Below are 72,089 nucleotides of genomic sequence, written 5' to 3'. Positions count from 1 at the left end.
CATTTTTATAGGATGGAACCACAAGTCAAGGGGAAGCAGAGCAGGTTGTAGCATTTTCCAATCATACTTTGACACAAGGTTTTGACCAAGAAAATAAACACTGGTGACTCAGACTTATCCAGGAAACCTGGACTTAAGGTTCTCAACTCAGCTTTTGCATTAATATCTCCTTCTGGACACCTGGAACCAAAGTTAAAATTATACAGGAACAAAAGAGGGGGAAAGCTGATCAGAGTGAATTTAAATCATGACAGGAAACACATTCATAACTTCTGTGCTTTACCTTAGATGATCAGCAACTTCATTCTTTGCATTTTTTTCCTGATTAACAGCAAACATGAAACACATGAAAAATCAGGATAGGAGAAGGTTCTGGGGACTGTGAGTATGAAATTAGTTTTGAACATGGCAGCAGAAGTCCTGAGATGGCTGGACTCAGGCAAATGTCTCCTAACAACAACAACAAAATAATGCTTCATCTATATGGTTTTCTCCTCTCCTGCAATACTATTTTTATTAGTACAATTGATATATATATAACTGATATAATTATGGTATTATTATATATTATTGTTATTATAATACAGTATATACAGTATAATGCAAATTAAATTTTGATAACTTGCTTTTGAAAAATCCATTCATGAAAACATGGCCATGAATTTCCAAAACAGCAAAATGTTCAAGAGGCTTTGAAGGGAGGAACGTGAAAAAAAAAATGTAATGATTGTGTAATATATAAACAAACAAATTAAATAAAAAATTGACATCTTCTATGTAAAATCTTGCAAAATTTTGGTTAATGGAGTTTTTAAAATATATACAGATTACACACAAAAACATATCTATCTCTCTATTTATCTATCTATCTCTATATATACATATATGTATATATATAATTTCAAACATATATATGTATATATAATTTATATATTATAAATATCATGTAATATATAATATATTTTTATGAATTATTTTTATATAAATTATTATTTTATAGATTATTATTACATTTTTATAAATTACATTATATAGAAATATATATACACACACTGAAATTTCTATGTAGGCACCAGCTCGATTTCTCTATGTTCAGTGTGTTGTATAAGTGTTGTATTCAGCAATAAGGCCTTGCAGTCAATTTGTAGAGAGCAACCTAAAATCTTGACAAAACCTGCATTGTTTGGGCATTGTAATAATACTCCTTTAGCCAAAAACTCAAGTAGATATAACCCATTCCCAGTATTGGAATCTTCATTTGATTACAAGTGAAATCCTGTTGGGACTGTCATATTATTTCATCAAATGATTTTCAGAAATGTATATATTTTAGGAAGCTTCTACTGTATTTTTACTACAGTAACATTCAAATGACATTTAATTTTACCTGTGTTTCCTTATATTACATTCCACATTCCCCTCCCCACTTCCAACTGATTCTTCTTTTCGAGCCCAGCTTCCATCTATAAATATATATTTTATTGCCCTATCCTAGGGAGAGCCATTTGCTTCTTTTTCTTGGATCCTAGTCCCTCATTCTGTTTGAATACTACATGATTTTATGTACTGTAGCATGCTTATTATTCACTTTATAAGTAATGGTAATATGTAAGTAGATACAAACTATATTTGTATTTCTGAACTTGTGTTATTATACTCAGACTGTTTTTTTTTTCTAGTTTACCTGTAAATACACATTTACTTTGAAATTACATGATTTACTTTTTAAAATGACTGAGTAATATTTTATTGGGTAAAAGTACCACATTTTCTTTATCTAGTCTTCTGTTGATGGGTGTCTGCATTATATCCAATTTCTGGTTATGTTGATTAAAGCAGATATAAAGATGTTGAACAAATGTCTCTGTGGTAGTATGAAGCATCATTTGTCTATATGCCCCAGAGTGGTATAGCTAGTTCTTCATGCAGAACAAATCCCATCCTGGTGAGGAACAAACCCAAGCATATCCTTAGTGGCTAAATGTATTTGTACTCCTATTAGCAGTGTAAGACTATTCTTAGCCATTGTGACTCTTTCTAGACTATATCTCAAACTACTTTTGATTTCAATTTTCTTGATATTTAAGGATAATGAACATATCCTTATGTTCAATGGATGGATAATCAAGACAGAAACTAAATGTGGAAATAAAGAAACTAAGATAAGTCATGAATCAAATGAACCTACGAGATAGCTACAGAACATTTCTCAGCAGCTCATGGATCCTTCTCCAAAATTGAACATATATTCATTCACAAAGCAAGCCTCAGCGGATATAAGAAGATTGAAATAAACTCTGAATCTTATCAGACCTCCGTGGATTAAAGCTGGACTTCAACAACAAGAGAAAAAATAGAAAGCTTACAAAATCTTGGAAATTGAACAACCCTACTGGTTCAGGGAAGAAACAAAGAAAGAAAATAGAGACTTTTTAGTGTTCAATGAAAACGAAGACACAACATACCCAAACTTATGAGACACAATGTCTGCAGTAATAAGAGAAAAGCTTATAGCATTTAGTGCCTTCATAATAAAATTGGAGAGATCCCCTACAAGTAATGTAGCAGCACAGTTGAAAGCTCTCGAACATATGAAAGCGAACTCACCAAGGAAGAGAGGTGGACAGAAAATATTCAAACTCAGGGTTGCAATCAATAAATTGGAAACAAAGAGATTGATACAAAGAATTAATAAAACCAACAACTGGTTCTTTGAGAAAATCAACAGGACAGACAAATTCTTAGCCAAACTAAGTGAAAGGCAAAGGGAGAGTATCCAAATTAACAAAATCAGAAACAAAAAGGGTGACATAACAGAGTATGAGGCAATAAAAAAATCATTAGGTCCTACTTCAAAAGCCTGTATTCCACAAATTTGGATAAGGAAACATGATTTTTTTTTTTATAGATTTCACATACCAAAACTACATCAAGGTCAAAAAACATCTTAAAATGTCCTATAACTGCCATGGAAATAGAAGGTGTTATCAAAATCTCCCACCCCCCCCCCCCAAAAAAAAAACCCTCAGGTCCAGACAGTTTTAGACAGAATTCTACCAGGCATTCAAAGAAGAGCTAATATCAACACTCTTCAAAGTATTCTGCAAGATAGAAAGAGACTCAAAATTGCCAAATTCATTCTAAGAAGCCACAGTCACCCTGTTACCTAAGCCACACAGACTCAACAAAGAATGAAAATTTCAGACCAATTTTATGCATGAACATCGATGCAAAAATACTCATTAAAATACTCACAAACTGAACCCAAGAACACATCATATATGTCATCCAACATGAACCAAGTAAGTATCCGAGGGATGCAGGGATGGTTCAATATACAAAACTTCAACATGTAATCCACCATGTAAACAAACTCAAAGAAAAAAAATCACATTAATATCTCATTAGATGCATAAAGAGCCTTTAATAAAAATCCAACATCCCTTCATAATGAAAGTTTTAGAGAGATCAGGGACACAAGGTCTGTATTTAAACTTAATAAAGGCTATATACAGCAAGCTGATTGCAAGCATCAAACTAAATGCAGAAAAACTCAAAAGTGATTTCAGTAAGATCAGGGACAAGAGTAGGATATCTACTCTCTCCATGCCTCTTCAAGATAGTAGTTGAAGTTGTATCTAGAGCAACAAGACAACTAAGGGAGGACAAGGGCATAGAAATAAGCAAGGAAGAAGTAAAAATATTCCTATTTGCAGATGAGATGGTGATGTATGTCAGTGACCTCAAACATGCCACCAGAGAATTTCTACAGCTGATAAACTACTTCAGCGAAGTTCAGGATACAGGATTAGTTCAAAAACTTCAGTAGTCCTCCTGTACACAAGCGAGAAATGAGCTAAGTATGAAATTAGGGAAACCACAGCATTCACAAGAGAAACAAATACTATAAAGTATCTTGGCATGCCTGCAACCAAACAAGTGAAAGCCTTCTTTGAAAAGGACTTCAAGATATCATAAAATAGAAAGATCTCCCATGCTCCTGGATCCAGAGGATTAACACAGTAAAAATGCCCATCTTACCAAAGGCAATCTACAGATTCAATGCAATCACCATCAAAATGCCAACACAGATCTTTACAGACCTTGAAAGAGCAATTCTAAATTTCATACGGAAGAAAAAATACTCAGAATAGCTTCAACAATCCTATAAAACAATAGAACCTCTGGAGTTATCTCCATCCCTGACTTCAAGCTATACTACAAAGCAATAGAAATAAAAACTGCGTAGTACTGGCATAGAGATAGACTGACTGATCAATGGAATTGAATCAAAGACCCAGAAATAAACATACATACCTTTGGTCAATTGATTTTTGACAGAAGCCAAAACCACACAGTTAAAAGAAAAGACAACATCTTCAACAAATGGTGCTGGTCTGTTTCTCTGCATGTAGAAAAATGAAATACTTCATATTTTTCTCCCTGCAAACAAACCTGAAACCCAAGTAAATCAAAGATCTCACTCTAACAGCAGATCCACTAAATATGTTGGAAGAGAAACTGGGGAAGAGCCTTGAATTCATTGGCACAGGAGACAACTTCCTTAACAGAATATCAACTGCTCAGGCTCTAAGATCAACAATTAATAAATTAATAAATGGGTCAACTAAAGGAGGTCAACTAAAGGAGATCAAGAGCATACAGATCATCAATGGAGAAGTCAAATATTGCTACTTGGGTATTTATAAAGAGTTCATGATTTTGACACTAGCATAAAGCTACACTTATCATTGGAAAGCACTCTGATGAATTAAATGTTCAATTAATAAATAATAGTGCAAGTTGAAATTTTGATTGTCTTCCTCCCCAGATATCAGCAGGAGTGCATCAACCCTAATCCTAACCTTAACCCTAACCTTAACTCTAACCCTAACCCTGGCCCAAGTCAAGATTACCCAAACCCTGAGAGAAACCACTGCCTGCCCCTGTCAGTGACTCAGTGACTTTCCTGTCATTTGAGGATCCCCTGGGCATGGCTCTTTTATTTGTTTATATAGTAATTCTATATTAAAATTATAAATAAATCATTTTTTCTTTCACTCTCATCCCTTCAAAGCCTCCAGCAAACACTTTTTGGTCTTTTAAAAATTCCTGGCCAATTTTTCATAAATTGTTTTTACATAAGTAACATTTCAAAATTTTGTATTATACTATATATATAATATTATAGTAACAGTAATGTATAATATTACAATGAAATTATATCAAGCATATTTTATGATAAACTGTATCAAAGAACAGCAGAAAAAGTATAGAAGTAAAGTATTATTCTTTTTAGTTGTTAGGAGATGGTTGCCATCTCAGGAACATCTTCCTTCTTACTGGCAGGGTGAAAATTGAGTTCATGTTTCTAGGCTGCAGAACTCCTAACCTTCTTCTTCAGGTGTTTCATTTTTGTCTGTTAAAAGGTAAAGAATGTAAAGAGGGAATTTGCTGATCATCTAAACTGAGGCACAGAAGTTTTAAATGTTTTGCCTGTCAGGACTTAAATTGATTATGAGCAGCTTTTCCAATCATTTGTTCCTGTAAGGCCAGGAGGGGATGTGACTGCAAAAGCTGAGTCAAGAACTCAGAAACCATGTGTCCTGGATAGGGCTCAGTCACAAATGTTTACTTATTTGATCAAAGTTCTCTGTCAAGGTATGATTGGAAAATGCCACAGCCTTCCCTGCTCCCATTGATTTGTGTTTCCATCCTATAAAAATGCTGTACAATTTCACTTTCATGTCACAGCTCAGCTCCAAAGTCTGTTCTGAGTCCCTAATTGTTCAGTAGTGGCCTGAATGCAATAATATTTTTTTCATCTGCTTAAATATTTACTGTGAGGACTATTCAGTGAATCAGTCAATACCCAAATCTGTGACTTTGTCCAGGACTGGTCAGTTTTTGCTGAATAATTCAAATAAATATCATGCTTTCCTGGACTTTGTGATTTTTTGGATCATTTTGGTGTTTCAAAACACAATATTGGATTTATTAAAAAATGTAATTGTGGAGTGGCTGGTACACGAGTGTGCTATTAGCAGAACACAGATTGTGAGATTAATGCTTGTATATCTTAATACTATGAATGGGTGACATAGGAAATGATAATGTGTACTTGACTGTAATATTGTTACTCTTTTAAAAAAACTTTATTGGTGAAAAGAGAAGACAACAGATCAGGGAGTCAAGATAGATACAAGGCTATAGTGCTTTTGAATGGCAGACACAAGATACTGACACCACCAGTTGCCAACCTTGAAATATTTTAAGTGCAGTTTTGTGGAATACATTTAATTTTTAAAACTCACCTGTTCAAACTACCTTCACAACAGCAATCCAAAACAAACAAGCTAGTTTTAGATGACCTACGTCAGACTATGGGACTCTCCAAAGTCACTGTGGACCATGATGAAATCATACAGGTTGGGGAAGAAAGAAAGAACAAAACATGTTTTTCACTCACATCAAGGATTCAGGTGCATAGCCTCAGGGTTATGGGATCCCCAGAACACAGGTAGGAGAAGAAACTACAACAATGAAAAGCCAGGGAATTTAGAGTGACTCTGCTTAGAGTTAGAGAAATAGCTCAGCACCATGACCCACATTCTAGTGTCTAGACTTTGCTTCAGTTTGTGAGTGGGTTTGTCATGAGAACCATTGGTTTTGCACAGACTAAGAACCTGAAGTAACAGTCGGAAGCAGCTGTAGCATACAAAGACTTCTTGGACAAGGTTGAGGTCTGAGCCTGCTGCATGACATAAGCCAACAATCTTCTTGAATCATCACAGAAGCAGGGCATTGTCTCTCTGTTGTGAAGACACTGACATGTCCTTTCCTTTGCTTTGTCTCTTCGTACTATTGCATTCTTCATTTACATCAATGGAGGTGATGCACCACAGCTGTTTTGAGTGCTGGCAGCAGCCCAACACCTACATGAAGGCAGACATAATCCTAGGTGCATTTATCCCCATTTACATAACACTAGAAGCACACTTCACGAATATTTTTGACAGTGACCCAAGGCCAATATGGGAATTCTTTCTGTGAGTACTTGTGTGAATGTGGTATGCGTGTTCTGGCTACAAGATAGTACCTGCTCTTCTGTGCACATGTAATTTATTTGAGAATATTGAAGTAGATACAGAGAAATGTAAAAGTTTCAACCTGCACTCCTTCATTCCACATCTACAAACATTTCCACTTCTCTTCCTTATATGTCCAATGGGGAAGAAATCAGAGAGAGAAACCACCAATTTTTGTGTCTAGTGCATTGTGGAATTCCATGCTCAGGTTTATATATTTTTGACACATTGCCTCTAATCTTTCCAGAAAATATTCCACTCTGCTCACCTTTATTTGGGAATCTAAATGTCTTTTGTTTGAACGATTCCCCAGATTTGGAGATTTTCAACTAAAATGAACTTGAATATCCCCATGTCCTTAGCACAAATCTGAGCCTCTCCTGTTCTACATGATTTAGTCTCCTTAAAGTGTCTCAGAGTTTGGACACTGTGGTCACAGTTATGGCTTATTTATTTCTCACTGATACTTTAATGAAGTGCTATGAAAATCATGTCCTTCATGCCTGATATTCTGATGTCTACTTACAAAACTAAGTGCTGTGACTTGTGGTGTGTTTGGAGTCTTAGTGGTTTTCATTTCCAATTTTAGCATTTGTCCTTCTCCTCCTCTAGAATCTGAATTTTGTCTTAGGAATTATCTTTTTTTGGTACTGAGTGTTTTATTTGTATTCCTTTTTTTTTTGATCCTACTTCCAAGTTCTCCTGTGTACTGTTTATTCTTGTCTCTATTCCAAGTCAAGTTCCATGTTTGATCCCATCGTCCTTTGGGTTATTCACCTCTTTACTTTCTGAAGTATTCACTGGCCACTTTATCGCTTTGAGTATATTTATGTTCATTTGTTGGTTGTGTATGATATTGTAGAGGAGTCATTCAGCTTTTCCATATTTTCTGTTTTCCATTCATGCATTATTTGGCATATTTGTTCACTTGACTAACAATTCTGGCTTAAGATGATACTTTACTGGGAAGTATCTTTGGAAAGGCTCAGTCTATGCACCTCTTTGTGAGCAGGAAAGAAACCTATAAGCCTGTGGTCCTCGAAGCTGTATTGTTATGGAATATGTGAAGAGAAAAATCCCAGGATGCCTGATTTATTTTGCAAGTCAAGTACTCTTAGAAAAGCTTTCACAAGAGGGAGAAACTATAGTTCATTAGCCCCATACAGCAGGAGGTAGAAAGTGTACCAAAACCAGAGAAAGAAAAGAACCCCTCCTCAGAGATAGGCAAAAGACAGAAAGAATGAATTATTAATTGTCAGAAGTCTTAATCTAGAATCTGTTTGACTTGTGTTAGGGGGATAAAGTCTCAATTCCTTGGAGCTTATAATATATTTTTAAAACTTTACTAAAGAAGATGAACACTTCAAATATTTTAATATGGACATGATACAGAATACACACTGTAATCCTCATTGTAAGAAAAGCAAATGTCTGTAAACAGCTGGGTTAGATTCATGCTTTACAGCTATACCTAAATCTTGGAGATCAAAAAAGGATGGTAATGGGCTAAAGTCACAAAAAATGAACAGACATAGCTCTGTCTATATATATAATGACAGATAAGATTTCTGCACAATAAGAAGCACTGTGTCTTTAGAACAATGATAGGACATTAAAAAACTAGATTCTATAACTATGAGAACAGGAACCACATCTTTCATCAGGTGGTTTCCATAAGATATCAGAACTCCACTGATTGATATTTTAAAACTCTGACATTTTGAAATCATTAAGTCTCATTTTCTCATATCATAAACCACTGTCTCAGATATTTACAACTTGCATTTAGATATCATAACTCACTGTCTTAAACAGTCGAAATTTATATCAAGTTTAAAGCCTCTGTTTCCCCCTCCAGCCATTTACCAGGAGAATCTGTTAATTAAGCAGTGCTTGAAAAGCAAGTTGTTTTAATTAAAAATTCTAACAAGTAAGTTGATAGATATTAATAACATGATAGCTTTAGTTTGAATTTCATATGTATCTATTTTTGTGTGATTATGTTGTTCAGTGTGATGCCTGTCAGCAAGACAAACCTGTCTGGCATAATACCTCCTTCAGCAGGTGACCTACTAGCTATAGAAAGAACAAGGCTTGATTGTCACATATAATATGGACTGACCACACATTTGCAGGCTCGTTTTGAAGATCTGCCTAGAGTTTCCTGGTTGCTGTTCAACTTCTATAGTGACAATTTGCTGTCAACGCCACCAGAAATCTGAGAGGGTTAAATTGAATAAGTAGTATAAACCAAATGGCCTCTGTATCAGTCAAAAAGACTGATACCTGTGCACCCAGTCTAGGTTCCTCCATGGTGTTCAAATACTTTGTGGTGAGAAGATGTTCTTTGAATGTCACCCAAACAACATTAAGACTTCAGCTATCAACAGCTTTCAAGCACCAGATCTGTAAGGTCTCAGAGATGTTTTATGGAAGAAGAACTTGGGAAAACTAACCTATCTTGGGCAGGCACATTAGGGTATTCAACTCAACAGTGTCCAGTCAGGGATATAATGATGGGTGAAGCATATGTCAATTCTTCGTTCAATTGTCAGCATTACTACAGTTCAAATATGATCAAGACAAAGGCTATTTCTGCCCATAGTATTTGTGAATTGCCTTAGCTTCTGACTGGAAGTGTATATTTTTGTTTACCAGAGGGAGACTTTCTCTTTAGGTTTCTTAAATCTATATTTAGAAGAACTCTCTGAAGGGTTTGGGGAACGACATCTAATTTATTAACCATATTTTATATTAAATAAACTTCACTGATATTTAGTTACTTGTGTAAGGTTTGTCCTTGATTAGACACACAGACACTTTTCTCTCTGTGAGGGCATTATGTTTGTACTGTGCATGATGAAAGGTCTACCCCTGAACATGTTAAAGTATTTGGTCATTTGTAAGGTGTCTGACCATTATCCCGAATATTAATTCTCTTTTACAGTTTTCAACAAGTTCACAGCTTTTAAGATTAGACTTTTGCACTTTTACCCATGGTAAGTTTGAGCCTTAACAGTTTGATTTGAAGATTTAGGTGAAGATCTTTTACAACAAAAAAGAATCTTAAAACATAAATAGAGTTCACAGAAAGAGTAGGAATGTCATTTTCCAGATCCATTTGTAGTGTATCTTACAGAATATTAGTTTCTTATATGACTCAGTTTATCCAAATAGTTAAACATTAACATATTAAGCAAAGACAGAGAGGTTATATTTACATCTTCATGTAAAATTCTGGTATCCTCGATAGACCTTAGGAATTTATAGACCTTTGTTGCAGAAAATTTAAAAAAAATGATTGTTGGGCTCTATACTATTTATTATTATTTGCCAGAACACTACCACTGTGATATTATTTAACCCCTTATCACAAATAAGACACGTATACCGGTTAGATTTTATAATTGTCTTATTTATCTTGGGCCAGATAGATATTTCACATATGCTGGCTCAATAACCTCACCATTCATCCCCCATCCCCCATCCAATGCCTTCCAATTTAATCCTCCTCATCTGGTCCACCTTCCATCTATAATCCCATGGTACATACTAGCATTCTACATATTCGCCTTTTCATGTCATTATTAGAGTCATTTCTCAGCCCACATGGTATTTTCTCCACAATAACCCATCATGGTATCCTTCTTCCTCCTCGTTTCCCAACCATCTCTCTCATGATTCTCCTTTCCCAGAAGCCCCAGAATCTTTGTCAGGCCTAACCCATTCTGCCATGCCCAGAATAGGACATTTAATCGAACAATCATGTATGACTTAGGCAGGTTTTCAAAACTAAAATAGGTATAACAGATCTTGAGTTCCAGTAACACACATCAGAACAACCTCCAGTAGACCTGATTCATAAAACATAACTTAGTTATTTAACATCCGTTGTTCCTTACCTAGGCTTTTCAACAAGCCTCATTTTGAACACATTTAGTAGAGACATCTGTGTGTTTTTAGACACTTATAAACTTAAACATACATCTCTAAGTTAGTCTCTTTTAACCTGAATAGATATTTATGACCTTAGGAATTTATAAATTGCTGTCAAACATTTGATGGTAGTAAGTTCTATTTTCTAGAAACAGAAATTGTATTCCCATAACATATACACTATGTTCTGACACATATGCTGGCTCAATATTTTTCTAAATATGAACTGAATGCACGTCATTCAGCATACACAAGCATGCTGTAGTTTTTTAGCTATTAATCTTTTTTCTTACAATTTTTAACCTGACATTTTGTTGATAATTTTACAGAGTTTTAAACCAAACCCAAGAATTTACAAATCCTGAGTTATAGAATGTATACAAAATATTCTTAGAAATCTTGAAATAAATTTTATATGTAAGCTACAAGGTTTTGTCCATTAATTTATATATTTATTAATTTTATATTCTGATAGAAGCCCTCCCATTATCCTCAAGTACCTCCTCTCACACACTCTTTCCCCCATTTTCCCTTCTCCTCTTCACAGCAGGGGAAGGTTCCATATGGGTATCAACCAGCCCTGGCACATTAAGTCTCTACAAGACCAGGATCATCTTCTCTCACTAAGGCCAGACAAAGCAGCCCAGTTAAGGGACTAGGATCCAAAGTCAGATCTCAGGTAGCCAAAGGTTAAAATCATCAGTGAAGTTTTTATAGCCAGTCTTTGCAAACATAACTATTTCCAGGAGTTATCATTCATACATGTACACATTCGCACAGTTGAATATTTGGTATTGAGTAATTCCTGGGAAAGACTAATCCTCCCTCTGTCAATGGTTGCTAATTGCATGGTTTAGAACAATAGATTCTCTTCACAGCATCTAGCCATAGACCTCAATTTAATATATTGCAACCAAATGAATTTCTACTTGGTGATGGCAGGAATGAAGGCAGAATCTTTCCTTCAGGAGAAACCAGTGGACTTCAAGCTAATGATTTCTGTTACTCTGCCTCTACTGGGGCTGGGCAGGCTCTCACCTATCAGGGGTTTGGAAAGAAGCATCTGAAGACCCATCCCCAAACATGGAAGTCTATGAGTGAGACAGTTCAGCCCAACTACCTGCACCAAAATTCCATTTCCTCCTATAATTAGTAATTTTTTTACTGCCTTATGGAACTTGTGTTTTCCTCTTTTTTTCTCATGCTAGGATAACTTACTCTTTTATTTCACTGCCTTACCTTACCCAAGAAACTCTACTCAGCAATTTAGTTTGAAAACTTAAAGAAACACTTTTCCTTTAGTTATTACTTTTTACATTTTTAAAAATTTGTTTTGTATTTTTATTTTGTGTTTATGAGTTTTTTTTGTGTTTTGCCTACATGTTTGTTTGTATACCACAGGTATGCTTGGTGTGTGCAGAGGGGAGAGGAGGACCCCTAGAACTGGTGTTAAATAGTATCGTAATCCAAAAAGTGGCTACTGTGACTGAATCAGAGTCCTCCACAAATGCAGCAAGTATTCATAACATCTCAGTCATTTTCAAAGTCCCCAAACACTATTTTACACAGATTTATTTATTTTTATTTCATGTATTGAGTGCATGCCTTCTTGTGTGAATACAAAATATGTGCCTGGTGGTCTTAAATTCCAAAAGGGATCTCATGACCTAGAGCTACAGATGGTTCCAGGACCTCCTGTGGGCACCGAGACTGATGCTCTTCTTTGTACAAAAAGGGGTCAGTGTGCCTAGATGCCTGGATGTCTATCTATCCTTCAATGCAACACTTTAACACCAAGAGTGCATACAAACAAAGTTGTTAGAATTTTTGTAAACGATTATGAAAATGAATAATTGCAAAACAAAAGGACATGAAGCACTTTTTCACATTCCTAGTGAACACCTTAGTGACTCTTCCATATCCCAATGCTTCCATGAAGAGAAACATCATAAACACCTATATAGTCAGTATTCACAGGACATAAAGTGACATAAAATCTTTATCCACAAAATCTTCAGCAAGGAAACCATTATTAGTTATAGTTCAATTTCTGAGAGCTTAGGAGCCATTCCATAATGTTCCTGATTCGTCAGGGGCTTATTCACAAAACTGTACATGTCACAGTAAAAGTCAAGGCTTAACACTTCTAGGTTTCTGAATTTGATAAAGAGTTTCTGACAAAATGGACTGACTACACTCATCATTCTGTTCTGCTGTTTAGACCAAAATGGAGAAACTATCTATATTTGCTGACCTTATACTTTGCCGTTGGTCAGATCAATAAGGACTCACAACTGCTTCCCAATGTGACCTTGGGTTTCCATGTCTACAATGCCTTTAATTCTAACAAAAAAACCCTAGAAGGCCCTCTGATGTCAATGTCTGGAAGAACTGAGTATATTCCTAACTACAAATGCAAAACACAACACAAAGCTCTCGGAATCATTTCAGGAACCAAGTCAGAATTTTCTGCTGCAATTGGAACACTTTTAGAGCTCTACAAAGTCCCACAAGTAAGTTAGGAAAGTATTTTTGTGCACAATCACAGGTCAAACATGACAAAAAACAAAACAAACAAAAGAAAACAGAGAAGTGTTTTATGTTTAGTATAGGCAGATTTAAAAGAGCAGTGAATGAATTACTTTGATATGGCAATGGTTAACAGTAGAAAGAATGTGGTAAAAATCATGCTCAGTACATTCGGAAAATTTCTAAGCAGATCACTTAGTGGAAAACATGACTCTATTGTCAAACACTGGAAGATGTACTGTGGATAGTAAGGCTTCATTTTATTATAAGCCAAATTGTACAACAAAGATACAGAAGTACCAAAGAAAGCATATAACAATTTAAGAATTTTGCAGTTTCAATACTGATGTATGAAAAAAGAAAGTCTGGGACATGTAACTAAATTTAGAACAAACTTCAATGTCATCATGGATGAAAATATTTCAAGGAATTAACAATCTCATTCAGGAAAGTAGATCTCAGCACAGCACCCACAGAGACCAACCACTTAAATAGATTGCCACAACTGACTCTTTCCAGGCTACACTGAAGAAAGGTATCCATCAGCCGGAATTATTCAAAATGGAGAAAATACTGTGTGAGCACAAGGGTCAGGAATAATCAAGATTATAAAACCACAGTATAACTCTGATTGTTATCACTCAGTTAAACAATTAATAAATGTATTTTATCCTAATGTAGCAAAAAATGAAACACACAATAATTTACATCTGTTTCAGAGGCTTTTTTTTTTTCTCAGTCAAATCTATCATTAGACAGGAATGATGCAGTAACTCCTGGAAATGTGATTTCAGATCTTTACAACTTGTACCATTTTAACTTAGGTAACTGAATCTCTAAAAATTTTGTCACTCTCTTTCTCTATTTGCTTTTCTAAAGCTGAAGGTTCTGAGAAATATGGTGTTATATGACCAGAAAGTACTTGGTAGTGCTTTCTGCAGTCTTTCACTACATTAGATAACTCTGTTGCATTGTCATTGCAACAAAGGAGATCTATCAGGTCTTTCAAAGACAGTGAACAGAATATTGTTTACTCCAGATACCTTAGTAACGTTGGAGCTCATGGTACTTGAAAAAAAAACATATTCCATCACGTGATTAGAGAGACAAGCTAATCTCAGAGAAGACAGCTCCTCACCAATATTCTGTCCTTTGATTCTCATATGCAAAGAATGAACTCACTTCCTCCCTCCAGGTGATGATTCCAAATATGTGAAACTCAAGAATCACCTTTTTTATTCCTTTGCTTCTTCAGGTCACATATGGTACCTTTGATTCCATGCTAAGTGACAAAGATACATTCCCAACCCTTTATCAGATGTCTCCTAAAGACAGAGCTCTAACCCAAGGGTTGATCTCTTTATTGCTCCACTTTGGCTGGAGGTGGCTGGGGCTAATTGTGTCTGATGATGGGAGAGGAAGGGAGTTTCTCTCAGACCTAACAATAAAGATTGTTTCAGAAGATATCTGTGTGGCTTTTACAGAAAAACTGTCTGATAACTCAAAATTTAGAATATTTTATGATTATGGATTGCTGAACTTATACCAACATATACAAGTAAATGTGATTTTATTCTATGGTAATATGGATGACTTGGTGATCTCCCTCCCATACATTAAAAATTTTTTAAGAAGAAAGGTGTGGATCATGGCAAAGCAACACCTGACATATTTAGAATCTACATTCAATGACAGGAATTTTTGGATATATGCTTTCAGAGGAAGCTTCTCGTTTTCAAAGAGGAGAAGTATCCCTGGCTTCAAGCACTTTCTTGAGGCACTTACACCCTCCCAGTACCCAGGAGATTCTTACTTCTCTAAATTCTGGGTTGACAATTTTGATTGTTCACCTCTTGGTTTTCTATGTGAAAAATTTAAACCCTGTCCAACAAATATTTCCCTAAAGACTGGGGATGAAATAAATGATGTGATGACTACTTCTGAGCCCAGCTATTCTATATGGAATGCAGTATATGCAGTGGCCCATGCCCTCCATAAAATGCTGTTGACCAAAACTGAAATGGGACCTATGGATGACAGAAACAAGGGTGAGATTCTACCATGGCAGGTAAGCCTCATTCATAAGCAAGGGAATCACCAGGATCACATATTATTGGTAAGCAATTTATTGTGGTTAACCAAGAAAGCATTTTCTTCTTATAATTAAAAGAATATTTTAAAATGCAAAAGTGTTTGTCATAGTATATCTATATATGTATACAATTATCTGAGATGATTTTGGAACTGAAAGCACAGATTTGAAGACATTAAATTAGAATGTGTTTAAACAAATGTTTCCTAACCTAACATGAAATTCTGAATATAAATATGTGATTAATGTCAAAATATAGCAAGTTCAATAATCAAAATTTATATTTTCTTGGAAAATACCCATTGAAATAAGCTTTAGATATAATGACCATATCCAAAGCTGCTATTTCACGTAAAATTCAATCTATATTTAATGACAGAAGACCATAAAATTAATAGCCTGTGCAAGTGACATAAGTAACTGAAAAGTAATGGCTTTCATAATTTCTTCATTCTTAATTACTTAAAATGAAGGAAAAACCAAGACTGTGTTTCTATTATTAAATGTTAGAACACAGTGCTCATAAGCTTAGGCACTATCTCTGTGTATTAGTGGTAGATGGATGTGTTTGGGTTTTAAACTGACAAGATATAAACATGGGATTCATTTATATATATGAGCCTTGATGGTCACATTCAAATAGGGTGCCATGAAGAAGTTTGTTGGACAAGTCAATTGGACTTTAAATCCATTCAAAAATAAATAAAATGAATTCTGAACATAGAATGCACTGTGTAATTTAGAGTATCATGTAAAACAATAATATTTGGCATAAACACTGACACAGTTTGTGAATATAGCTTTCTAGAGATGTGATATTATCTAAGTTAGTATGTCCTGTGTACAAATAACTTAGCACCTAAGCAACCTTTATAACACACATTGTTAATTAGGTAACACAATATCATGTCTCAGTAGCTGAACTGTTTACCCATTGTATTAAGTTAGATATGTAATTGAATCATACTGGAGGATGACTCAGTGTTACATGTACTTGCTGCACATGCAGAGGACCCAAGTGTCGTTGTTAGCACATACATGGCTACTCACAACTTACTAAGGTACAACTGCTCAACTTACTAAGGGACCCACATGAAGATCCAACATCCCATCATTTACATATATGTATTGCACCTAGTTCCATTCCAAGTATAAAGCCCCGGTGGATGTAGGTCACTTTACTCTGTATTCTTGCAGCATTCTAGTCCACTTGGGTTCCTTCTATCCTTCCCAACCACTCTTACATGAGACTCTTCAAGCTCTGTGAGATGCTGGACTGTGAGTCTCAGCATGTGATTCGATTAACTGCTAAGGGTGAGGAGGCTCTTAGAGAAATGTTAAGTTAGGCTCCTGTCCCTAAACATAGCACATATCATTAATGTTGTCAAGGATTGGCTATCTCCCATGGGGTGGGTGTCACATTGGGGCAGGTATTAATTTTTCATTCCATCAGACCTACTGTATCTTTGTCTTTGTCCATCGTGGAGTTAAGATAAATTTTGTTTGGGAGGTTTTTAGGTAAATTGGTATTTCCTTCCCACCACTATAGGTCCTTCCTGGCTAGAAGGGGGCTTTCTACACTCTCAACTCCCACACTGATGGAAGGCTCAGCTAGAGACATCCCCATATCCTCCCTGTAGCCTGTAGCCTGACCCATCTCAACAGTTTGTCTCAATGATTTCCCCAACCTTCTTTCACCCTTTGTCTCCAGGCCCTTAAACCTTGCCTCCCAATTCTCCTCATATCTGCTTTCCCTCATCTCACTCCACACAACCTCTCCTGTCCAATTCCCTCTATATTTCCTCTTTCACTGTCCATTTAATTTCCCCATCTGAGTGAGATTTAAGAAGGTCCTACCTTGAGCCCTTCTTGTTACTTAGTTTCTTTAGGTCCATGATTAGTAGTGTGGTTATTATATGGCTAATATCCACTTATAAGGGAATACATAGCATATGTGTCTTTCTGGCCATGGGTTACCTCACTCAGGATGATCATTCCTATTTCCACCCAATTGCCTACAAATTTCATGATTTGTTTGATTTTAATAGCTGAGTAGTGTAAATGTACCATATTTTCTTTACCCATTCTTTGGTAGAGGAACACCTATTTGTTCTCAGATTCTTTCTATTACAAATAAAGCTTAATGTATACAGTTGAGCAAATGTCCATTTATGGTGAAGTATCTTTGTTATATGTCCAGGAAGATTATAGATGGTTCTTGAGGTAGAACTGTTCCCAATTTTCTGAGAAAGCACCAGATTGATTTGCAAAATAGTGGTCCAAATTTGTACTCCCATGAAAAATAGAGGAGGGTTATTTTTCTCCACGTCCTTGTCAGCATGTGTTGTCACAGCACCACACTCCCTCCTTCATCTCCTCTTATGTCCCTCCTCAAGCCCACTGATGGGGGGTCATTTTTCCCTTCCCTTTGTCCCTAGCATATCAGGTCTCATCGAGACTGACTGCATTGTCTTCCTCTGTGGCCTGAAGTTCTTTTATTGCACAGAAATGCTGGGTTATTATTATTTTTTTTATTTTCAATATAATATTGTGAATTGTTCTTTCAAGGTCTGTGATGAATTGTGTTGTTTTTTGGATAGGAATTATATTAAATATATAGATTGCTTTTGCTAATATGGTCATTTTTGCTATGTTAATTTTACCGAGCCATGAGCATGGGAGCTCTTTCCATCTTTTGATATCTTTTCAGTTTCTTTTTTCAGAGACTTGAAGTTCCTGTAACAGAAGTCTTTCTCTTGCTTGGGGAGAGTTCCACCAAGATATTATTTCTGGCTGTTCTGAAGGATGCTATTTCCCCAATTTTCTTATCAGCCAATTTCTCATTTGTATTCAGGCCACTACTGATCTTTTGAGTTAATTTTAAAGCAACCACTTTTCTGAAGTGGTTTATCAGCTGTATAAGTTTTCTGGTAGAACTTTTGGGGTCACTTATATATAATAGTACATCATCTGTAAATAGGGATGTTTTTACTTCTTCCTTTCCAATTTGGACCCCCTGATCTCTTTTAGTTATATTACTGTTCTAGCTATAACTTCAAGTACTACATTGAAGATACATAGAGAGAGTGGGCAGCCTTGTCTTGTCCCTGATTTTAGTATAATTGCTTTGAATTTTTCCCCATTTAATTTGATTTTGGCTATCTGCTTGCTGTATATTACCTTTATTATGTCTATGTATGGGCCTTGTAACCCTGATCTTTACAGAACTTTTATCATGAAGTGGTGCTTGATTTTATCAAAGGCATTTTTTTGCATCTAATGAGATAAACATGTTTATTTTTTTTCTTCCAGTGAATTACAGAGATGGATTTAAATGTGTTGAATCATCCCCACATTCCTGTGATGATGTTTACTTGATCATGGTGGATGATGTATTTGATGTGATCCTGGTTTGGTTTTCTAGTATTTTATTGAGTACTTTTCCATATAAGTCTGTAAGGGAAATGGCTCTGAAATTTTCTTTTTTGTTGGGTCTTTGTGTGGTTTAAGGTATTAGAGTAACTGTAGCCTCATAGAATGAATTTGGCAATATTCCTTCTGTTATATTTTGTGGAATAGTTTCAGGAGTGTTGGAATGAGGTCCTCTTTGGAAGTCTGGTAGAATTCCATGCTACAACCATCTGGCTCTGGGATTTTTTGGTTGGGAGATCTCTAATGACAGCTTCTATTTTCTTAGAGGTTATAGGACTGTTTAAACTGCTTACCTTATCTTAATTTAATGTTGGCAAGTGACATATATCAGGAAAATCTTCCATTTCCTTTTGATTTTCCAAACTTGTAGAATACAGTCTTTTGAAATAAGACCTAATGCTTCTTTGGAGTTACACTCCCTTTTCATAACTGATTTTGTTTATTGGGATACTATCTCTCTCCCTTTTTGTTAGCTTCTCTAGAGCTTTGTCTATCTTGTTGATGTTCAAAAAAACAGCTCTTGGTTTCACTGATTCTTTGTATTGTTCCCATTTTTTTTTTCTTTGACACTAACTTCAGCTATGAGTTTGATTATTTCCTCCTGTCTACTCCTCTTAGATGTTTACTTCAGTCTGTTCTAGAGCTTTTACATGTACTTTTAAATTGCTGCTATGAGAATTCCGTAATTCTTTTTAGAAAGGCACTTAATGCTATGAACCTTCCTTCTCCTTAGCACTGCTTTCATTGTGTCCCAGAAGTTTAGGTATGTTGTCTCTTCATTTTCACTGAATTCTAGAAGATCTATATTTTCTTTCTTTATTTCTTCCCTGACCCAATGATTACTGAGTCATTCAGTTTCCATTAGTTTTATAGGTTTTCTATTGTTTCCATTGTTATTGAACTCTAGCTTTAATCCATGGTGGTCTGATAAGATACAAGGTGTTATTACAAATTTCTTATACTTGTTGAGGCTTGCTTTCTGACCAAGTTAATGGGCAATCTTGAAGAAGTTTCTGTGATGTGCTGAGAAGATGGTATATCCTTTTTTGTTTGGGTGAAAATTCTGTAGATATCTGTTGAATCCATTTGATTTGATCATTAGTTAGTTTGATTGTTTCTCTATCTAGTTTCTGTTTTCATGATTTGTCCTTTGGTTAGTGCGGTGTTTTGGAGTCTCCCACTATTACTGTGGACATATAAGTGTATTATTTAAGCTTTAGTAATGCTTCTTCTACAAATGTAGGTGCCTTTGTGTTTGAAGCAAAATATTCAGAATTGAAACATCATCTTGGTGGATTTTTGATATGATATGTATCATTTTACTATGATATGCATCCTTTCCCATATCTTTTGAGTAAATTCAGTTAAAAGTTTATTTTTATTAGATATCAGGATGGCTTCTTTCAATTTGCTTCTTGGGTCCATTTCCTTGAAAAAGCTATTTCCAGCCCTTCACTCTGAGGTAATGTCCTCTTTTTTTGTTAAGATGTGTTTCTTGTTTGCAGCAGTCCTACTTATGCATCTATTCTGTTAGTCTGTGGTTTTTTTTTTTTTTTTGAGGAATTGAATCCATTAATGTTGAGTGATATTAATAACTAATGTTTGCTAGTGCTGGTAATTTTGATTTTTATGGTTGTAGTGAGTTTCTGTGTTTCTCTCCTTTTGGTTTTGCAGCAATGGTGTTTTTTTATATCTTATTTGTTTTCTTGGGTGTGGTTAACTTTATTTGCTTGGAGTTTTCCTTCTAGTGTACATTAAAGCTGAGAAGCATAGACATTGGTGTTTTGGGGTCCACAGCACAGCCTCTTACTTGCTGTGGAGTCACTAGAGTCCTAGCACTCAGAAACCATGTGGACTGGGCACCACCATTTTGAATCCTCTTCAAATATCCATCTTTTAAATGGAAATATTTTTTTCTGGTGCTGGAGAAAGACACAGGACCTTTTTCCAACTAAGGACACGTTACACACTACACTATCTTCTCTCTCATAAATGATATTTCTACTTGTGTTTAGTAACTCTAGCATTACTTCAAAGGGAAATAATTTTAATCTTGCTATACAACTGGGGAGACTCCTAAACAAACTAAGCACCTTTAAAAAGAAACCCATATCAGAGAGAGGGAAAATGAATTTCTCTTAAAGGTCAACCAGTAATCTGTGTGGGCCACTCATATAAAATTTTGTCTCTCTTCAGCTGCATCCATTTTTGAGGAAAATTAAAGTGACAAATGCTGCTGGAGATGAAATAAGCTTTGATGAGAACAAGAATGTCATGGAAACATATGATATACAAAACTTTATTGCATATAGTAAGCAAAATTCATTAATACTTAAAGTGGGAGAATTTGTCTTCAAGAGTCCACAAGACCAAGGCTTTTTCATCAATGAAGTTCTGATTCAATGGCCAAACAATTTTAATCAGGTTGGAAAAATTTTCAGCATTTAATATAAAGGGAATTATTTGTAAAGAATTATAAACTTGATTGTGTAATATATATTGTGAAATTTCTTTTATTATTATTTTTTATCAGTTACATTTTATTAACTCTGTATCCCAGCCGTGTCCCAATCCCTCATTCCCTCCCAGTCCCTCCCTCCCTCCCTCATCTCCACCGTGCCCCTTTCCAAGTCCACTGATAGGGGGGACCTCCTCCCCATTCATCTGATCCTGTTTTATCAGGTATCTTCAGGACTGGCTGCAAAGCCCTCCTCTGTGGCCTAACAGGACTGCTCCTCCCTTCGGGGGTGGGGAGACCAAAGAGCCAGTCATTGAGTTCCTGTTGTGAAATTTCAAGCTCTTATCTCTGTTGTGACTGTGAGTTTGTTTGTGGGTATTCATGCATATGAACACATGTGCTGGTTAAGGCCACAGTTAACTGTGATTATCTTCCTCAGTTGCTGTCCACTTTCTTTTTAAATAGGATATCTTTCTGAAACCCTTACTTTCTGATTTTGCTCTGCTCAGTGGACAGTATTACCTATGTACTCTCTCTGTCTTCATGATCATAAAGCTTGGATTACAGGCATGTTTTTTGCACCCAAACTTTCTTTTCATCCCTTCATCATGATTAAATTCAGACTTTCATGCTTATGTGGCAAGAGCATTACATACTTAGTAATCCCTTTATTTCTGTATGATGACTTTAAATCTGAAATAAACCAGTATTTCAAATATATATAATGTCTACATACACAAATAAGTACACCTACAGACGCACACATAATGTCATCTAATTCCTTAGCCAGAATTAGATGAATTGAACCTGAATGCTTGTGTTCATTGATGATGCAATGAATGAATGAATGAGTGTTCATGGTTATATATAGGCATGTTTGTGGGTGTTACCACATGTAAACACACACACATGATAACACACACATGGATACAAACTTATCTATATAGTCACATATGTTAATTATACAGGCAAGCTGAAGCTCAATGCATCCTTCCATTCACACAACTCCAACACAAGCATATCAATAGTTTTACAAGATTTTGAGGTAGCATAAACAAGAAATAATTATGGATTTTGATAAAAGACATTTCTGGAACCAATGTATATGAGCTGCCCAATACGTATGTTTGGAACTGAACTCATATTTCTATGCAAGAGCGATATGCACTCTTAACTGCTGAGCCAGTTATCTACAAGCATAATACTGTTAATATAGACATATTTATGAGACAGAAACTGAATCCAAATCAAGGCAGATGAGATGTCTAAGGAAAGATAGAAATATTTCCTGTCCTACACAATTTCTAAAATATAATGAACTAAAACTGTATTAGTTTAGTAGTTATTGTGATTAACTAAGAATGCAATTGGTAAAAATCCTATGTGATGATGTCTCTAACGTTTGAAAGGAAAGGTACAGTATAATTCCTACCACTGGGAGTCATGGGTAAACATCACAGAAATATATTATAATTCACCAATGGCCAAACAATCTTTCATGAGAAAATTGAGCTTCCTTTTTCAGCTGAATCAGAGTGTGTGGGTTTTAATATATGACTGGAAATGTAAAGGTAGAAACAGATGAGGCGAGAGTGTTGGGTTTTCTGTCTGACAATCCAACCCTTCCATAATTCATACAATAAATGAGTTCTGAGTTGCTGCCTCAGAGGAGAGAATATGTGGATGCCTTATACATTTCACATAGGTGAGGCAGAAGTGAGTCACAGTTTGATCACCATAAATGGTTGTTGAACACTTAATAATAGGAAGTGAGCTAACTTCAAATCTCCATTCTACACTCACATATGATAACCTCGGAGTTCCCCTTAAATACATATAATTTAATTTGTATCACAGTCATAAACCCTCCCTCATTCCCTCTCAATCCCACTGTCCCTCCCTCATCTCCTCTTTGCCCCTTTCCAAGTCCACTGATAGGAGAAGTCCTCTTCCACTTCCATCTGACCTTAGCTTTTCAGGTATCTTCAGGACTGGCTGCAGTGTCCTCGTCTGTCACCTACCAAGGCTGCTCCTCCCTCAGAGGGAAGGGGGAGGTCAAAAAGCCAGTCATTGAGTTCATGTCAGAGATAGTCACTGTTCCCTTTGCTAGGGTAACCCACTTGGATACTGAGCTTGTGATTAATATAAAAAAATAAAAAATTATAAAAAACTTAAACACACACAAAAAATACATACACTTTACATAGAGTATGTACATTTAAGTTGTTTAGCCTAAAGTATTTTAAATTAATGTTCAATATTATGAACAGTTTTTCTGTGTTGCCTTCAGACTCCTCAATCTGTATGTACACAGAGCTGTGGTCCAGGATTCTGGAAAGTTCTACAAGAAGAAAGACCCGTTTGCTGTTTTTCTTGTGTATTTTGTCCGGAGTGGCACATTTCCAACCAGACAGGTAGAAAAATAACACCTATCCTCAACTGCTTGGGAATGTAGAAGGGGAAAGTTACAAACTGACTATGGTGTCATAATGCAATGCTGTTCTCCATGTCTCTTTCCCTCATCCCTGAATCCATTAGTAATCACTGCTGATGCCACAAAATGTGTGAAGATTTGAGTGGCAATTCTCTTGCTATTGTGTCATATGAAAACTACTAAAAAAAAAACCCTGCCTTTTGGTGCATGACATGGCTATCTCCATGGTATAGGTTCCCCATTAATTGCGAGATCTCCACTGGTCCAGAATTGATTTTTATTTCTGCAATAAACAAACCTAATGATTTTTGCCTGAAGATAACTCCAGGAAAAGTACATGTGTGATTGTTTCTTGAATGCATGAGAAATTGAACTGCATTTACAACACTTACATTTGTCATCTTCAGTATCAACAATAGTAGAAAAAGAAAGTTGATGTAAATAAAAATATGGTTGCCTGTTTAGGGTTATGGTCAAATGTGTGTTAACATAGACAAGTAACTTCATATGGCATGTGCATGTTTTATTTTTAATACAAACAAACACACACACAACTAAACATATAATAAACAAGAGGCCATGAATTTGAGAGAGAATAGATATAAAGTGGCTCAAGAAGATGTTCTTGGCAAAGAACAAGAAGAGGTATAGTGAGATAATTATGTTCTTTTTAAAATGAAAATTTTCATAAGAAAGTAAAAAGTCAAAATGAAAATACATTAATATAACGATGAGAATCTACTATTTTTTTATCATATTCAAAAAGGCCAACCGTTAGACAACTGGATAACAAACAAAACATTTTATGATTTATTGAAAACACTAAAATGTTGAAAGATTAAATATTCGTTATATTCTGAGATCTAGTGCTACCATAGGTTAAATTCCTTGCAGTGTGATATATGACTTCACATACTATGTTGAAGAGATATCAAGAGAGCAGGCAGTCGTGCCTCATGCCTGATTTCAGTGGGATAGATTTAAGTTCCTCTCTGTTTAGTTTGATGTTGGCTATAGGCTTGCTGCATATTGTTTTTACTATGTTTAGGTATGTGCCTTCTATTCTTGATCTCTCCTAAATTTTTAACATTAATGGGTGTTGGATTTTGTCAGATGTTTTTTGGCATGTAGGGAAATGATCATGTCTTTTTTTTTCTCTTCAGTTTGTTTATGTGGTGGATTACATTGATAGATTTCTGTAGACTGAACCACCCCAGCATGTCTGGGATGAAGCCTATTTGGTTATGGTGGATAATATTTTTGTTGTATTCTTGGATTCAGTTTTCAAGAATTTTACTGAGTAGTTTTGCACCAATGATCATAAGCAATACTGGTCTGAAGTTCATTTCTTTGTAGGATCTTTGTGTGGTTTAGGTATCAACGTGACTGTGGCCTCATACAATGAGGTTGGTGATGTTCCTTCTGTTTCTATTTTGTGGAATAGTTTGAAGAATATTGGTATTTCCTCTTCTTTGCATGTCTGGTAGAATTCTTTGCCGAAACCATCTGGACCTGGGCTTTTTTGATGGGGATTTTTTTATTACAGCGTCTATTATCTTAGGAGAGATAGGACTATTTAATTTATTTACCTGATCTTGATTTAACTTTGGCAAGTGGACTCTATTAAGAAAATTGTGTATTCCATACAGATTTAAAATTTTTGTGACATATAGACTTTTGAGGTAAGACTTTTCTTTTAATTTTCTTGGTGTGTGTCCTTACATACATGTTTCATTTTTTATGTTGTTCATTTCGATAGTGTCTTTCTACCTTTTAGTTACTTTAGCTAAGAGATTGTCTATTTTGTTGATTTTCTCTAAGAACCAGCTCATGGTTTTGTTGATTCTTTGAATCATTTTGTTTTTAGTATATTGATTTCAGCACTGAGGTTGATTATTTAAAGCCATCTACTCCTCTTGGGTGTGTCTGTATCTTTTGTATCTTTTCTGGATCTTTCAGGTGTGTCATTAAATTGCATGTATGAGATGTCTCAAGTTCCTTTATGAAGAACTATGAACTTTCCTCTTAGCACAGCATTCATTTTGTCATAGGAGTTTCGGTATGTTGCACCTTCATTTTCAATTAATTCTTGAACATCTTTAATTTCTTTCTTTATTTCTTCCACGACACACCTGTCATTGAGTAGAGAGTTGTTCAGGTTTGATATATGTGCAGGTGTTTTGCTCTTTTTGTCATAGCTGAGGTCCAGCTCTAGAACATGGTAGTGTGATTGGATTCAAGGGTTATGTCAGTCTTCTTGTATCTTTTGAGATTTGCTTTGTTCCTGACTTTGTGGTCAGTTTTGGAGAAGGATCCGTGATGTGCAGAGAAGAAAGCATATTTGTTTGTGTCTAGGTGAAAATTTCTGTAGAAATCCCTTAGATCCATTTGATTCATGACCTCTGTAATCTTCACTATCACTATTTAGCTTCTGTTTCAATGATATGTCAATTGGTGAGAGTGTGGTGGTGAAGTCTCCCACTATTACTAAGTTGGGACTGATGTGTGATTTCAGCTTGAATGTTTCTTTTACAGTGCAGGTGCCCTTGTATATGGGGCATAGTTTTTCAAGATATTGATGTCCTAACGGTGGATTTTTCTTCGATGAATTTGAAGTATCCTTCCCAATCTTTTTTAATTAATATTTTTTAAAAATCTATTTGATTAGATATTAGGATGCTACTGCCACTTGCTCCTTCAGCCTATTTGATTGGAAAATCTTTTTCTAGCACTTTACTTCAAGTTAGTGTCTATCTTTATGGCTGAAGTGTTTCATGTTTTCAGCAGAATGTTGAATCCTGTTTCTGTAACCATTCTGTTAGAATATGTCTTTTTCTTGTAGTGTTTAGTCTATTGATGTTGGTAGATATTAAAATCCAATGAATGTTAGTTCTTGTTATTGTGGAATTGGTGCTGATGGTATGTTTGTGTACTTGTGTTTTCTTGATTTTTTTGTTGTGATGTCATCTATATCCTGTGCTTCTTGGGTTTAGATTATCTCATTGGTTGGTGTTTTCTTTCTAGTAGCTTCTCTAGGTCTGGATGCTGCAAAGATATTGTTTAAATTTAGTTTTGTCATGGAACATCTTGTTTACTCCATTTGTGTTGACTGTAACTTTTGCTGGGTCACTTTTGCTGGCATCTGTGGTCTCCTAGTGTCTGCATGACATCCACTGAGGCCCTTCTGGCTTTCATAGTCTCTTTTGGGAAGTCTGGTGTGATTCTGATCGGTCTGCCTTTATATCTTATTTGGCCTTTTTCCTTGCTGCTTTTATTTTTTTTCATTGGGTAGATTTAGTGTTTTGATTATTATGTTGCACAAGTATTTTCTTGTTTGGTCTAGAATATGTGGTGTTCTGTAAGCTGCTCTTATGTTTAAAGCTATCTCTTTCTTAAGGTTGGTGAAACTTCTATGATTTTATTGAAAATAGCTTCTGGACCTTGGAGCCTGGAATCATCTGTTTATTTTATTGCTATTATTCTTAGGTTTCATCTTTTCACGGTGTCCTGGATGTCTTGAATGTTTTGCATCAGAAACTATACTTTTTCTTTCCTTTGAGAGATTTACCAATTACTTCAACTACATCTTCAACGCCTGAGATTCTTTCCCCAATTTCTTGTATTCTGTTGGTGATGCTTATCTCTATGGTACTCGATCACTTTTCTAAGTGTTCCATCCCCAGTTTTCTTTGTTTGTGGTTTCTTAATTAATTCTAATTTTCTAAGGTCATGGATAATTGTATTTCCTTCACCTGTTTGATTGTGGTTTCCTGTCTATGATGGCCTCTCTTTTGTTGTATTTGCCTGTATTTCTTTGAGAGATTAGTTGTTTTCCTCTTCATATGCCACAAATATTTGAATAAGCATAGATTTAAGGTCATTTTCTTGTGTTACAGCTACATTAGTATATACATTGTTTTTTTTTGGGGGGGTTGGTGGGGCCATGGTGTCCTGATTTTTGTTGACTGTTATTTTATGCTAGACTTTTGCCATGTGGTTTTCTGTAGCCTTAGCTGTTTGTTCCTGGAACCTGCACCAAAGACTGGACCAGCCTGTCTTTGGAGTCTAGTGTAGTGTTCAGGAAGATGAGGAATGTGCAGTGGCTCAAGAATGGGTGCTGGCAATTCAGATGCCAGTGTCTTGAAGGGCAGTGAACAGGCCATGTAGTGAGCAAAAAAAAAAAAATGGGGGCATGTGAATTGAAGGTCAGGGAGTGTGCATGCATGCGAGCCCCGATGTTTGGGGTGCAGGTACTGCTACTGGTCATGAACACTGAGCATATGCAGATGCCCCAAAGGGCTCCAGGCCAAGGTGACAACAGTGGGGGCTAATCAGAAGAAAGCTGGGCTGCAGCTTATAGGCCTGCCTAAAACTGTGTTCCTTGTATGCAGATTCCTCTCTGCTCTGCCATATTGGATCTGGGATCCCTGTGTTTCTCTTGTTTTCCTGAGGTCCACAGGTTGACCAAAGGAACTGTGGCTTGGTGGATGGGATGCTGTTCCAGTAATCCTGATGTTGACCTCAGGGGAGCAGGAGGAATCTGAGGTCTGGTTGCTACAGCTGAGAGACCCTGGGAGTCCAAACTCACTGGAGTATGTAGAAGGGCTGACTGCACCATAGTTTGCTACCCCTGGACCTGCTCGATGGTCTTTGGGACTCCGATCCTCTACCCTTCAGTTATGGTGCATTCTGGTCTCCAACATATTGGAGTCTCCTTTTGTAATCTTTCAGCCTTCCTTAATTTCTTTTTTGGTAAGATGCTTTTGTGAGCGTTGAATTTCCTCATGAGTCTGTTTAGGTCTATTTAGGCTGTTGAATAAAAGTTGAATTCATGTTTGAATCATGGTTGCTTGGGCATAAAACTTACCCATTTCATGTGCATTTTAAGCATTCTGATATATATATATATATAATATATATATATATATATATATTTAAATGTTCCCGTAGAATATTCTGAATTTCTTTGGATTCTGTAGTAATGTTTTTCCGTCACTTCTGATTCTACTAATTTGAGTCCTCTATTTCTTTCTTTGATTTACTTGAGACAAGAGTCTGTCAATTTTGTTTATCTTCAGAATGAACCAACTCTTCCTTTAGTTAACACTTGCATTTTCTTTGTTTCTGTTTCATTCATTTCTATTACAATCTTACTATTTCTTTTTAATGGATTATTAATTAATTTGTTTATGTACTACTGCAGCATCTAATCACACTTTTCCTCCTAGTCCCTCTCTGTCACCTCACCTGCCAACCCATGTGCCCTTCCTCTCTTTCTTTTCAGAAAAAAAGAAGCCTCCCTTGGATATAAAACCAGCCTTGCCATATAAATTTGCAATAAGACTATGCACAACTTCTGCTATTGAGACTACACAAGGCAGTCTAATTATCAAAAAGGAATCCAATGGCAGGCAAAAGAGTCAGAGAGAGCTTTGATCTTGCTGATAGGTGCCCCCCTATGAAGACCAATCTGCACAATGGTTACACATGTGCTCTTAGAAGTCCCACATGAGGACCAAGTTGCACAACTACTACATATGTGCAGAGAGCACATATCTGTCCCATGAATGCTTTCTTGTTGGCAGTTCATTCTCTGTGAGCCTGTACCAGGAACCTTTCTGTGAGGCCATCCTCAGCATGAAAAAGAGAGTTGGAGTATGTTTGCAAGCAGGGTTCTCCACAGCATATATGCTATATGAGGGGTCAGTAAGGGAAGGGAGTGAGTCAGGTTCAGTGGTCAAGGGAATCTCAATTGACATTTAAAATTCAGACATTTCTGTAGCTCTGATTTACTATCAAAAAGGTCCTTCTGTATTTATACAAGTTTCACAGTTCAAACACAGACTAATGATTATACAAGTGGTACAGAGTAGGTGTTTGATTTTTTTCATTACTTATCCAGGGTTACAAGTTCAGCAACAATTAAAAAATACAAACAGAAAAGATAGTATTATAAGCCCATGACTCTACTTTAAGAAATCAAAAAAAAAGGTCTCCTGCAAAGAAAACATATTTAATGTATGACAGTTTGCTTTTAGACTGGCATTGTTTGTAGTATGAGTGCAGTCCAGAAAAACAGAAAATACTTTAACAGGTCTTTGTATGAATAGCAAATACTAATAAATAACTCCTTTTACTATATGCATCATCATCATGCTATTAAGTAGAAAAAGTTTATTTTAGTCAATCTGTCCTATTTACTGAGTTTTATTCCATCAGGAGTGTATCCTCTATGACCTCCTATTTTTAAACTATATTTTCAGGGAGCTCTAAACCTAAAATGAAAGGAAGTCTTAAATCTATAACTGAATCTCCTGGCCTCTCAGGGTTTGCATAATGCCTTGTTTACTCTGCACCAAAATACTGTTTAGGGGAAGATACCCCAAGAAAACTTCTGAAATAATGGCCTCATATCTAATATGCTTATCTGTGCTTAATGATGTCCCAGGCAGAAAGAAAATTTACAAACAGTGTACACATAAAGTTAAGTTTTGGATTTTCATAAAAAGACTCAGACATAAATTTTTGTAGAAAAAAACAAATGGAATCATAGCGCAGAAAACCACTAGTAAGGAAACACACAGAAAAAATATCTAAAAAGTTAGAATAACAGTGATTTTAACAATCTGCTCAGCTTTGCTGGAATTACATCAAGCAAAGTAAATGACTGTCACCAACTCCAGTGAATCTTACTGTGCCATTTTCCCCTTTATGATGTAATGATTTAAAGATTTATAGACCTCTGTGACATATAGGGCTTTTTTTAGTCTTTTGGAGATGACCAGAAAAACAAGTGTGGAAATTAGAACAATTCCTAGGATTACTCTGGAATTATAATGAAAAGACAAAGAGTTCTGTACTGAGTTAAAGAATGCCAAAGAATTTAGAAATGTATCTGCAACTTCTACAGCTGAGATAGGTACAGGTTGATCTGAGCTTAGAGCTGCAATTTGTTGATGCAAGTTTTGTATGCTTACCACCAAATCAGAATTGTTTCATAGGCCATGGATGTGGGATCTAACTTCTTCACATGGTACCTTGGAAAAAATATGTAGAAGCAGGGTAATAAATATCTACTGAAACTGTGAGTAGCAAGAAAAATGAGAAGAACTCATGATGGTGTAATCAGGGAAGTGCATTTGGATACACTGATGTGATCAAAATACTATACTTAGTAATTTAAATCACTTAATTTAAAAAGCGGCTGAAGGATTACTTGACAGTTTTACTTTCTCTGAATATGAGTAATATAGATTTCACTTTAATTGCCTTAGACAAATAGTAATAAATTCTTTAAACAAAACTTATTATTAAGTATCAAGAAAAACAATAGATTGTGATTCATAAAGAGTTCATGATTTTGGCACTATCATGAAGCCGAATATGCCAGGCTATACAAATCATTGAAAAGAACTCTTATGAATTAAATGTGCAATGTGTAAATACATGTATAAACTGAAATGTTGATTCACTTACTCCGCACAGATCAGCAAGAGTGTAGTGCTTGCCTAAGTCAAGACTACCCAAACCCTGAGAGAAACCAGTGTTTACCCAAGGCAGTGACATTCCTATCCTTTGAGGATCCTCTGGGCATGGCTCTGGCCTGCACAGCTCTGTTCTTCTCTGTAAGCACAGTTATAGTTTTGGGGATCTTCCTTAAACACCGAGAATCAGCCATTGTTAAGGCCAATAACAAGACTCTCAGCTATATCCTGCTCATCTCCATCCTCTTCTGCTTCCTCTGCTCCTTTTTCTTCATTGGACGCCCAAACACTGTCTCCTGCATACTGCAACAAATAACATTTGCACTTGTATTCACGTTGGCTATTTCCACTGTTTTGGCAAAAACTATAACTGTAATTCTGGCCTTTAGGATCGTGAAACCTGGGAGAACAATGAGAAGGTTGTTTGTCTCAGGCATCTATAATGCTGTCATCCCCATCTGTGTCCTGATTCAACTTATTCTCTCTGGAGTCTGGCTGGGAACCTCTCCTCCCTATATTGACACAGATATACACTCTGAACATGCTCATGTCATCATTTTATGCAACAAGGGCTCAGCTACTGCTTTCTACTGTGTGCTGGCATACTTAGGAACCCTGGCCCTAGGGAGCTTCACTGTGGCTTTCCTAGTGAGGAACCTGCCTGACACATTCAATGAGGCCAAGTTCCTGACATTCAGCATGCTGGTGTTCCTTAGTGTCTGGGTCACTTTCATCCCTGTCTACCAGAGCACCAAGGGCAAGGCCATGGTGGCTGTGGAGGTCTTCTCCATCCTGGCCTCCAGTGCAGGGCTGTTGGTGTGCATCTTTTTCCCAAAGTGCTACATTATTTTCCTAAGACCTAATAAAAACTCTTTGAGACATTTGAAAAACAAAAACTAGCAAATAAAAATTGATCATTTTGATGTATTAGTTCTCTAATGAAACCCATTAGCATACTAAAATTAAATCATTTACCTACTTTAAAGTAACTTTTTCTGAAATGTGTATTTAAAGAAAAATAAGAGCCCCTCACTTTGTCTCTCAATCACAGACATTCATTTCAGAATAAAAACTGCTGTTAAAAACATATTTTAGTAAGTTATGCATGTTACTTATTAATGTGTGGACAGTATACATATTCGAAATGTAATTATATGATAGTAATTGATATAAATAGTACATGAACTAAATACTTGTTCTCTTTGTTATTTTTGGGAGTTTAAGAAGATTTGGGTGGTATATGAGATTCTTCTACAGAACAGGCATGAAAATCAATCTCTGTAAAGGGGTGGGATGTCTATTAAACAGCTTGAACCATCCCAGAAATCAGAGTAGAGAATTTTCTAAACAGAAATATGAATCTGATGCCTGACCCTGCTCTCTTTTCCTTGACATACATAAAAATGACTCGACATCCCACTCTACAAATACTTGCTCAGTCGCCTTCATTGTGGAAGACCTCCACAGCCACCATGGCCTTGCCCTTGGTGCTCTGCTATTCTGTTCACAATAGGTAGGATATGGAAACTCATAAGTATGTTTAACATGATAAATATCATACATATAAATAGATGTAAGTAAGAAAAATATAATTTAGGTAACTCATATCCAGAAGACAAATATCTTTCATTCTCTACTCTTGGGCATCTAGCTCCAAATGTTGGTTTGTGAGTATTCATCATGGAATGACTGTAGAAACAAGAAAGCATGGTAGGGAGGGACACAATACAATGGCAGGTACAATTGATCTGATTGGGATAAACCAGGGAGGTACTCTAATTATGAAGGAGGATAAATATAAAAGAAGTAAGTTGATGAAATAACAGTAAATTTTTGAGAGAGTTTTCGGCAATCATATTGTGAATTATCTACATAAAATCCCTATAATACATGTAAGTCTATTCATGAATATAAACATGTTGCAATCTAAATGTTTTTAATAATGCATACAGATAAGTATAGTTCACCACTGACCTAATTTTATGCTACTGCTATATCTAACCTGGAAACTACAGTCCATTTCCAGCCTGAACAGATGTTTTTTGTTCGGTCTGAAATACCTGAAAATAACAGGATACAATGGAACTAGGAAAATGAAGAGGTGCCATGCTAATTCCTGAAAGTTTAATTTCCACCAAATGTCAGATTCTTGGAGCATAACTTTATAGTTATTCTCAAGTGCCTGCTTTTTCAACAATATATAAGATATTGAAGACATGGCATGCGTGCTTGTGGGTGCTCACATTCCCCTTAACATTCACCACAGTCCACCTAAAGAGGAAAGTACACACCAACTCACCCATACACCCTTCACTCTCCAATGGTAACCTGGGTACAAGTTTTGCTGGTGTGCTTGTGGCACAAATTTCATGCAAGTGACCAATTAATATCTGGTTGAGTTTCAGGAATCTCACTCCATGAAAAGGAACCTTGATCCAACATGGCTTGGGTGGCCAGGAGCCTGAGTCTACACAGGCCAGGGACATCAGAGAAATGTAAATGCTATAGTTGTGCTAAAGGAGCAGCCATACTCACAGATCAGTGCCTTGCTCGGCCATCATAGAAAACTTCCTGCAGCAGATGGGAACAAATACAGAGACCCAAAACCAATTGATTCACAGTGAGAGGCCTTAGACCATTCCACCCTAAATGAGATGTCTCCAGCAATTCCTTCTCAAGGGCTCAAGGAACTCTGTTTGCAGAGTGTAAGCACCAGAGGGGATGAAGGACACGAGGGTAACAAGGTTTTTTAAACACAACGGGACCAACATACATATGAATGCACCCTGACTCACAAGCTAGCTTTCTATCACATTCCCCTGTTGGGGCTACCTTGCCGTGCCACAGGGGAAGAGGATGCACTGAGTCCTGATGCGACTTGATATGGTGGCATGGGTGGGTGGACACAGGGGAGGGGTGATCCCCTTCTCTGAGGAGCCAGGTGAGGGGTGATAGGGGAAACAGGGAGTGTAGAACCAGGAGGAGAGAAGGGAGGGGTCTATGACAGGGATGTACAATACATCAGTAAAAATTTAAAAAAATAAAATAATAATAAATGATGGGGCTGGAGAGACATCACATAGCTTAAGAGTGCAGGCTTCTCTTCCAAAGGTCCTGAGTTTGATTTTCAGCACCCATGTGGTGGCTCACAAACATCTATAGTGAGATCTGGCACCCTTTTCTGGTATGCAGGCAGAATACTCTACAAATAATAAATTTTCAAAGAAAAAAATAATACACTATGGATCATCAATAAAGTTCCCCTCCCTCCAAAAAGAACACTCACTACCTCTTTAAATTATACTAATAATAAATTTTAAAGTTAGTTTTCTCCAAGGGGCCACAAACCAGACTAACCAGTTAGCCCCCTGAGCAGCAACAGATGGCAACAGAAAAAATCAAGGGCATATTTGTGGATTGTCAAGGCTACATGACAGAGTGACACATTTTAATATTTTATTAAAAGTGGGAGATATGTCATGCATATAAAGTTTGGAAATGTAAAAATGTGATAATCCCCCCCCCACGCAAACAGATAAATGTATCATTTGCTTCATTGTTCTCACTTTAGCAGCCCAACCCTGGAACCCTAGCATTCAGAAGGCTGAGACAGGAGGATCACAAGTTCAAGGCTGGCTTAAAAGCTGCTGTTTACTCATCCATCCAGTTTGATCAGCTAAGGCAGCTTACAGCTTCCTAGTGGTCATAGGTAAGAAATAGTTATCATCCTGAAAACACAATGATAAATTTAATTCACCACATGGTGACGTGAGCTCTTGAGATGAACTCAGCAGTATTTGTTCAAACTTATGTGTGACCATAGTAAAGAATCATTAAGACATTTCTTAATGTCTTACACATTCATTTATGTTTAAGAAAATTTATGGAACATGAGCTAAAACAAAGTAGGACCAGGGTTGGGCTCATATGACAAGAACATTGGTTGTTCTTCCAAAGGTCCTGAGTTCAATTCCCAGCAACCACATGATGGCTCACAACCATCTATAGTGAGATCTGGTGCCCTCTGGTGGCTTGCAGGTGTACATGTAGGCTGAACACTGTGTAATGAATGAATGAATGAATAAATAAATAAATAAATAAATAAATAAATAAATAAATGGGTGGATAAATAAATAAATAAATCGGAAGAAAGGACGGAAGGAATGAAGAATGAATGAAATAATGATGGGACCACCAACAAATTAATACCATAAATTCCTTCTTAAAAATGTGTCTGGCAATGTGATCCTCCTGCCTCTGCCTACTGACTGCTTACCCTACAGGTATGTTCGCTCATACACCTAGCCTAGAAATTTCAGTTCAGATAACATAGTCTGAAGAAGAAGCCCACTTTTTTGTCAAATATCACCAAATAATATTGAAATATTGATGAGAAACAGCAATTGAAGCAGTTGAGGCAGGAACAAGCAGAATGCTGGAACATGCAAGATGCTGGAATAGATATGTTAAGGTCTCAGCATGCTGGAAAGAGGATTCTGTCAGGTTTGATCCAGCATCTCCAGTGCCCAGTCCTTTTGTTCTGAACACATATAATTTCTCACAAACATCATACAGTTCTAAAATTATGAATGTATGAAATGTGCAGGATGAAACTAGACTGTAAGCCAATTTTATTTACGCAAATTTAAATAATGGCATAATGAAATTTTTTGAAGATATTATAGCCAAGGATTTATTGGCCATGTATGATTGATGTTTTGACTGGAGACATTATTTTTTATGTCTCAGTCAGGGTGAGAGTTGTTTCCATGTAAAGGGATCAGCAATATAAGTTACCATTATTATTGAACATACAATCATTATCACGTTGAAGTAAAAACAAGGTTGGATAAATCAAAGTATCTTTTTTGGAGTCTTGGGTAAGTGTTGCATTAGGCCAAGCTTCTACCTATCTCCTGAGAGGTCTCCCATTAGAGAGACAAGCTGGTTGCCTTGAGCAACAGAAAAGGCATGTTTTAGGTAAACTTTATATAAACTCCTTTTTAGTTTAGAGTTTAAGCAGACCCTAGGCATCTTGTACCTGTTTGAAGGTTTAGGCCTAGATTTTTATATACGTTGTAGCTATTTTTCCTGTCCCCCTTTTTATATAGAATGGGGAGTTATGCCTTAATAGCCAAACTTTATTTAAACTCCCTCTTACCTTTAGCATTTAAGCATACCCTAGGCATCTTGTACTTTGCTTTTACATTGGTTGTGGCTATTTTTTGGCTTGCCTTTTTTTTTTTTTTTACACGGGATGGGCCTTTGTATCCAAACTTTATATAAACTCCCTTTCACCTTTAGCATTTAAGGATATGCTAGGCATCTTGTACCTGGATTTTTGCATTTGTTTGGGCTACCTTTGGCCTGCCCCTTTTTGATAAGGAAGGAAGGAAGGAGGGAGGAAGGAAGGAAGGAAGGAAGGAAGGAAGGAAGGAGGGAGGGAAGGAAGGAAGGAAGGAGGGAGGGAAGGAAGGGAGGAGGGAGGGAATGAAGAAGAAGAGGAGTGAGGGAGGAAGGGAGGAAGGAAAGAAGAAGGAAGGGAAGGAAAGTGGGAATGAGGGAGGGAAAGAAGAAGGAAGGGAAAGGGAAGGGAGAGAAAGAAGTTGGGGAGGAAGGAGGGAGAGAAGGAAGGAAAGAAAGAGAGAAAGAATTCCCAGGCTGCCGCATTGCTTGTGAGTTATTTCGAGACAGGGTCTCTCCGTGTGGCCCGGCCAAGTCCCGGATTCGCTCTGTGAACCATCGTTCTGGCTTCCCAGAGCTCCAGAACGCTGCAGGAACCGAATCACTGCCCTCCTCTCCCCTCCCCTCTCCTCCCTCCCCTAGCCGGCAGCCCCCACCGGGTTTGGACTCACTTGGAGGTGTAGACGCATTCGAAGGCCAGCGTCCCGGTCCTCTGGAAGCTCCTGCCTTTGTGGGTCTTACTCTCGTGTTCCACCTTGTGGGTGAAGAACGCTGTGAGGGGGGCAGGGAGGTGAGGAGAGGGTCACAGTCAGACACTCCGGGGTGGAGGTGAGGACGGGGGCTCGGACCTTTCAACTGTCTCCCCAAGACTTTAAGATGCTTCCTGGATTCTGGAGGCCGAGGAGGAGGAGGAGGAGGAGAAAGAGTAGGAGGAGGAAGAAGGAGAATGAAGAGGAAGGAGGAGAAAGAGGAGGAGGAGGAGAAGGAAAAGGATGAATAGAAGGAGGAGAAGGATGAGAAGGAGGAAGAGGAGGAGAAAGAGGAGGAGGAGATGGAGAAGGAAAAGGAGGAAGAGAAGGAGGAGGGGGAGAAGGAGAAGGAGGAGGAGAAAGAGGAGAAGGAGGAGGAGAATGAAGGAGTGAATGAATGAATGAATGAATTAATGAATGAGTGCACAGAGGGCTGAAGGATTTGCACACAGGGTCAAGTCCATCGGTCATGTGGACGGAGCCCAGAGGGAAGGAGCTGATAACACATCATTATAACACATCATTATAACATACTAATAACATGTTTGCCATCCTCCCCGGCAGCGTCATGTGACCCAGGTCATAGGACAAGGACCCCCGTGTGACCCCTCAGGCAGGTTATCCAGAGGGATAGCACTTACCATCAGACCAACCTCCAGGAGGTGACATCTGAGGAGCTGGGAGGGACTGGCCTGGAAGGACATTCTTTGAGCTCCACAGCTCATTCCAGCACATCGGGTAATGTATTTAAATACATTCAAATTTATTTAAATATATGTGTATTTAAATATAATCAAACACATTCAAATATATTTAAATGAGCTTAAATGCTTGAGGTTCATGGACAATGAGAGACAGAGACAGAGAGACAGTGAGAGACAGAGACAAACAGAGAGAGACAGAGACACAGAGACAGAGACAGGGACAGAGACAGAGAGAGAGACTGACAGAGACCGAAACAGAGAGACAGAGACACAGAGACAGAGACAGAGATAGAGAGAGACAGAGACAGACAGAGAGACAGACACACAGAGAGACAGAGACAGAGATAGAGACACAGAGAGTCAGAGACAGACACATACAGAGACAGAGATGGAGACATGCAGAAAGAGAGAGACAGAGACACACACAGAGACACAGATGGAGACAGACAGAGAAAGAGACACAGACACAGATACACAGAGAGAGAGAGACAGACACAGAGATACAGACATAGAGAGACTGAGAGAGATAGAGAGACAGGGACAGAGAGAGACAGAGACAGGGACAGAGAGAGACACAGAGAGAGAAAGACAGAGAGACAGAGAGACAGAGACAGAGACATAGACACAGAGAGACAGAGACAGACATACAGAGAGACAGAGTCAGGGACAGACAGACACAGAGAGACAGAGACAGAGAGAGACAGAGACACACACAGAGACAGAGATGGAGATATACAGAGAGAGACAGAGACAGAGAGACAGAGATACAGAGAGAGACAGAGACAGAGAGAGACAGAGACAGAGACAGAGATACAGAGACAGAGATACAGAGAGAGGCAGAGAGACAGGGACAGAGGCAGAGAGACAGGGACAGAGACAGAGAAAGACAGAGAGACTGAGAGAGACAGAGACAGAGAGACAGAGACAGAGACACAGAGAGACAGAGTCAGAGAGAAAGAGACAGAGAGACAGAGTCAGAGAGAAAGAGACAGAGATACAGAGAGAGGCAGAGAGGGAGACAGAGACAGAGAGACAGAGACATAGAGAGACACAGAGAGAGAGACAGAGACAGAGAGAGACACAGAGAGAGACACAGAGATACAGAGAGAGGCAGAGAGAGAGACAGAGACAGAGAGAGAGACAGAGACAAAGAGAGACACAGAGAGAGAGAGAGCCAAAGAGACAGAGATACAGAGAGACAGGGACAGAGAGAGAGACAGAGACAGAGAGATTGAGACAGAGAGAGACAGAGACAGAGAAAGAGACAGAAACAGAGAGACACAGAGAGAGAGATAGAGACAGAGAAACAGAGACAAGGACAGACAGACACAGAGAGACAGACACAGAGAGAGACAAAGACGGAGGCAGAGACAGAGATAGAGAGAGACAGAGACAGACAGACAGAAAGACAGATACACAGAGAGACAGAGATAGAGACAGAGACAGAGACACAGAGAGACAGAGACACAGACAGAGAGACAGAGAAAGACACAGAGAGAGTCAGAGACAGACAGAGACACCGAGAGATAGAGACACACACAGAGACAGAGATGGAGACATTCAGAAAGACAGACAGAGACACACACAGAGACACAGATGGAGACAAAGAGACAGAGACACAGACACAGATACATAGAGAGAGAGAGAGAGACAGAGACAGAGACAGAGAGACAGAGACAGAGACTGAGAGAGATAGAGAGACAGGGACAGAGAGAGACAGAGACAGGGACAGAGACACAGAGAGACACAGAAACAGAAAGACAGAGAGACAGAGACAGAGACAGACAGAGACATAGAGAGACACAGAGAGACAGAGACAGACATACAGAGAGACAGAGACAGGGACAGAGACAGACACAGAGAGATAGAGATAGAGAGAGACAGAGACAGACACAGAGAGACAGAGATAGAGAGAGACAGAGAGAGACAGAGACACACACAGAGACAGAGATGGAGATATACAGAGAGACAGAGACACAGAGAGACAGAGACAGAGAAACAGAGACAGAAAGAAAGAGACAGAGATACAGAGACAGAGATACAGAGAGAGGCAGAGACAGGGACAGAGACAGAGAAAGACAGAGACAGAGAGAGACAGGGACAGAGACATAGACAGAGATACTGAGAGACAGAGACAGAGACACAGAGAGACAGAGACAGACACATAGTCAGAGAGACAGAGTCAGAGAGAAAGAGACAGAGAGACAGACACAGAGAGAGACAGAGACAGAGAGGCATAGATAGGGATAGAGAGAGACAAAGACATTGACACAGAGAGACAGAGATAGAGACAGACTGAGACCGAAAGAGACAGAGAGATACAGAGACAAATACAGAGACAGGGATGGAGACCGACAGAGAGACAGAGACAGAGAGAGACACACACAGAGAGAGACAGAGACAGAGAGACAGAGACAGAGATACAGAGAGAGACAGAGAGAGACAGAGACAGAGAGAGACACAGAGAGAGACAGACAGAGCCAAAGAGACAGATACAGAGAGAGACAGAGACAGGGACAGAGAGACAGAGACAGAGAGACTGAGACAGAGCTATATAAAGACAGAGAAAGAGACAGAGACAGAGAGACACACAGAGAGAGATAGAGACAGAGAAACAGAGACAAGGACAGACAGACACAGAGAGACAGACACAGAGACAGATACAGAGAGAGACAGAGAGAGCATGGTTGGAGGTGTGAGCATGCAGGGAGGTGTGAGCATGCAGGGAGGTGTGATCATGCAGGGAGGTGTGAGCGTGCTTGTAGGTGTGAGTGTGGTAGGAGGTGTGAGCCTGCAGGGAAGTGTGAGGAACATGCAGGGAACTGTGAGGAGCATGCAGGGAGGTGTGAGCGTGCAGGGAAGTGTGAGCATGGTAGGAGGTATGTGCATGTGCGTGGTAAGAGGTGTGATCCTGGTATGAGTTGTGAGCGTGCAGGTAGGTGTGAGTGTGGTAAAAGGTGAGTGTGGTAGGAGGTGTGGGCGTGCAGGTAGGTGTGAGTGTGCAAGGAGGTGTGAGTGTGCAGGTAGGTGTGAGCATGCAGGTAGGTGTGAACGGTCCAGGAGTTATCATTTACCTCACCTTAAGGAAAGAATCAGCTATTCCACCCATAGCTATTGGACCCAATCCTGTCCTCACCCCTCCCGCACAGATAGAACCCAAGAAAAATGATTTTCCTGCACGGACAGAGCCTAAGCAAAATGTCCCTGCCTCCCCGACTCCTTCCTTTGCTGATAAGCCTATCCCCTCCTTGATTGAAGATGGGATTGATACACGCCATATTAATTTAGACCTTGTTAATCATACCTTTTTAGCCCTGAATCATACACACCCTGAACTTACTGAGTCCTGTTGGCTTTGGTATGATTCTGCCCCACCCTTTTATGAAGGCATTGCTGTCACTGAGGAAATCTTCTACTCCTCTGACCATTCTAAATGCAGATGGTCACAACAGGCTGAGGCTAGATTGACGGTGACTTCTGTTTCTGGCCTTGAGTTATGCATAGGCAACAGTATTCTTCAGAAACACAGACATCTTTGTAATGTAACCATTACACCATCAAACCACTTTCCCAATTATATCCTCCCAGGCAACGATAGCTGGTAGATTTGCAGTAATGTATATATACCCTGCATATATACCCCTCACCTCAAAAGCAATTTTACTACCTTCTGTGTCCTTGTCCAATTAATTCTCCGCCTGATTTATTATTCTGGGGAAGATTTTGCCCGGTTTTGGGACCCCATTAATGACCATGCATTGCTTAGAACAAAAAGAGAGGCCATAACAGCTATTACACTAATTGTCCTCCTCGGCCTCGGAGCTGTGGGTGCTGGGACGGGTATAATCTCTCTCCTTCTCTCCAACAAGCATTACTCTGACCTTTGCTGGACAATTGACAAGGATGTTGAGAGACTGGAGATTGGCATCACCAACTTGGAGAAATCCCTCGTCTCACTGTCTGAAGTTGTCCTACAAAATAGAAGAGGGCTAGACTTGCTTTTCCTTCAGAAAGGGGGACTCTGTGCTTCACTGAAGGAAGAGTGCTGCTTTTATGCAGATTATACTGGGATTGTAAGGGACAGCATGGATAAGATTAGGGAAGGCCTAGAAGAGAGAAAGAGACAGAGAGAACAAGAGGAGAGTTGGTTTTATAATTGGTTTTCAACCTCTCCCTGGCTCACCACCTTCCTTCCTTCAATTGTGGGACCCATGGTGGGTTTCCTTCTCCTCATATCTTTTGACCCATGGGCCATTAAAAGACTTACTAGCTTTGTAAAACAACAAATTGACTCCTTGGCATCTAAACCTATACAAGTTCATTATCACAGACTTGATTTGGCTGACAGAGGCTTAGCTGAGCCCAAGGAAGATTGCTGACAGTCTATCACATGGGTCTTGACTACTTGCATTTGGCTCTCATGAGAACAGCATACTCAGATAAATGCTTGCCTGATGTAGCCTGGGTACCTATAAGGGGTGCAAGACAAAGTACTGCAGGGGGAGGGCCCAATTGCCCCCTTCTGAGTCCCCTGAGAAGCAAACCTGATTGCATAGAGGTTGGTGTCTGATTACCCCTAACCACAACCTGCTGGGGATGCCCTCAGGTGTTGATGGGGTCTTCCTCTCCTCCCCAAAGAGACACCCGAAAAGGCTGCAAAATGCCTTGGGAGGATCAGGTCACTACTTCCCCCCTCTGGTTAATGCCCACCATCTGCAAAAGACCTCATGTTCAAAACCTACCTGCTAGCCTCTTAAATTGTTTAAGAAGGGAGGAGATGCTGGGAGCCAAAGCTATTTACTGAAGCCAAAGCCAATTAGTGAGCCAAAGCCATTTAGTGGAGCCAATGCCATTTAGTGGAAAAGTTACCAACAGCTGCACAAGGACCCTAGGTCATGGGTGATAGATTTATGTGAGAACACCTTGGAACATCCTTGAGATATCTTAAGGAAACATTCTTGAGGTATCTTGCAGGAGGTATCTCAAACCATAAAGCACTCTTGCTATCTTCTGCAGCAGTAAATTAGCCTTCCCCTTTTCCTGCCTTCTCCCTATATAGTTGTGTAAAATTTTCAAATAAACAAGGCTTTGATCAGACAAACAGACTTAGCCTCATTCTTTGTGTCTCTTTGTCTTACTTCATTCTTTCCAACACCCCCCCCCCATTTAGGAACCTGTTGAAGTCCCACGGGTTGGGACACTAAAGAGAAAGATTTTTATCATATGTAAACCAATCATCATCTTCATTGTTATATAGTTGAGAAATTAAACTCTCATGCCCTTTAAAAATTCTTATTACAAATTATTTTAACCATTGTATTTCCAGACTTGAAGCAACCATATATCTATTATTAGTAAAATGGTTTTTAAAAGAAGCACCATATTTGATAACCATATACATCCTTACTCTTATGCCTGAACCTCAAATACTATGCAACAATATGAAATATTAAACTAATTTTCAGTTATATTTATTAGAAAAAATAAATATGCTGAATATTCCATATATTCCGGAATATATATCTTAAAAACAAAATGAGCAAAGAAACCAAACAAGACAACAAAAAAAAGAAGAATTAGAAAATACTATAGTGCCATTAAAACAGTGCTCAAATTGGGGTGTCAGTTGGTGTTTTTGTTGAAGAATAATATAAAGGATCCTTATAGTAGTGGGAATGTCTTACTGTTCACTGTATAAAGACTTATATCCTGGTTCTTTGGTTGGAAAAGGCTGATGCTCATGAGATAATTTGCTGTAAGTTTAGTCTCAAGTATTGCAGTGATGGTAGGTAGTGTCACTTTTTAAGAGACAAGGTCTGTATTGAAGATATTCTGTCATTGGAAGCGCTACCATTTAGAGAGATTGATGTTTTACTGAAATTATTTGTAATCTTTGCATCAAGAGAGGAAGAGAGTAAGGAAATGTCTTATTCACTGTCTGGATTCTTCTCACATGTGCTTTCTCCTAAACGTCATATCCATGAGGTTATTTGCTATGAAATGACCTCTGCTGGTTATCATGTCCCCAAAAATAAATGGATAAGACTAGGCTATTTGTCCTTACAAAACAGTAAGCAACATAATATTGTCATTGGATGTCTGTTTTTGATAGTACACTGTAGTTTGGAGGTGCACATTACTGCTGATTTTAATCAATATCTAAAAATCATATGTATCATATTATATAGCTATCATATATATGTAAATGCTATGTAAAAACGTAAATTTAATAAAACACTTTTAGTGCAAAAATTGTTCAAAAGAACTTGTTGAATTTAAAAGTGTTAAGGAAATGAAATGCATATGTCACTTTGTCAGTTATGGCTTGAGCCTTGGAATGGTGACATCACAGTGGTTTCTCCCCTGATTACTACAGAATGTTTACACTTCAGTGGTTCATCTACAAACTGCTGTAGCCATTTTGGTTAGTACCAGGAAAGAAAAGGATAATTTTGTGCCCAGTGAAAGTTCTCTATTCCAGGCTCAACTGTAAAGGTATTTAAAATGACTATTATGATTCCCATGGTAGACTAATGGTTTCAGGAAATGTTCTGTCTTTATTTCTCTAGAACATGTGGACTAATTCTTAATAGTTGCTTCATGAAAAGTTACTTCTGATAACAACAGTCAATACCATTTTCCCCAGGAAACAAAGTTATCATGTCAGAGAGGTATGCTCTGAACTGTTTAAGAGATTGATATGTGCATATCTTCAAAATTATCTGCCCAGGTTATGAGAGATTAATTTCTGTTTCATCTAGTTGTTTTACCCAGTATGCCAACAAAGATTTCCTGGAAACTGCTCAGATTTTAGGCCAAAACCCAATAACTTTCTGGTTTCAAACATATGTTTCTCAATATGAAGCATTGATAAAGCTAAAGAAGGTGAACAGTTGGTCCCTTTTAGAACATTTCATCACTCCAAAAAAAAAAAAAAACACCTTCTCTACAATATATTAGCAACTGAACAAAATGGTTTATAAGCTTCATAGTAGCTTTTTGTAAGTCTTCTGTTGTGACCCATAGCTGTCAGGAGTCACTTGCAGCCATGAATCTCATTCCTAACATCCATAAATCATGACCCACACTAAACTGTGCCCACTGACTCGTCCATGAGACCTGACCCCACTTGACAAGTGTGTCTGAATGACTATGCTATTGCCTAGTGGTGACCACGTCCAGAGTAGCCTCACAGTCTGTCAAGGGGGATATACAAGAAGACCCTCACTGTGGTCTAGAGTGAAGAAGATGACCATGTGTGGGAGTTAATTTATTGTTAGGGGTCCAGGTCCAGGCAGACTCAGACAGACTGCCACATTTTCCTGAGTTAAGTTTTGATAAATGACAAAGTATCTGTCATGGGTAGACAAAGACATTCTGTAAAGATCTGTGGTTGACACTACTTTGGCTTTATTTCAGGTATTCTTGGATGAGGAGAGCCTTGGTGAAAAGGATTTCATATCAATAAATTTGGTTGAATTTTTATGGAAAGGAAGAGCATTTGGTCTCACTTACATGACACAGTTGTTTATTGATTGCTGCACAGAATATGAACTCAAAGGAGGTCAAAATAGGCTGTGAATAAACTTTTACAAACATTCAAGTTGGAGAGGATACCAAAGTCCAGATGAAACAAAGCTGAGCCATCTACTGGTTGGAGCCCTGCCCCACCCATCTTCCCATTATATAACATTGAAGGCTGTGCTCACTACAGCACAGTTGGGCAGAAAGGAAGCCCTGCAAAAGGTAGCATGCAAAGCAGGAGGGAGAGCACATAGGAGTAATTTGCTGACAGACAAGCAAAGATGGATCTGATTTCAGCTTTCTCCCTGGAAACCTGGGTCCTCCTGGCAATCAGTCTCATGCTCCTCTACTGGTGAGTAACCTCCAAAGTTCCTCCCCAGACCATGTCCTAGTGATTGGGGTAATACTCAGACCTATTTTGTATGGAAGGTCACAACTGGTTTTGGAAGCTGGGGCTGGAAAGACAATGACTCAGTGACTAAGAGTACTGGCTGTTGTTTTAGAGGACCCAGGTCTGAACATCAACAAGGAGCTGGCTGTCACCACTAACTGTAGTTCCAGGGTATCCAACACCCTCCACAGGCACCAGAATAAAAATTTAAAAAGTAATAGCAGAAGTTGAAATAAAGTCTTGTATAAACATTATAAAATTTTGTGTTTTTATTCATTTTGGTTAGGGGCATCACTATTACAGTGTGTGTGTGTGTATGTGTATGTGTGTGTGTGTGTGTGTGTACATGCGTAGTTCAGAGGACAACTTTGCAGAATCAGTTCCCTCGTATTGTGTGCGTCCTGGAGATCCAACTCAGATTATCAATACTGGCAGCCAGTGTCTCTCCCTGTGGTGTCATCTTGAAGGTCCCAAATGAAATGACAACGGAATTAATTTTGCATTTTAATTTTTTAGTGGTATGAGTAATGAAGCCAGAGCCTATATCTAGTAGGCAATACCTTTACTACTGAACAATAGCTCCAGTGATACTACATCTCAAAGTTCATACTGATGTTATGCAGATATTCTGGGTATCTCTACCCTTCTTCTATTCCCTCTTGGTGAGGTTTACTGATAAGGTTTACACCTGATACGGCCTGATTGACTTTTGTGTGAACCCTAGATCCACCAGAACTCAGTAGGCACAGAAATGAACAGTGTGATGCCATGCACACAGGTTCCTTCACCATTTCCTAAACTCTCTGGAAACTGGAGGGGCAGCCATGTTGATTTGTTTTATTGTTTTGGTTATGGTCATGTTTCTCTTGTGTGTGGTTACAAGACTCTCTCTTTCTCCTTATAGGTTTGGGACTCGTACACATGGAGTTTTTAAGAAACAGGGAATTCCTGGGCCCACACCTCTGGCCTTTTTAGGAACTGTACTGAATTACTACAAGGTGGGTATTGATTGAGCTTTTCATATGGTTTCTCTTGATTGCCAATTATGGCTCATTCTAATAAGTGCTCTTTGAGAGAAAACTTTGAGACTTCAGGCCTTCATACTGTGTGTTCTCATAGTTCTAGAGAATTTCTGTGTGTCTCCTAGGGCTCTATTGCCAAATTAACAATGTGAGTGTGTGTGTGTGTGTGTGTGTGTGTGAGAGAGAGAGAGAGAGAGAGAGAGAGAGAGAGAGAGAGAGAGAGAGAATGGTTATTATACTGTGTGTGCAGGCATCTTAGTCCTAGGGACAGAACTCAGGTTATCAGGCTTGGTGTCAAGTACTTCTCATTTGGAGCCATCTCTCTGGCCCTATTTATTGAGACTCAACTTCACAGTAAGTGAAGTGTTTAGGCTTAGATTTTTCAACAAACCTACTTTATTTAAGGTTCTTCAACACTTCTGGCTCTCTTCCACCCACTGACCAGAGGTAGGAAAAGAAAAGAAGGTTATTAGTAATAAGGGGTTGTAGACATTTTAGAAGTATTTCCTTGGAACAAGTCCACTCTTCATTGACCTGAACCCAGCAGTCCAGTCCAAAGGCCAACACCAAACTACAACACAGATCAGCATGATTCAGAAGATCATAGCAAGTCAGTGAGAGCTGCAAGCCTCATTTGGATTTCCCCAGGAAGTTCTCTGGAATGTTTGTCTCTGGGAAGTCAAGTGTTGAAGACAGAAGACCAGCAAAGTGCTGTAGAGAATGTTATCTCACTGTCTGTGGGCTTTTATATATCTCCTCTCCTCAGAGTTCACACACAGGTGTTTTCAGGTGGACAGTCATGCCCCTTGCATGAGACAGTTTGTAGCAAGACATCACATGCCCTCTCGCAAGACAGCCTGTAGCAAAACATCACATGACACATCTGAATTTTCAAAAAACCCTGAAACTTCTACATCAGAAATGCCAGGATCTCCAGCTCATTCAGTCTTGATATTCTGACTTTGTGAACAATCAAAGAAGAGTTTGTTTTTTACCCAGTGTAGATTCTGAGAAGGTACTATTGCACTTATTTGGAAAAAATCTTGAAGGGGTTTTCAACTTCTAGGACACAGAAGTATGCACTAGATTTAAAATCTCCTCTTTGTACCAGGCTTATGTTCAACAATTTTTTTCTTTTGGTTGACTATTTCTGAAGCATCCACTTATAACAGGCCAATATACACACTTTTGGGGAATTTTTCATATACTGGAGTTTTCTGCATAGTCATTGAACCTCTGAACTTATTTCTATGGTTCTAGCCCCAGCATTTACTATTCATGGCATGCTTAGGATCTTCTTGAGAACCAAAGTAACTAGAATATTTTGCTTCACTATGGGTTCTGGGTAATGATAGCTTCATATAGTAAGAAGATTTCATTGTGTATCTGTGTTTGGCTGTGTGCAGGTTTGTGCATGTGAGTGTAGTACTTACAGGAGACATAAAAGGGTGCTTTGTTCCCTGGAGCCAGAGTTAGAGATGCATGTAAGAATCTGGAAATCAGTACTGGGAACACAGACCCTCTGCAGTGCTTTTAACTGATGAGCCATATCTCCAGCTTCCAATGACAAAATTTTAGCTTCTGTTTTGTTTTTGCAGTCCTGAGAATGATATCCAGGATCTTAAGTGTGCTAGGCAACGTGCTCTGTCTCTGAAATATAACTACAGCTGCTTCTCTTTTTTAAAATTTTTTATTAATTACATTTTATTCATTTTGTATCCCCCCATAGGCCCCTCCCTCCTCCCTCCTGATCCCACCTTCCCTCCTCTTTCTGCATGCATGCCACTCCCCAAGTCCACTGATAGGGGAGGTTCTCCTCTCCTTTCTGATCTTAGTCTATCAGTTCACATCAGAAGTGGCTGCATTGTCCTCTACTGTGGCCTGGTAAGGCTGCTCCCCCCCAGGGGGAAGTGATCAAAGAGCAGGCCAGTCAGATTATGTCAGAGGCAGTCCCTCTTCCCATTACTATGTAACCCACTTGGACACTGAACTGCCATGGGCTACATCTGTGCAGGGGTTCTAGGTTATCTCCATGAATAGTCCTTGGTTGGAGTATGAGTCTCTGGGAAGTTCCCTGTGTTCAAATTTTCTTGCTTCTCTTTCTTTAATGGCAGAATCTTATGCATGAGTCTGAGTTGCGAATATCTGAGACAGGATGATGGCTGTCAGTCACCTCAAATATTTAACTATAAAGTGAAATCTTTTTCTCCTATTCCTTTTAAAGATTCATTAAAGGCAAAACCACTAGAGAAAGAATGATTAAACAAAATTACTGGGAAATTAATGAAAATTCAATGTTCCATGCAGACTTTTATTAATTTTTAATTTATTTTTAATTGCAGTTTATTCACTTTATATCCCAGCTGTAGCCCCCTCTCCCATTTCCTCCCAGTCCCACCCTCCCTCCCTCTTCTTCTCCTATGCCCCTATCCCAGTCCAATGATAGGGGAGGTCCTCCTCCCTTTCCATCTGACCCTATTCTATCAGGTCTCATCAGGACTGGCTTCATTGTCTTCTTCTGTGGCCTCATAAGCTGCCTCCCCCTCAGGAGGAAGTGATCAAAGAGCCAGCCCATGAGTTCATGTCAGAGACACTCTCTGTTTTTATTACTGGGGAACCCTCTAGGACACTGAGCTGCCATGGGCTACATCTGCACAAGGGTTCTAGGTTATGTCCATGCATGGTCCTTGTTTGGAGTACCAGTCTCACAAAAGACCCCAGATCTTTTGGTTCTGTTGCTCTCCTTGTGGAGCTCCTGGCTCCTCCATGTCTTTGTATCTCCCCGTTCTTTCATAAGATTCCCTGTGCTCTGCCCAAAATTTGGCTATGATTCTCAGCATATGCTTTGATACCCTGCTGGGTAGAGTATCTCAGAGGCCCTCTTTGGTAGGCTCCTGTCATATTCCCTGTTTCCCCATCTTCTGATGTCTGTCCCATTTGTCTTCTGAATGAAAATTGAGCATCATATACAGGGTCGTCCTCTTTGATTAGCTTCCTTAGTTGTACAGACTTTAGTATGATTATCCTACATTATATGTGTAATACGCATTTATAAGTGAGTATATACCATGTAGACTTTAATTCTAGGTGGATAATTTGTGACTTACCTGTTCCATGGTCATTGTCCCAGATAGATGTTCCTGAACTCACATCAAAAGGACATGAGGCAAAGCTTGTGTTGCTGTTGGCTCAGGTTTCTTCTTAAGGTTCTATGCTTATCTTGTACATTCTTTAAAAATTTTCATTATCGTTTTCATCATCATCACCATCAAATTTATGTCCATGTGTGTATTGTATGTATCTTGTGTCTGTGTAGGTAATTGTGTCTATGAGTGTGCATGCAGAGGCTACAGAAAGATGTGCTGCTCTATCACTGTGTTTTCCCACTGAGACATCTTGCTGGTGATACTTCAATCATCTCTGAAGAACTTTTCTCTGTCAGAGACAATAAACCTGATTTCATGGGATTTGAGGTTTTTGTGCTCTGGCTGCACAAGAGTCAGTGCATACAGGACAATAATGGATTTCATACTGTTTGTCTCTTCAGGGTATTTGGAAATATGATGTAGAATGCTATAAAAAGTATGAAAAAATATGGGGGTGAGTATTCTGGAAAGTTCCATCAAGTCAACTCTTTTTAGGAGAAGGTGCCCTACTTATGCAAGGACAATACCAGCCCAGAACTGTAGTAATGGACATCTCTTTTGTGAAGGTACTTTCACATGTCAGTCATTAAATGTCACTGCTTATAGTCCTAATTAACTTGAGAACATTGCACACTGTTTTTTAAAGGGTTTTGATGTTTTATCCAGTGTCCTAACCTCTTCTGAAACTTCATTACATTTTCTGAATGTAATGAATTTTCATTACATGAAATACATTCAGTGCTCTGAAAATTTGTAATACTATCTCCTTGCCACATCCACTCACTTCTCTTTAGAAGCCCACACTTTCACTTTATTGTTGACTTTACATGTGCAGAAGTTTTATTTTTTAATGCTAGAGCATAAATCATTTGCCAAGGCCTTAGCTGTGTCATCCTATTATTGCTTTCAAAGACCATGTTAGAGACTTTGTTGTGATTGTTTATATTTTACTTCAAACCAAGGGGGACACATGCCATCAGGCACATATGTAGGTCAGATAACAATTGTGGAAGTAAGTTTTGTACCTTCAGGTGATTTAACTCAGTCCATCTGACTTGGTACAAGTCCTTTTTATCTGCTGAACAATCTCATCAGCACCAGCTAGGATTTTTATGACTGTACATCATTGTGTCCTGTTGAATTAAACTGACTTTGGAGAGACAATGTATTTAAAAACCACAACTTTCTTCCTCGAATCTCTGGCATTAAGGTTCTTTCTATAAAGCAGCCAAGCGAGTAAAAGCAGTTGTTTTCTGTCATTGATGCTGGAAGTTTAGTGAGAGCCTTGGAGCAAATGTCATCATGCTGTGAGACACAAACATGTGGGAAGAGGCTCTGGCTCTACCTGCCTCTTCATCTCTTCTTATCCATTCTTAGGAACCACAGGTCTGAACACAGGGCTCTACTAAGTTGATATAGCCCATAAAGACCATATCATTCAATGCAAACTGCAGGCTTTTCTGTCTGTCCAATGGCCCTGTATGAACTTCTCCTTGCAATATTATTGCTTGCTGGCAATTGATAGTGATTTTTCATTTTTCTCTGACCTAATAACTTCTCTCTCTCTCTCTCCAGTGTCTGTTGAGGACTAGTCATGTGTTATGTATTCAAATGCTATTTCAGTGCCTTGAGATCTGGTTACTGCCATGCCATGGATATTGTTATGATGTTTAACTATCTCCTGTAACCATGGGATGTGAAGGAATATTTTTCAATTATCTATTACTAGATGATTAGTATACCTATACCCGGGCAGGGCAGAAGGAGGTAGATGGGACTATGGTTCTTGGGCTTTGGGCACAGAAGAATGGTGGGTAGAAAGACAGGTACTGGAAGAGGTAGAGGAAGAAAGCAGAGAGCTATCACAGCTTAGCTTGAAAGAAGCATATGTTGGTATGGATGGAGGAAATTATACATATGAGAGAATATGCAAGTGTTTATGGAATTATGGGTGGAAGGCAGCCTGGGTTGGGGCTTGGAAGTAAAGGTTGTTTAGAAGGTTACTATCTACTTTGCCCCAGGTGATATAAGGCTATTCTAAAATCTATCAGTTGTCTGTGTCTTTTATTGACTGTGATAGTGGGTTAATAAATATTTTTAGACTAACCACAACAAAGGTCTCTTCATGTAGCCCTGGCTATCCTGAAACTCACTATGTAGACTAGGCTTTCTTTGAGTTTGGAGATCAGTCAGAGTCTCCCTTCTAAGTGCTGAGATTAGAGGCATGTGCCTATATTTGTATAGGGTGCCTAGTTATGCATGGTCTTTCATTGGTGCTTCAGTCTCCACAAGATGCTCTCGACTCTGTTTAGCTGGCTCTCTTGGTCTTCTTGTGGAGTTCCTGTCCACTCCAGATACTTCTATCTCTGCACACAAAGACCCCACTTTTCCACAAGACTCCCTATGCCTTACCCAGGGTTTGGCTGTGAGTCTCAGCATCTGTTTCTATCTGCTGCTGGATGGAGACTCTCAGAGACAGCTATGCTGGGCATTTATTTGTGATCACAGCAAAGTATCATTGATAGTGTCAGGCATTGGTTGTAGATTCCCTCAATCTCTGCTCTATCTTTATCCTTGCACATCTTGTAGATAGAGTAAATTTGGAGTCAATGTTTTTGTGGGTTACTTGGTGTTCCCCTTTCAACAAGGGGTCCTATCTAGTAAGAGGGTGTCCTCTTCAGTCTCCATAACCCCTGCTGCTAGGTGTCTCAGCCAGATCATCCCCATATTCTCCCAGAAGCCTCTAGGTTGTCATAGGTCTCCTGCTTGTCAAAGAGATGTCCCCACTCTGTTTATTTTCTCTCTGTCCTCCTGCTTCTGCTCTCCCAAGGTCTGATCTCCACTTTCATTTCTCTCTATGCTCCCTCTCCTACCTTGTTCCTTTTCTTTAACCACTTCTGATATCTCTTCTATTTCCTTCTGAGTGTGATTTAAGCACCCTTCTTTGGGTCCTCCCTGTTACTTATCTCCTTTGGGTCTGTGAATTGTGGTATGGTTATGCTGTACTATATGGTTAATATCCACTTATAATTGAGTACACACCATGAGTGTCTTTCTGCTTCTCAGTTACTTCACTCAGGGTGACCTTTTCTAGTTCTACATTTTGCCTGCAAATTCCATAATACTCTTGTTTTTAATAGCCAAACAGTATTCTATTGTGTAAATGTACCACAGTTTCTTTATCCATTCTTCACTTGAGAGATATCTGGGTTGTCTCCAGATTCTGACTATTAAGAATAAATCTGCTATGATCATAGTTGAACAGATGTCCTGATTGAATGGTAGAGCATGTTTTGGGTATCTACCTAGGAGTGGTATACCTGGATCTTGAGATAGAGCTATTCATGATTTTTTGAGAAACCTCCAGATTACTTTAAAAAAGGAATGTACAAGTTTACACTCCCACCAGCAATGGAGGAATATTAATATTAATATTATTTTACTATCAATATTTTATTAATTATTTATTAATAACTATCTTCATTAACAACATACTAATAAATAATTAATTATTAGTATTATTTAGTCATTAATAATTATATTTATTGATATATTATTAATGGACAATAAAATAAATAATTAATTATTAATAAATATTGATAAAAGTTATTAATAAAATAAATAATTATTAATAAGAATGTTAATATGCATTAATATGGTGCATATTTATATGTATTTATATTATATATTTATATATAAATATATGTTATGAATAAATAATAAAATAAATAATTAATTTTTAAAAATGTTGATAAGAGTTATTAGTAAAAATAAATAATTATTAATAAAAATGTTAATATGCATTAATATAAAAATATATTTATATTATACATTTATATTATATATTTATATATAATATAAATATATGTTATCCATAATTAATAAAATAAAAATTAATTATTAATAAGATCGCCAATGAAAAGAATTATTAATAAAAATAAATGATTATTTATTAATAATTATATTTATTAATAATGCATATTAATAAATAATTACTTATTTATTGCAAATTTGTTGATGTTAATTTAATAATAATTTTTTATTTTAAATTATTATTAATTAATATTTTATATTAATTTTTTCTTTTTTATTTTTTCATTGTTTTTATTTTATTATTATTTTTTTTATCAGTTACATTTTATTAACTCTGTATCCAGGCCGTGTCCCGATCTCTCATTCCCTCCCAGTCCCTCCCTCCCTCCCTCATCTCCACCATGCCCCTTTCCAAGTCCACTGATAGGGGGGACCTCCTCCCCATTCATCTGATCCTGTTTTATCAGGTATCTTCAGGACTGGCTGCAAAGTCCTCCTTTGTGGCCTAACAGGACTGCTCCTCCCTTCGGGGGTGGGGAGACCAAAGAGCCAGTCATTGAGTTCCTGTTAGAAATAGTCCTTGTTCCCCTCACTTTTGGAAACCAATTGGTTACTGAGCTACCACAGGCTACATCTGAGTGGAGGTTCTAGGTTATATCCATACATGGTCCTTGGTTGAATGTCAGTCTCAGAAAAGACCCTGTGCCCAGATATATTTGGTCCTTGTGGAGCTCCTATCCTTTCCCCATCAGACTAACTCCCCTTTTTTTCTTATGATTCCGTGTACTCTGCCAAAGGTTTGGTCATGAGTCTTTGCTTTGAAAACACTGCTAGTTAGAGTCTTTCAGATGCGCTCAGTAGACTCCTGTCATATGTTCAATGCACATCCGATCTGTCTTTCTAAACGAGGATTGATCATCTTATGCCATGTCTGCTCTCTTGATTATCTTTTTTAGGTGTATAGATTTCATTATGTTTATCATATCTTATAGGTCTATAGAAGTGAGTATATCCCATGTTTGTCTTTCTCCTTCTGGGATATTTCACTCAGAATGATCTTTTCTAGATCCCACCATTTGCCTGCAAATTTCATGATTTCCTCCTTTTTGATTGCTGAGTAGTATTCTATTGTGTAAAAATACCACAATTTCTGTACCCATTCCTCTATTGATGGGCATCTGGGTTGTTTCCAGGTTCTGGCTATTACAAATAAAGCTGCTATAAACATGGTTAAGCAAGTATCCCATTTGTGTACTTGAGTGAACTTTGGGTATATACCTAGGAGTGGTATAGCTGGGTCTGGAGGAAGCACTATTCCTAATTGTCTTAGAAAGCGCCAGATAGCTTTCCAGAGTGGTTGTACCAGTTTACATTCCCACCAGCAGTGGAGGAGGGTTCCCCTTTCTCCACAACCTCTCCAGCATGTGTTGTTGCTTGAGTTTTTCATCTTGGCCATTCTGATGGGTGTAAGGTGATATCTCAGGGTCGTTTTGATTTGCATTTCCCTGATGGCTAATGAGGATGAGCATTTCTTTAAGTGTTTTTCTGCCATTCGATATTCCTCTGTCGAGAATTCTCTGTTTAGCTCTGTTCCCCATTTTTTAATTGGAGTACTTGGTTTGCTGCTTTTCAGCTTCTTTAGTTCTTTGTATATACTGGATATTAGTCCTCTGTCAGATAAAGGTTTAGTGAAGATTCTTTCCCAATCTGTAGGCAGTCGTTTTGTTTTGATGACGGTATCCTTTGCTTTACAGAAACTTTTCAGTTTCATGAGGTCCCATTTATTGATTGTTGCTCTTAGAGCCTGTGCTGTTGGTGTTCTGTTCAGGAAGTTGTCTCCTGTGCCAATGAGTTCTAGGCTGTTCCCCACTTTTTTTTCCAATTGATTTAGGGTATCTGGTTTTATGTTGAGGTCCTTGATCCACTTTGACTTTAGTTTTGTGCAGGGTGATAAATATGGATCTATTTTCATTTTTCTGCATGTAGACATCCAGTTGGTCCAGCACCATTTGTTGAAGATGCTGTCTTTTTTCCATTGAATGGAATTGGCTTCTTTGTCGAATATCGAGTATTCATAGGTGTGTGGATTTATTTCTGGGTCTTCTATGCGGTTCCATTGATCCTCCTTTCTGTTTCTATGCCAATACCATGCAGTTTTTATTACTGTTGCCCTGTAGTACAGCCTGAGATCAGGGATGGAGATACCTCCAGATGATCTGTTGTTGTACAGGATCGTTTTGGAGATTCTGGGTTTTTTGTTTCTCCATATGAAGCTGAGAATCTTTTTTTCAAGGTCTGTAAAGAATTGAGTTGGTATTTTGATGGGAATTGCATTGAATCTGTAGATTGCTTTTGGCAGTATGGCCATTTTCACAATGTTAATCCTACCAATCCATGAGCACGGGAGATCTTTCCATCTTCTGATATCTTCTTCGATTGCGCAGGGGCCATGCTAATCTTCTCTGTATCGTTCCAATTTTAGTATATGTGCTGCCGAAGCGAGCACATGTTTTTTGATTTTCAATGGAAACATCTCATGAGTGAATCTCTTTATTTGCAGTTTGAGAGATCTAATTTGGTCCTTGAGCTTTTATGTTGACTTTTTCTCCAGTGATTGGTTACTCACTTTGATGACATTTTTGGCTGTAGATTTAACCTGGATTCTCTCACAACTCAGTACCCTGGTTATTTTCTTTCTCATTTATTGACTACTTTGCATAGTTTATTACTGTCAGCACTATGACAATACTTCTCCCATAATTCTTCAGCCTCCAACACAAACCTCCTTGAGAGTCTCACCAGTTGCCTGCACCACACAGCCCTTGGTCTGCACTCTTCCCCCTTTTGCCTAAAGCTGCTATGCATGACTAATTGTTGCTTCCTTCAGTGAAATCATTTAAGAGATAGACTCCATTCTTTCATAGTTTTGGCAATGCTGGTGTGGATAGATAAAAATTGAGAATCTAAGAGATTTAGAAGTTGTGCAGTTGCTCTGAGATGATACAGTACAAGCAAAGAGCATCAGTGAAGTTTTAGGTGTCATGGTGGCTTTCTTATGCTTTTAGGCTATGATGAATCTGTATAAAAATAGGACAGAATTTAAAATCATTTACAAAGAATACATCATCAAAAGATTATTAGTTTAGATTAAGAATCCTCAAGTTTGGTAAATGAAATCTATCAAGAAAACTGTCCATTTCATTTAGATTTTGAAATTAGTGTTGTGTAGGCTTCTGAAGTAAGACCTAATGATTCTTTGAATTTCCTCAGTGTCCCTTGTTATGTCCCCCTTTTCACTTCTGATTTTGCTGATTTGGATAGTTTCTCTCTGCCTTTTAGTTAGTTTGGTTAAGGGTTTGTCTATCTTGTTGATTTTCTCAAAGAACCACCTCTTGGTTTCATTGATTTTCTGAATTTTTTTTCATATAATAAATAGTTTATTGCTACAAATATAGATAGCTGCATAAATATAAAGACCCAGATTGCATTATCAGTATTACAGAAAGATGAGGAACTCTGAGCCACTGTTAATATATTATGCTTTGGTATATATGTCTGTATCTACTGCCTATATACATCTGATTTTGTTTTTACTTATTACAGTTTATTCACTTTGTATCCCAGCTATGTCCCCCTCCCCCATCTCCTCCAAATACCACCTTCACTTCCTCTTCTACTCCCATGCCCCTCCCTCTGTCTACTGCTAGGGTTGGACCTCCAAGGCTTCCATCTGACTGAATCCTATCAGGTCTCATCAGGACTGGCTGCATTGTCTTACTTTGAGGACTGGTAAGCCTGCCCTCCACCCCCTCATGAAGAGGTGATCAAACAGCCAGCCACTGAGTTCATGTCAGTGTCATCTCCTGTTCCCCTTATTAGGGAACTTACTTGCAGCTTGAGCTCCCATGTGCTACATCTGTGCAGTGGTTTAAGGTTATCTCTATTCATGGTCCTTGGTTGGGTCTCAGAAGAGACCCTTGGGCCTAGATATTTTGGTTGTGTTATTCCACACTTTTTATTCTAACAGACTTAGTGTGTCTGGTGTTATGTTGAGGACTTTGATCCAGTTGGACTTTAGTTTTGTGCAGGATTGTAAGTATGCATCTATATGCATCTATTTTTCAGTTTGCAGATATCCAGTCACCATCACCATTTACTGTAGTTGCTATCTTTTTTCTATTGTGTGGTTTTGGCATCTTTGTCCAAAACCAGGTGTCCATATGTGTGTTGGTTTGTTTCTGGGTCATCTATTTAATTCCATTGATCCACCATTCTGTTTCTGTACCAGTACCATGCAATTTTTATTTGGTTTGTCTATAATACAGCTTGAGATCAGGAATAGAGATATTCCAGATCTTTTCTTGTACACACACACACACACACACACACACACACACACACACATATATATATATACATATATATAGCTCTTCTGGGTTTCTTGTTTTCTTGTTATTTCACATGAAGTGGATAATTTCTCTTTTAAGATATGTAAAAATTTGTGTTGGTAATATGATGGGACTTGCATTGAATCTGTAGATTGCTTTTGGTAAGATGGCAATTTTTACTACGTTAATCCTGCTGAGCCTTGAACATGGGAAATCTTTCCATCTTCTGGTATCTTCTTTAATTTCTTTTTCAAATTGAGCTTTTATTTTTTATATTATTTACAATTTATTCACTTTGTATCCCAGCTGTAGTCCCCTCCCTACTTCCCTTGCAATTCCAACCTTCTTCACTCATTTTCTCCTATAAATGTTTTTCTTCAGATTCTTGAAGTTTTTTCATACAAGTCTTTGACTTGCTTGGTTAGAGTTACACCCAGATAGTCTGTCTCTTGTGTCCTTTGTGAAGAATGTTCTTTCTTTAATTTCTTTCTCAGCTCATTTGTCTTTTGTGTACAGGATGGCTACTGATACTTTTTTAACTTATTTTTTTATTTTTATTAATTACAGTTTATTCTCATTGTATCCCCCTGTAGCTACCTCCCTCCACCCCTCCAAATCCCACCCTCCTTCCCTGTTCTCCACTCATGTCCCTCCCCAAGTCCACTGATAGGGGAGTCCTCCTCTTCTTTGTTTTGATCCTAGTCTATCAGGTCTCATCAGGAGTGGCAGAATTTTCTTCCTATGTGGCTTGGCAAGGCTGCTCCCCCTCTCAGGAGGAGGTTTTCAAAGAGTAGGCCAATCAATTCTTATCAGAGACCATCTCTGTTCCCATTATTAGGGAACCCACTTGGATACTGAACTGCCATGGACTACATCTGTGCAGGGGTTCTAGGTTATTTCCATGCATGGTCCTTTTTTGGAGCATCCATCTCACAAAAGACTCCTGTGCCTAAATTTTTTGCTTCTGTTGCTCTCCTTGTGGAGTTCCTGTCCCTTCCATGACTTACTCTCTCCCCCTTCTTTCATAAGATTCCCTGCACTCTGCCCAAAGTTTTGCTATGACTCTCAGCATTTGCTCTGAAGCTCTGCAAGGTAAAGCCTTTCAGAGGCCCTCTGTGGTAGGTTCCTGTCCTGTTCCCTGTTTGCTCCCTCTTCTGATGTCCATCTTCTTTGCCTTTCTGAATGGAGATTGAGCATCTTAGCCAGAGTTCTCCTTCTTGATTAGTTTCTTTAGGTGCACAGGTTTTATTATGTTTATACTATATTATATATCTAATTTCCATTTATGAGTGAGTATATACCCTGTGTCTTTCTGCTTCTGGGATACCTCACTCAGGATGATCTTTCCCAGTTGTCACCATTTACCTGCAAATTTCATGATTTCGTTGTTTTTTTTATTGCTGAGTAATACTCCATTGTGTAAATGTATCACAATTTGTGCATCCATTTCTCAACTGAGGGGTACCTTGGTTGTTTCTAGCTTCTGGCTATTACACATAAAGCTGCTACAAACATGGTTGAGTAAATGTCCTTGATGTGTACTTGAGCATCTTTTGGATATATGCCTAGGAGTGGTATAGCTGGATCTTGAGGAAGCACTATTCCTAATTGTCTGAGAAAGTGCCAGATTGTTTTCCAAAGTGGTTGTACACTTACATTCCCACCAGCAGTGTAGTAGGCTTTCCTTTTCTCCACATCCTCTCCAGCATGTGTTGTCACTTGAATTTTTATCTTAGCAATTCTGTTGGGAGTAAGGTAAAATCTCAGAGTCGTTTTGATTTGCATTTCCATGATGACTAAGGATATTGGACATTTCTTTAAGTGTTTCTTTGCCATTCGATAATCCTTTATTGAGAATTATCTGTTTAGCTCTGTACCCCATTTTTTAAATTGGATTAACCAATTCATTGCTATTTAACTTCTTTAGTTCTTTATATATTCTGGATATTAGCTCTCTGACAGATATAGGGTTAGTGAAGATCCTTTCCCAATCTGTAGGCTGTCTTTTTGTTCTGACAACAGTGTCCTTTGCTTTACAGAAGCTTTTCATTTTTCATGAGGTCCCATTTTTGCTCTTAGAGCCTGTAATTGTTGATGTTCTATTCAGGAAGTTGTTTCTTGTGCCAATGAATTCAGAGCTTTTCCCCACTTTTTCTTCTAATAGGTTTAGTGTGTCTAGTTTTATATTGAGAACTTTGATCGACTTTGGCCTTTAGTTTTATGAAGGGTGATAAGTATGGATCTATTCAAATTTTTCTACATGTGCACATCCAGTTATAGCAGCATCATTTGTTGAAGATGCTTTCTTTCTTCAATTGAATGGTTTTGGCAACTTCATCAAAAATCAGGTGTCCATAAGTAGATTCATTTCAGAGTCTTCTATTCAATTCTATTGATCTACCAGTCCAGTCTGTTTCTATTCCAGTACCATGCAACTTTTAGTATTGTTGCTCTATAGTACAGCTTGAGATCAGGGATGGAGATACCTCCACAAGATCTTTTATTGTAGAAGATTGTTTTAGCAATTCTGGGTTTCTTGTTATTCCCTATGAAGTTGAGAATTTTTCTTTCAATTTCTGTAAAGAATTGTGTTGGTAATTTGTTGGGAATTGCCCTGAATCTGTAGATTGCTCGTTCTAAGATGGCCATTTTTACTATGTTAATCCTACCAAGCCATGAGCATGGGAGATTTTCCATCTTCTGATATCTTCTTCTAATTCTTTCTTCAGTGAGTGGAATTTTTTTTTCATACAAGTCTTTGACTTGCTTGGTTAGGGTCACACCAAGGTACTTTATGCCCTTTGTGGCTATTGTGAAGGGTGTTGTTTCCGTAATTTCTTTCTCAGCCCTTCTGTCTTTTGTATACAGGAGGGCTACTGATTTTTTTGAGTTAATTTTGTGGCCACGTTGCTGAAGGTGTTTATCAGCTATAAAAGTTCTCTGGTAGAATTTTTGTGGTCACACAGGCATACTATCATATCATTTGCAAATAGTGAAACTTTGAATTTTTCCTTTCTGATTTGTATTCACTTGATCTCCATTCATTGTCTTATTGCTCTAGCAAGGACTTCAAGAACTATGTTGAATAGATATGGAGAGAGTGGGTAGCCTTGCCTTGTCCCTTATTTCAGTGGGATTGATTGATTAATTTTCTCTCCATTAAGTTTGATATTGGCTATAGGCTTGCTGTATATTGCCTGTATTATGTTTAGGTATACCTGATCTCTCCAATACTTTACATATGAATGGATGTTGGATTTTGTCAAATGCTATTTCAGCATCTAAGGAGATGATCGTGTGGTTTTTCTCCTTCAATTTGTTTACATGGTGGATCACATTGATGGATTTCTGTATATTGAACCATCCTTGCATACCTGTGATGAAGCCTACTTGGTCGTAGTTGATGCTACATTTGATGTGTCCTTGAATTCGGTTTGCAAGTATTTTGTTGAGTATTTTTGCACTAATATTTATAAAGGAGATTGGCCTGAAATTGTCTTTTTTTTGTTGGGTCTTTTTGAGGTTGAGGTACCAAGATGACTGTGGCTTCATAGATGAGTTCGGTAGTGTTCCTTCTGTTTCTATTTTTTGAAATTGTTTGAAGAGTATTTGTGTTAGCTCTTCTCTGAAGGTCTAGTAGAATTCTGTGCTGAAACCATCTGCCCCTGGACTTTATTTTTTGTTTGTTTGTTTTTTTCATGGGAGACTTTGTAGACTGCTTCTATTTCCTTAGGTGATATAGGAATATTTTATTCAATTATCTCATTTTGATTAAGCTTTGGTAAGTGGAATTGATCATGAAAATTATTCATTTCATTTAGATTTAGAAATATGGTGGATAAGTTATTTTTGTTTACAGCCACTTTGCTGAAGGTGTTTATCAGCTGTAAGTGAGGTGTTCCCTGTTAGAATTTTTTGGAGTTACTCATGTATACTATCCTATTATCTGTACATAGTGATACTTCAACTTCTTTATTTTCTATTTGAATAACTTTGATCTTCTTTAATTGTCTTATTGGTCTCCCCTCTCCCCTCTCCCCTCTCCCCTCTCCCCTCTCCCCTCTCCCCTCTCCCCTCTCCCCTCTCCCCTCTCCCCTCTCCCCTCTCCCCTCTCCCCTCTCCCCTCTCCCCTCTCCCCTCTCCCCTCTCCCCTCTCCCCTCTCCTTTTTCCAGAGCTGAGGACCGAACCCAGGGCCTTGTGCTTGCTAGACAAGCGCTCTACCACTGAGCTAAATCCCCAACCCCAGCACCCGACTCTCAAAACACATTTTCTTAATTAGTAATTGATGAGGTAAGATCCAATCCATTGTAGGTGATGCAGCCATTGATGGTGACCCTAGGTTTCTCAATAAAGCAACCTGAGCAAGCCATGAGGAGGAACCCAGTAAGCAACACTCCTCCATGGCCTCTGCTCAGCTTGTGCTTCTGGGTTCCTTCTCTGTTTGAATCCCAGCCCTGACTTCTCTTAGTGATGGACTGTAACCTGGATGTTGAAGAAGAATAAAATTTCCCATTCTTTTAAGTTGATTTTTTGGTTATGATATTTTATAATAGCAGTAGTAATCCTATATAAGATACACCCATTTCTCTCTGTTCCGTGCTTCATTTACCTCAAGTTTCCTTCCCTCACCAAATTCTCCTTCTATATATCCAACACAATTGTGTTTATGTTTATATAATTATGTTTAAACTATAAGATTCATAAATGTGATGGTACATGTAATAGCGTTGTTTCTAAGCCATATATCCCCCTCTGCCTCTTCCTCCTGGGTCACATACCACTTTGATTTCTCCCTATCTGCTTTTAAATGTAGAGACCCAGAAACCTTACTCTAAACTAAAGAAGTATGATTGTGTGTTGATAGACTCTGCCTTCCAGGCTTTTATCATTTATTTATAAGTAAATTTCACATTTATGAAGGCAAAACTGAAGCCCCCTCGTAAACAATATGCTAACTAATGTCATATATGTATTCCTTAAAAACAATGTGATATCAGATGTAATTGGTCTTTTCCTGTGGCAGATACCTAGGACCATGCATGGACTAGCTGTTATTGATACTGACAAAAAAGTGTGGGAATGTATGTTTTTGCTAAACGATCTGCCAGTGCAGAATGCTTTGAGTTTAGTTCCCACCAATGCAAGAGAAATAAACAAGCAAACAGACAGGCTTGTACTGGGTAAGGAGCACTGTTAAACAGAGTTGATACTGAGGAATGGTTGCAGAACCTCAGTTGTGGCACTCCGCTGGTTATTTTGAAGTATGACATTCCAGATAGCCTCGTCACTAGGTCTATACAGTGGATTCCCTTTTTCAGTGGGGTTCTATTTTTGCCTGATGTAGGGAACCCCAGATATTAAGGAACATCACATCCTAAGTGAAGATTACAGGCCTGACTCTTTCCTGATAAGAACCCCGCTCAGCAAGCACCTAGGGAATCCTGTAAATACACCACCCAATGCTAAGAATATGTTAGCTTTCAGAAAATGCCTTTCAACTATACCTGGAGATATTCCCCCACCACAGAATAATTAATTTATATATTCTCTATGTCATAGGACTGGGATATTGCATGCAAATGACGTACTGCACCACAACATATAGATCAACTATCCTGAGCATCTAGCCCCAGGAAACCAAACACATTCATCCTCTAAGCCCAAGGTTTATAAATCCCTGATTTCACAGGAAATTAACATTGTGATACCATCAGCTTTCCACCACAGCCAACTAAAATTGGTCAGTCTTTTATTCTGGAGGAGAGAGGGTTTCCCCTCCTCCCTTGAGATTTGCCACTGAGCTCCCAGAACTTGGCTACTTGCTAACCTAATGAAAGGTTAGAGTTAATTCTTGGGGCTGGGGCAGAATCAGAAGACCACATTTCTTTCAGAGCAGAGGGCTAGCCCAGAGGCTAGGGCCGAGTCCCACATTCCTTTCAGATAATGGGCCAGCAGCAGCCCCCAGCCAGATAAACCTCAGGGTATGACTGGAGTCACATGGCCCCAAAGAACTAGAGGTCAGATGTCTCCCAGGCAGCTAGGCCAGACCATTAGCAGTCTTGGCGCCTAAAAATAGACCAGTCATTTTAAATGTCAGCTTCCATAGAGACCACCCCATTTGCATTTTGTTCCTCTTACCCAATCCTGTAATTCCAAGGCTTGTACTACCCCACTGGCATTTTTGTTTCTTTAAAAACCTTGATCTCCTGGAGCTGGGGGGTCACTTACCCAAATGTCTTTGTAAAGGTCAGCCACCTGGGCTTGAGCTTGTAATAAAAAGACCCTCATGTGTTTTGCAACAGTGTCGATTCCTGTAGATCTTTTGGGGGCTCCCGAACTGGGTGTAACACGGGCTGGATACTGCTGGACTTCTAAAAACCATGTTGACCTCAAGCAGTGCACCCACTGGGCCTAGACCAGCTTTTCAGCCCAACAGGCCTACATTTCACTGGATCTACCTCCTGCCATGCTGGGTCTGAGCCTGGGAAACCCTGTAAATTGGCCACAATCCCATACCAGCTTAGCCAAAGAGATAGAATACTTCCATATCACCACAGGCACTGACTGCTGTGTGATAGTGAAAGCCTCATTTTAAAAGCTAATTGTAGTACCTGGTGTGAACCTCATTTCTACTTCCCATAGTCAGAACAGATGCCTTGAACTAGTCAACTCCCTTGAGCACTCGAATTTATTCTAGAGAGAATTTGGTACCTGTGTTCTCAGGGACGTGCTGTTCTTTGTCCAGAAGTGAACAACTGTATCCCAGACTACCACCAGATAAAAAAGATCACTCAGTGCTTTAGGAGAACATAAAAATATTACAAAAGAAATTAAGAGATTCATAAAATATTAGTTTATGTGGTCTTTTGTGCTGCATAAACCTCTCAAATTTTTTAATCAACTAAATTAGTTTTGTTTGTGTTTAGCCATGTTTTCCTGGAACTTACTCTGTAGACAAAAATATCCCCAAACTCAGGGAATCCTCGACCTCTGCCTCCAGAGTGCTGGGATTAAAGTCTTGAGAAAATGCCATCGTCATGATAATTCTGATTAATTTTTAGGTAACAATATGACTGTATTAATTGTATTCAACTGTTATTAATATTTAAATTATTTTTTAAATTAAGTGTTTGTACAAATGGAGGAAGACACCATATACTTGTCCTATATACTTACAAATTTATATCTGCATATGTGTATGGGTGCACAGAAACACACACATGCTGATATATCAATATCAATATATATATAATATATATATAATATATATATATATTGTGTGCATGTTAACAGTGCATTTCTGTATGACTGCGAAGTTTCATTAATGAAATAGTATTTTTAAAAATAGGTTTTTAAGGATTTTGATACACATGCTTATAATATCAACATTTGAGAGAGGAGGAGAATAAGGAGCTCAAGAAAATCTTCAGCTTTGTACCAAGTTACATGCTCATCTGCTTCTAGTAAAAGAGAAAGCATTTATAACTTGATTTTTAAACATTTATTTTTAGGTTTATTTTACTTTTAGCTAAGTATGTTTGTTTGGGTCTTTGTGGAAGTATGTGCACATGAATGCAGGGAACCCTGGAGGCCTGAAGAGACTTTCAGACTGTCTGAAAGTGAAGTCAAAGGAGATTGTGATTTCACTGTATTGTTCACAGTAGGATATGAACTTTGGAACTCTAGAGAAATGGCTGATTAAGAGACTTGTTGCTCTTGAGGACCTGAGTTTGAATGTGAAAAGCTTAAGAGCTCTGCCAACAAAAGATCTTCATTTTTTTCAATTACATGCTAATTTCAGGATGAATATCTTTTATCTGGTTGGAAGTACCTTTCTGTTTCAGGTTGCAGCGCTCAAAGTCTGGATAGCCTTTCTGAGCTAGGCATTAAGGTGCAGGACTCCCTCTCTCCACCAGAGCCTCCTGATCTCTGACTTCATCTGGTTAGTGTCTTTAGACATAGATGCCTCCAAGCACATTTGATAGATGGTCTTTGACACAGATCCAAGCTAACTCTTCCCTCCCTTCACCTATAGGATAATTAGGTACTTTGTTTATGTGTGTACAATAAGGATGTGCTGTTTAATGCAAATCAAGAATCCTTGAGGCCTGCTCTTTAATTACCTCCCCCTGAGGGGGAAGCAGCCTTACCAGGCCACAAGAGAAAATAATGCAGCCACTCCTGATGAGACTTAATTGACTAGGATCAGAAGGAAGGAAAAGACCTCCCCTATCAATGGACTTGGGGAGAGGCATGCATGCAGAGGGCAGAGAAAGGGAAGGATTAGGATGAGAGGAGGGCGGGAACCACAGGGGGGATACAAAGTGAATAAAGTGTAATCAATAAAGAATAAAAAAGAATCCTTGAAATGCCTAGTTTTAAACATTTATATACACCAATCCTTGGAGCACTCCACTCACTCCCCAAGGGGTATATAACCTTTGTTTTCTGGAATTAAAGTTAAAATTGCTCTCTGCCTTGGTTCCCAGATTGTCTGAATCTGTCATGCTTGCTGGTTTTCTAAGCATGGCACCTCATCTTCTGCCCCTTCTGCTTTCCTGGGTTGGAGGGAAACAGCCCCCAAGGCAGGAGGAAAACCAACTTATCTATGAAATGCTTGGGATCAAAAGTTTCAGACATGATAGCCTTTCATATTTCAGATGTTTCTTGCCCAGTCAACCAGTGCCTTGGGGGTGGGACTCTATAAAATGGGTTACACCTAATGTTTATTTCACAGTAAGGTTGCAGGTAAGCTTCAGTGTAAGGAATCTTCTGAGCCAATCTCAGTGGCCTATGGAGAAGAAATAAGAGCAGAAAATTGAGGCCAGCCTGGATAACGGCCTGTCTTCATGGAAGAAATAGAAAATATAAAGAAAGAAAAGAAAAAAAAATCTTCTTCTTTGCTACCCTTCTTCCTTGTGGGTTCTTTTGATAGTCATTACTCAGTGGAGACCATGTTGCTCTCTACAGTTTATATTTCTATAGATGTAGGTTTTAAATCTGGCAGAAATGTGAGAGGTGCCTATATTAAAACCGACCTACTTGCCAATTTTCTCCCAGAAATCTGTTGGTCCTTCCAAAGCTTAATATGGTTCTCTTGGCTGGCATATCCCACTCCCTACCTTGAATTTTCCTGCCTAGAATCTGGGCTAACCTCCCTTCCCCATATCAACTTATAGATTGTTTAGTGAGGTCAGGTAAGATGTTTTTGCTAATGGGTCTTACGTAAAAAATCTTACAGATCCATGTGAAATTAAGAAAAGTACCCTCTTAATAGTAAAGCCAGGGACACTTTAAGATTGGTGAGAAGAAACAAAAGCCAAAGTTAACACTTGCTGACTGGACACTGTCCAGCTGGGCCTGTAGCTGAGACAGGGATTGATTTATTCATACTTGTTTTTGCCCTCAGGTTCTTGATATGATTTAATAAAAGTTATTAAGGTACATACCCCTTCAAGATTTAATGTAGAGGTGGCTGATTGTTTTATACATATAAAACTTTAGATTCATGATCCTTTTAAGACTTTTATGTGATTACTTTTTAATATAATTGCTCTTTTAATTACCCCAAGTTTCTGCTTGCCAGTAAAGACAAGATGGCTGAGTAGTTATGTTGCTTGCTCATCTTGTTAATTGATCACAAGTTGGTTAATTGCAAGTGTATATGGGGTCTTGGAATAACTTGTTCTTCACCCATAATATGTATAACATTTGATCATGTGAAGGTATTGGGGAATATGTGGGTTGTTTGTGTGTATGTGTGTGTGTGTGTGTGTGTGTGTATGTTCATTGTAATTCTTCACTTAAAGAAAAATAGAGTGTAACCACATTGTGTGTTTAATATTGCTATAAGGATCTTACTGGGATAGATAAGGTGTGGAAAAAGAGTAAAAGTGTAGTCTGAACTGGCACTCTAGGTCTTGTTCCATCCACCAAGGTCTATATATGTAGGTGGTTTGGACCTCACTCTTTGGAGTTTGTTTCATCTGAGAAGTTGTATGTATATGTATGTATGTAAGGTTGGGATGGAACTTGCTCTTTTGTGCTTTTTCCATCAATCATGATGTATGTATATGTAGGTAAGGTGGTTTGGCTCATGTTCTTTGGAGTTTGCTCCATCCACCATTTTGTATGTATGTAAGGTGGTTTGGAACTTACTTTTTGGAGTTACTTCCATCCACCAAGTTGCATATATTAGGATGAATTAAAATTCACTCTCCGGAGTTTGCTCTGTCTACCCAGTATGTGAATGTGTATATATGTATGTACATATGTATGTGTGTATGTGATTGTATAAAGTAAAAAAAAGACTGTAAGAGAAGCTAAATGAAGAGAAGCTTAAATAAAGAGAAGAAGCTTTTTGGAATCTACCTGCTGGAGTCTGTCTTACTTCATCTTCAACAATGTGTGTGTGTGTGTGTGTGTGTGTGTGTGTGTGTGTGCATGTGCATGTGCTGTGTGTGATAAAGAGAGAGAGAGAGTCTATGTGCCACACCTGAGCAGGGGTTTTAGATCTTCTCCATGCATGGTCCTTGGTTGGGGTGTCAGTCTCTGCAGGGGCCCCAGGGAGCAGTATTTTTGTGGACTCTTGGTTTTTGGACCTCATTCCCCTCCAGGTCTTACTTTCTCCCCCTTGTTTCATAAAATTCCATGTATTCTGCCCAAAGTTTGGCTATGAGTCTCAGCCTCTGCTTCAATACCTCCATCAGTGGATTCTTTCAGAGTCCATCTGTCATAGGCTCCTGTCTTATTCCCTGTTCTTCTTTGGATGTCTATCATCCTTGCCCTTTTGAATAAGGATTGAGCATTTTCCGTAGGGTCTTCCCTGTTGTCCAGATTCTCCAGGAGTATAGATCTCAGTATGTTTATTCCTCTTATTAGTGAGTATATACCATGTTTGTCTTTGTGCTTCTTTGTTACCTCACTCAAGATGATCATTTCTAGTCCCACAATTTGCCTGCCAGAAAACTCCTTCAGCTGATAAATGCCTTCAGCAAAGTGGCTGGGTAAAAAAAAAAAATCCTCAAAAACATCAGAAGCCCTCTTGTATACAAAAGACAAAAGGGCCAAAAAAGAAACAACACCCTGAAAATAGTCACAAATAACATAAAGTCCCCCGATTTAACTCTAACTAAGCAAGTGAAAGACCTGTATGCAAAATATATCCTATTGGATCTTAAAGCTCTTCAGTTTCCCACTCTTTCATCCCTTTAATCTGCCTGCCTGGTAGGAATAATGATTGTAAAGACACATTTTTATCTCCCCTTAGGGAACATCTAGTGAAACCATGGACTCCATGAAATTCTAATTTTCCCTCAAATCTCTTTATGTGAAAAGGCTGATTCCTCCAGATGCAAACTCTGTTAAATAAACATTAACTCAATGTCTGAATAACTTGCAGGAAATAAAGGATCTAAGAATAAAAGAGGGATTTAAGGATAACGAAAATTAATTTTATGGCTTGGTTAGATTACTTAGTTGTATCTCACCTTCCATCTAAAATTGTTAGGACCTCAACAATGAATTAGTTATCTTATAAGTTCATCACTGGTCAAAATTACTGAATAAGTATGTTAATATGTTTTCAGTCTTCATTAATAATTTGCTTTTTGTCATTGTTTTCACTCTTTTTTTATTTTAAAGAGTAGTCCCACTATGTATCTCTTTCTGTCTTCAATTTCTGTGTATATCCCACACAGTATATATACCCACCTTGCCTCCAGAGTGCCTGAATTGTAAGTAGACATGTCATAGCTTGATAATTTAGTTCTTTTAATTGGCTTAATGAGGCTGAGTGACTGAACCTTGGTGGTTAGGGTAGCCAGAACATGGGCTCTGGTCCTAACTCCAGTAACAGAGGAAGGCTCCCATCAAATGCACCCCTCCTGGTTAATGTCCACTGTCTTCTCTCTATGAGTAATATTATTTTCTTTTATCATGGAGTCTAAACTACAGACGAGGTCAGAGTTCTAACCTCATTCTACAGAGAGAGAAACCCAGGCTCACAGAGATTAGATATCTTGTAATATAGTTAAGTGTTCATCTTATTCAACCCATCATTCTATTACATCACTAAATGAAACTGAAGTCTCCAGGTATGGTGACACAGGCCTATAACTATGGTGCTTAGAAAGAGGAGGCAGGAATTTCAAGGTGTCAAAGTCACCCAAGGAGAGAATTGTCACTAATATGGTGGGAGGCTCTCAGAACATTGAAATCTAGGAAGACTTTAATTTCTTTCTTTATTTTTTTCCCTAACCCAGCTCTCATTGAGTAGAGAGTTGTTCAGTTTCCATGTGAATCCAGGCTTTTTTGCTATTTCTGTTGTTGTTGAGGTTCAGATTTAGTCCATGATGGTCAGTAGAATATGAGGGATTATTTCAGGCTTCTAGTATCTGCTGAGACTTGCTTTGTGTATTTTGGAGAAGATTCCATGAGGTGCCGAAAAGAAGGTATAGTCTTTTGAATTTAGGTGAAAAGTTCTGTATGCACCTATTAGGTCCATTTGATTTAGGACCTCTTTAAGTGCCTTTATTTCCCTCTTTAGCTTCTGTCTAGATGATCTGTCCTTTGGTGAGAGTGGAGTGTTGAAGTCTCCCACCATTAAGGTGTTAGGATCAATGTGCAATTTAAGCTTTAGTATTGTTTCATTTACAAATGTAGGTACTCTTGTATTCGGGGCATAGATATTCAGTGTTGTGAAGTCCTCCCGGTGTATTTTTCTTTTGAGGAGAATGAAGTGCCCCTCTTAATCTTTTTTCATTAATTTTGTTTGAAAGTCTATTTTATTAGATATTAGGATAACTACCCCAGCTTGTTTCCTGCATCCATTTCCTTGAAAAACATTTTTCTAGCCCTGTGGTAGTGTTTATTTATGTTAGTTGCAGAGGTGTGTTTCTTGGATGCAGCAGAATGTTGGATCCTGTTTCTACAACCATTCTGTTAGTCTGTGTCTTTTTATTGGAGGGTTGAGTCCATTGATGTTGATAGGTAATAGTGACCAATGAACATTAGTTCCTTTTTTTGTGGAGTTGATGATATTACTGTGATTCACTGCTTGTTTTCTTTTAATTTTTTGTTGTGACAGTTATCTGTATCCTATCTTGTCTTGGGTGCAGTTGTATTCATTGGATTGGAGTTTTCCTTCTAGTATCTTCTGTAGGGCTGGGTTGCCATGTAGATATTGTTTAAATTTAGTTTTGTCATGGAATATTTTGCTTTCTCCCTCTATGTTGATTGACAGCTTTGGTGGGTAGAGTAGTCTGGGTTGGCATCTGTGGTTCCTTAAAGTCTGCATGACATCTGCCCAGGCTTCTCTGGCTTTCATAGTTTCTGCTGAGAAATCTGGTATGATTCTGATAAGTCTACCTTTATATGTTACTTGGCCTTTTTCCATTGCTGCCTTTAATATATTTTCTTTTTTCTGTAGGTTTAGTGTTTTGACTATGATGTGATGTGAAGAGTTTCTTTTCTGTCCTAGTCTATTTGGTGTTCTTTAGGCTTCTTGTATGATTATGGTCATCTATTTCTTTGAGTTGGAAATTTTTTTTTCTACAATTATCTTTAAATATTTTCCTGACCATGGAGCCTGGAATGCACACACTGTTTGAGGGCACAATGTGCCTACGTCAATTTCCTGAATACCTCAGTGGTCTACAGTTCTGTCATACTGTCATTCTGGTATTCAGATCTGTCTGGGCTCCATGAGTTGCTT

At 38.2% G+C, this 72,089-nt stretch overlaps 1 long non-coding RNA gene and 1 other non-coding gene across 3 annotated transcripts; one reads left to right on the top strand and one right to left on the bottom strand.

Annotated features, from left to right (window-relative positions):
- Positions 1–37,680: 37,680 nt before the first annotated feature.
- Positions 37,681–68,745, top strand: LOC132651078 (uncharacterized). Of its 2 annotated transcripts, none has more exons than XR_009588981.1 (4): positions 37,681–38,124; positions 45,510–45,966; positions 46,910–47,003; positions 62,548–68,745. It is a non-coding gene; the product is annotated as an uncharacterized LOC132651078 (long non-coding RNA). The 2 variants fall into 2 exon arrangements; XR_009588980.1 differs by lacking the exon at positions 62,548–68,745 and adding an exon at positions 50,575–52,289.
- LOC132651098 (U6 spliceosomal RNA) lies at positions 56,381–56,492 on the bottom strand. Its single transcript, XR_009588988.1, has one exon. It is a non-coding gene; the product is annotated as a U6 spliceosomal RNA (small nuclear RNA).
- Positions 68,746–72,089: the final 3,344 nt, after the last annotated feature.

The sequence above is a fragment of the Meriones unguiculatus genome, assembly GCF_030254825.1.
Source record: "Meriones unguiculatus strain TT.TT164.6M chromosome 13 unlocalized genomic scaffold, Bangor_MerUng_6.1 Chr13_unordered_Scaffold_39, whole genome shotgun sequence".
In the NCBI taxonomy this organism is placed as follows: domain Eukaryota; kingdom Metazoa; phylum Chordata; class Mammalia; order Rodentia; family Muridae; genus Meriones; species Meriones unguiculatus.
The sequence above is the reverse complement of the archived record's forward strand: the minus strand, read 5'-3'. Positions and strand labels throughout refer to the sequence as shown.